Genomic DNA, 72,089 nt, shown 5'->3' on the forward strand with positions numbered 1-72,089 from the left:
GTTAGATTTCAGCTCACATTAGCTCAAGTCCAACTCACTAGGTCAATTTTCAGCTTACATCAACTCACTTATTTATACTTTAGCTCAGGTTCAACTTATTAGGTATCAACTCATTTCAGATCATTGAGTTGTATTTTAGCTTAGTTCACTTAATTTAACTCACTTAGGTGCACTTTAGGATAGTTCTTTTAGATGCATATTTAGTTCACCTTAGCTTAGATGCGCTTTATGATAGTTCATTTTAGATGTGCATTAGCTCATGCCAACTAGGCACCTCTGAGTTAGTTCATCTAGTTCTTATTTAGGTATTTTTATTTAGTTACATGTTAGGAATCCTTTTAGGTGCATTTTAAGACAACTTTGCATTACTTCATTGGTTTTTGTTTGGAAGATTAGATCTCTTTTTAGAATGAGTGGGCAACATTTGGAAGTATTGCATAACTGTTTAGAGATTTTTTTTTTTTTTTTTTTAATAAGGAGAAAGTGAGAATTTTTTATTTTTTATTTAAAAAAAAAAGATTTTTTTTTTTAAGGAGAATGATAATTTTTAAAAGAAAAGAAGCTATAAAAATTTTTGAAGATGACATCAATTTTTTTAAAGGAGAAGGATAATTTTTAAAAAGAATAAAAGATATGAAATTTTTTGAAGATGACATCAATTTTTTAAAGGAGAGGGAGATTTTTTTTAAAAAAAGAATAGAAGATATGAAATTTTTTTAAGATGACATCAATTTTATTTTTATTTTTTTAAGGAGAAGGAGATTTCTTAAAAGAAATATGAGGTTTTTTTTTTTTTTTTTTTTTAATGAAGAGATGAGATTTTTTAATTTTTTTTTAGAAAAGAATATCATAATTCTTTTTAGAAGATATTTGAGTTTGGAAAGGAAGGGCACATACAAGGATTCTTGGTGAGAATATTGACAACCTTACGTCATGATTCACTATATGTCTTATCCAGTATGTATCCCATATACTAGTGCACTCACCATGAGAAACTCATTCTGACGACGAAGACAAGTTATCCCTCTAATTTACGAGGTAGTGCATTATAGTTTTTACTAGATTGTCCAAATCCATGAATTAACTATGTACAACTTATTTACTTACAAGGAACTCATGACTTGTGTCATTTATGCAACTCCTAATGCATTCAAATCATATGTAATGTAAAAGATATAAGTTGAATGGTCAAATCAATGTCAATGTGTAAAAAGGATAGTTAAGGGACAGTTAAGTTTAGCTTTGTTACATCATGACTTGCTTTTAAGGATTTAATCCTAACAATGTGATGGACCAATCATTGTATCTTCTAGGTTAATGAAATGTGTAACTTGTGATTGTCTAAAATCAATTTGTTTACATAATGAGATGGATGCAATAAAAGCTAAAATTCCATAAACATGTGGACTTTGTAAGCAATTTAGTCATAATTAGTGTTCTTGTCCTGATAGAGAATCAAATGATAGGAGGACTTGGTGTACTTCATGAGCATCGTAATGTATTATTATTTTCTTATTTACTAATATTGACCTTAATCATTTTAAATTATATGTAGTTCATATTAAATGTCATATTTGTTATATTTGTTTGCATAAGTAGAAATTGTTGTTATTAATCCATGTTCATATGCATATACCAAATAACTTGTAAAAAAAATTTATTTTTCATTTTCTAAGGGAGATGCTATTGAAAATTTTAAAATTTTTATTAGGTAATCCATGTTTGTTACAAAGTGGTGTTAATCCATGATATATTTGCATATATCAGGTAACTTGTAAAAAATTGAATTTCTTTTCTAAGGGAGATGCTGCTAAATTTTTCAAAATTCTTATTAGGTAATCCATGTCTATTACGATTTGTTGTCGATTCATGTTTATTTACATATATCAGGCAACAATGGTTATGTAATTTGCCATATGTAGGCATAGACATTCAACCATTACCTGCTTGTCTTGACACAAGGATATATCTATGCTCACCCTTTGGTATCAACACCAATTATCCACCATTGTTATTTCCTTAACTAAGATTTGAATGTATCCGGTGTTATGACAACTTTACACAAATGACATACTAGCATTGCTTTTCGATATTTGTTTAGTTGATTAGGACATTTGGTAGATAGTGTCCCCATAATTATATATTTTTTTATATTATTGAGTGGCATTGTCCTAAGCATGTGTTACAACAGTTTTGACTCATGTAGGGTATTCCCTCAATATCCTTCATAGATAGTGATCTCCACTCCACATACTAACATGGTCAAACCTAGCATGATTGACACAACATCATGAGTACTATTTGGCATTATAGGATGATAGGAAGGAGCACATTGTCATTGATAAGCATGTAGTGCCTCATATGGACTACCATGCTCCATACATGGTATGTTATCATAATATTACACATTTGCTTTATTACACCTATGTATGATGTTAGACTTATGCGATACCAGGCTATTGCCTTGTTTGTCAACTTATTAGTTTGTACTTTCTTGAAATATTATGCATATTTACATATTGCGTTTATTATTTATTTTTCTAAGTAATTAAATATCATTTTATGTGGTAGATTGAGACTATGACATCAATTGTATCTCGGTCAAGTTGCACTTGTGATGTTGATATTCTTTGCATGTCTACTTATGTGTATTATTTAAGATGACTATCACTCCTACATCCACAAGACGATAAGAGACATTTGGAATGTGAGGTAAATATATTAGTCATCATTCTATCTCATCTTTAGACCTAACATTAGTATAACCCTCTAACTTTTTAAACCCACCATCAATACAATCCCTTACCTTTTTAGATCCACAATCAGTACAATCTACCATCTCTTTAGATCCATGATCAATATGGTCTCTCACCTCTTTAAACCTACTATCAGTACAACTTCTCACTCATTGTCATTACATTCTGTTGTTTCTTCAAACCCACCTTAGCACCTTCTACCTAAAGTATCAATCCACTTCATTACACCTTAATGCTTCCTCAGCTACCCCACTAAGACCTCAGTACAGATGCCTACACCATATACCCTAGCATAATAGCTATCCATATCATCAACCTTTACCCTAGTTAAGAGTAACATATCATCTTTTATACTTTTGCATGATACATCTATATTTATACTTTTACCTACAAAGACCACTAAATCTACTCAATTGGATATAACCCCATGCATTCTGAGGGGTAGGCTTGGGTCATATCGACCTACATTACTATGTTTACTAGAGATAGAAGTCACATGTAGATTTAATAACCACTACAATTAGAGAGAGACAACCAAAGAATAAGAGAATACCAATTAGATATAGGTTATTCCTGTGAAGACATATGAGATTATATACTTTTTTTTATCACACTATATGAATATTTATTGGGTTTTTTTTTTTTTATGATTTTGATAAAGCTTATAAAAATTATATTTTGCAATAAACTTCTTAAAATTCATTTCATTAACTAGAAAACTTAATTTAATACTATTTCAGCCAAATTAAAAAAATAATAATAGTAAAGTAACTCTTGTGGGGTGGCAAAAGGGCTACTTTCAACATAAGTTTGTATTTGTGCCCGGAGTTGTTTTTATTTATTTTTTAAATCTTTTTATTTCTTTTCCTTGGGAATATTTTGGCCCGACACTCCATTTATTCGGTTTGAGCTTATTTTGTCCCTTTTGTCCAAAAAAACCCAAAATAAGATGTCTGTTTATTTCCCGGGAAACAGTTCTCCTGCAAAACAAACACACGTAGAAGACAGAAGTGAAGAAGAGAGGAACAGGCCTGGTCTCACCATGTACGGACAATCTGCCGCCCTAATTCCTCCTCTTGGTGTCAACGAGTCTGTCCTACTTGTCTCATCCCATGTCCTCTTCCTTCCCCCACCTTTCGGGATGCTGTCGTTTTCTATTCACTCTGCTTTCTCTTTCGTCTCGACTTCTTCATTTGGATCATTCTCAACTCAGTTCCTTCAACGACTCTGGAACACCTTCATTTTCTTGGTGTTTTGAAGCCAATAATAGTAGCATTTGTCAACTTGCTGAGAAACTTTAACTGTGTTGTGTTCTTTCTACAACGGCGGGAAAATTGGGGGCTAATCGACGTAAAGAGAGTTTAGAGCTTTTGACTCATTTGATGATGAACAAGTCTCCATTTTCCTTTACGATTCCCTTTTTGTTGTTTGTTTGGGCTATAGAAAAATGGGTCTTGCCACTTTCCAATTGGGTTCCACTACTTGCTGCGGTATGGGCAACTATTCAGGTGTGTTTCTTCGGAATAACATTTGTATAATTATTGTTTTAACGAATTGGGTGCAGTTTTTATCTCTTTACTTTTCGGTATTAGGTGATTCATTTTTTCTTCTTTGTGAAAAACGCATGTGGGTATTTCACATGCAATCTGGAGTCTGAAATTTTGGTTTCATTGGTGGTGCTATAGTAGTTCTGCTAAACGTTCTTTCAATGGTAATTGGAAAATTTAGATTTCTGTAATGTGGTTTATATTATTGAAAACAAATGGACTGCCTTTTTCATGGTGAGTATTTCAAATTTCTTTTGTCCTTCACTTTATACTTGAAAGTTATGCATGTTGAAAATTTTGTTCCCTTAAGCTACCTTCTCAAGCACTGAAAACACACCATTCATAGAGCTACCCAAACAAGAAATCCACGAAGTATATGACACTCTTATTCACAAAGATATTTGATCGGTCAACTAGAAAAAAAGGTGTGGAAAGATAGAAATATGCAGTTAGCTTCAATTCACTTGGCTCACAGTTCAAATTGGCTGAAGGGATCATGAAATTTTTATGATTAAACTGCACTATCATTCTTTCCTTTCTGAAATTCCAGCATCAATATTCATCAGCACCAATATGTATAAGAAATGTTATTGTGCTTATGGAAGTCAATATTTATCTGGTAAGCCAACTAAAATAGAAAAAGTAATACATAGAGTTACAAGGCCCAGAAAAGTGTTCACAAAGCTATTAGCTTAACAACGTGGATGATCATCATGATCATGCTCTTAGATATGTGCAAATAGTTATCCAAGATGTTAAGTCTTTAACAAGTTTTAAAGTCCTTGTTTGTACTTTTGTTGAGAAGAGATTCGAAAGTAGGCTAGCCTCTTGGAAAAGACAACGTCTGTCTAAAGATGGCATGGCTTACTCTCTTGAAGAGCACTTTGTCTAGCTTACATTGTTTGCGTCTATCTTTGTGGTTCCTAGGAAGGAGAGGAGAAAACTGAAAAGGTTTCAAAGGGATTTTTGTTTTTGGGTTTTATTTATTTAGTTTTGGTGGTGGGGGGTTGGGGGTTGGGGGTGGGGGGGGGGGTATGTTGACAATTTGTTTGGAAATTTTTTCTGGGGATTTAGGCATCAATGGCAAATCAGTTAGACTGCTTCATGCCCCGATTTGTTTTGGGTGATACAACCAATCTATTGTCCATTTTAGGAGATGCAGTCTGGTTCCACTACAAATGAGACTATAGACTCAGAAGTGAAAACTGGATGTGGACTGATGTAGGATAACCCTAGGATGGTTGCCTACAATCAAATAGGTGGGCTGGGATTTTTTTCTTTTAGGGTTTAAGGAGAGGAACAAAGGATAAAGTTTATTGTAGCAAAATAAAATAAAATAAAATGGAGAGAAAGAAGATAAGTAGAAGAAAAGTTAGAAACCTTAGAGTCTCATTAAAGCCTTCTAGGAATCTCACCTAGAAGAAAATTAAAAGTTTCACCATTGAAAATTGTATAGTATGCAAGAAAACATAATATTATTAATCATTAATCAATTACTTTGGTTTACATCAATTAGTCTTATTTATAAGCTTTTCTAAGAAATTCGAAGTTTATTAGGATTCTAGTAACCTATTATGATTGTAATTTTAATTATCCCATAACTTAATTAGCTATTCCTAATTTTACTCCAATTAATATTAACCCTAATTTAATTCCAACTAAAACTAATGCCCATCCTCATCAATTCCCCCTAACTTCAAAAAAACTTGACATTAAGTTTTAGTGATTTTCCACGATCAATTGAAATCTTGAGCAATGTCTTTCACCCTTTTTTTCTTTTTCAACTCTACACCATGGTAAGATAGGATCTCAAGATCATTGAAACTTCTTCAATTTCATGCAAGACAAGTAGAAATTTTGAAAGACTGTCCAATATTGTGAAACAAATTGATAGTTCTTAAGATAATTGTGTGTCATCAACAAGCTTGTGGTAAGTTATATGTCACACATAGGAGGAAGTTGATTAGGTAATTTTACAATCCACAAGTCAAAAAAGTTATAAAGGATATTACATACTTCTGCTAGATATTCCTTATCTTGCTCTTTAAATTCATCCATTTCCTAGGCCATTAGAGCAAAAATAATTTTAGTTTCCATGTTCTCCTCTTGAAATTGACACATGGTACATAGTAAGCACCTTTTTTAGTTGTGTCTCCTTTGACTTTTTAATTAGTAAGACTTCTTTCATTGGACGAAGGATCTTCTTACTCCCATTGTGTAAAAAAGTATATGTATTTTCATAACCGTCATGTTGAACCCTTCTATCAAAAAGCCAAAGTCTTCTAAGCAAAATATGACTTACTTTTATTGGTAAGATCTCACACCATACAAACTCTTCAAAGTCCTTACTAAAAAGGGATGTGACCAAGTAAGGAAAACTTGCTAGAATAGAGGTGTTGTTAACCCATGCTACTCGGAATGGATTTGGATGTTTCTATGTTTTAAGGTTTAGCTTCTCAAAAGCTCTTACGAAACTATGTTCAAGTTGATACCTCCAATGATCATGGTATATAACCTGCCTTAGCAAGAGAAACATGTATGGAAAATGCTAGTTTGTTATCAATCTTCTTCTTTTTTCACTTTAGGACAACTAACAAAGGTCGCACTACGAGACTATGGCCTTCCATCATACCATCATATTAATCACATTCTTCACTAAGTTCATCTTTATTGCGGGTCTCTTCTTCCTTTGGATAACTCTCTAATTCAAATTCTAGTTTTTCAACACAAAAGTGTAAACCTTTGCTTGGGCACATAACAATATAATGACTATGCCCACCACACTTAAAGCATAAAAGAGTTATGCCTACCTTTTTATCTCCAATACTCATTGAAGTTATACCCTTATTAGCATCTCTATTAGGCACATTCGAAGTTTGTTGATTGTTGCTCTTCACCATTCACATGGTTAGAAGTTTAGAAGTTTGTTGTGCTTAATGGTTTGCTTGTTGTCTAGTTGTAGAAAGTGTTTCCAATTTGTGAACTTAGAGGTTTAGAAGCCTGAAACTTGAGTGCTTCTTCTATTTTAAGGGCTAGTTGATAAACATCATCCATAGTATAAGTGTGTGCAGCTATCATCTCAAGCTGAATCTCCATTTGAAGTCCAACTTTATAATGGGCTGCAAGTTGGGCATCACTTTCCTGCACTTGATTCCGAATGCTCAACTCATGGACTTCTTCCATATATTCTTCAACTAACTTAATACCTTGTTTAAGGGAAAACAATTTTGAGTACATGAGTTGTTCATAGTCAATTCGGAGAAAGTGTTTCTTCATCTTCAACTTCATCTTGTCCCATGTGTCTATGGGTGATTATCCAATTTTATAAAGCTAATTCTCAATATTATGCCACCATAGACGTGCTGCTCCTTTCAACTTTGCATTTACAAAACGAGCTTTTCTACTTTAGAGCATAGCATACCAATCAAAGTGATCTTCTATCAATATAATTCAATCAAGAAAAGTTGTTAGGTTTAATTTTCCATAAAATTCAGCAACTTCAAGGCATACTTTTTTTGTCACATCATCATCTTACTCAAAGATTTTACCTCTTCTTTGATTTCCCATCATAAACTTGCGTTGTACGTCACATGGTCTATGAGGCGATTGTCTGAATTGATGGCTTGTAATCCCATCTTCAATTGAGTGTTTTTCTTGACTATTTTCTAATAACTCCATGATGTCATCAAGTTTGCTATTTAATTGGATTATAGCATCTTGATGGGATTGTTGTGTGGCAGAAATTTCATTTAAGCATGTTGTAATAGCATCTTGATTGTTAAAAGTACTTTTTGAATCATGCTTGCATGAGTTGCTTCACTCCTCAATTGCATATGCCTTCAATCCAAAAACTTTTGCTCTAATACCAAAAGTAATGTAGGACAACCCTAGGATGGTTGCCTACAATCAAATAGGTGAGCTAGGGTTTTTATCTTTTAGGATTTAAGGAGAGGAACATAGGATAAAGTTTATCTTAGCAAAATAAAATAAAATAGAGAAAAAGAAGATAAGAAGCAAAAGAGATAGAAACCTTGAGTCTCACTAAGGCCATCTAGGCGTCTCACCTAGAAGAAAATCAATGAAGTCTCACCATTGAAAATTGCAAAGTAAGCAAGAAAATGTAATATTATTAATCATCAATTAATTACTTTTGTTTATATCAATTAGCCTTATTTATAAGTTTTTCTAAGAAATCCAAGGTCTATTAAAATTCTAATAATATATTATGACTCTAATTCTAATTCTCTTATAACTTAATTTGTTACTCCTAATTTTACTCCAATAAATACTAATCCTAATTTAATTCCAACTAAAACTAATGCCCATCCTCATCATGGACCCTACCAAAGATAGAGGAGAAGCCTTGTTCTCTAAGGGACCTCAAGAAAGAAAAGGCATGGGAGCACTCTCTACTATCTTAGCTTGGCTAATTTCTTTCCTGTGGAAACCTATTCCTTTCATATGACAGTGAGATACTTTTCACGCAAGCATGGTGTCACTTGTATTAATGGGACAAACTAACTTTCTAATTTAAGTTTTAACTGAAACGAACTTGGTTGGTTTTGAGATTCTCAGTTTCATTCAAAAACAAATATTCTTATTTGGTGTTTTCTTATTTCTTTCTTTTTTTATTCTCAAGTTATATATTTGTAACTACAGTTCGGGAAACAACCTGCTACATGCAAATAGCTACAACCTATAAAAGTCAAGTTCTTGTTAGATATTTTTTAAGCAAGGCTTAACTTTTTCTTGCAGTTGAAGCATTTTTCAATTTATTACAAGCTTATATATCTCATAAAAACAATCCAAACAAACTATTTCACTGTCAATCATTTGTTTTGTTAGCATGCTAAAAAATTGTTGGCCTATTTTCCACTCCTCACAACTTAAATTTTTAGGTTAACTGGTTGTTTAACATGATGTCTAAGTTCTTGTTCTTAGGTTTTAGCATATTTGTTCAAATCCATCAAATCTTTAGGGGTCATGATACTCAAGTCCATTTCAGGATGTAAAGAGTTGTGAGTTATGCCATGTTTGTTTCAATATCAGTTGTGATAGTGTTGAGTTTGCTAAAACTAAACTTTTGTGGTCCAAAATATTGGTTTGGAAGTGAACCCAAGTTTGGCAAAAAAAAAAAGAAGAAAAAAGAAAAAAAAAAGGAAGAAGAAGTAAAGGGAGAAAGAAAAAAGAAACGGCTCTTGTTTTACTAGACAAGGTAGACATTTTAATCAATATGAGTGGGGTAAGAATAACAAGGGAAGGAAACAAATTGGAAAACCACTTGGTCTCATCTAAGTCCTTGAAAACAGTAATTAGTTCTATATTTTTAGTAAAGAAATATAATCATCTAATTTGATAATTAATGTAAAATGAAGTTCAAAAGATTGAAGAACAATAAATGATCCCTTCACATTAACTGGGGGCTGGGGGTGGTGTTAGGGGTGTGTGTGGGGTCCATTTATGCTTTCTTTAAAGGTATGGGGCTTATCTTCTTTCTTTCACAAGAAAATTTCATTTTTAACTTTTAACTCTTTAAAGTTTGGTAAGCAAGAGACTGAAATTAGAAAGTTGCACAGTATAAATATGAAATGTTAATTTCTCGTATCTACAGTATGGAAGGTATCAGCAGATGTCCCTTGTAGAAGATGTGAATAAGAAGTGGAAACAAGTAGTCTTGAGCACATCGGTACCATTTCTTTCTCCTAAAATACTAGGTCTTATGTGCATCCTATCAAATATTTAGTTGAGGTGCTTTCTCATCCTATCGCTTATATTACAGCCAATGACGCCATTAGAGCACTGTGAGTGGCTGAAAAAACTGTTGATTGAAGTTTGGCCCAATTACATGAACCCAAAATTTTCTAAAAGGTTTGCAGCTATTGTTGAGGTGAGAATGATGTGTATTTCATTAATTTTTTTATTTCCTTATATTATTGACCACTAAATATCAAAGACTTCAGCTTGTCATCTATTCTGATTGTGAAGAAGGTAATTTTAATATATTAAACACCCTCAGTCCTCATTGTTCATTAAGGTTTTTTCCTGTCTTGCTTAATTTTAATTCTCTCTCTTGCTTTGTACACCTCAGGTGCACGTGCTCACATATGGCCTTTTTCTCTATGAAATTGTTCCGATTAACAAATATTACATGCACATTATGCATTTAATTATCAAGCTGATTTCTTTTATGGCTACATCCATAAATTGAGCTTATTTCCTAACCATCTGCAGCAACTTGTTTATAGGAAGACCATCCAGCATAAAATCAATTGGAAAATCAATAGATTTTAAACTGGGAAGAAATTATTTCAAATCAAAACCATTGAGACACTTTTGAGTTATTGCTCTCATACTATTAAGATGGTGGAATGACAATAGGAAAGGAAAAATGAAAGAGGAAAAGCATGCATTCATGAAATGTTGGTGATGGCATCAGTTCAGGACAAGATCAGAGAAAGTCAACTAAGATAGTTTAACCATGTGCAATGAAAATGAATTAATATGATAGAATGGATGAGTGATTTGGTCAAACATTAGAAGAAAGGGAAAAAAAAAAAAGAAAAAAAAAAGCATGTGAGTTGAGGTAGTAAGAAAAGACATGGTTACTAAGGATTGATGGTGGATATACTTAAAGTTGAAAGGTGACAAGGGATTCATGTGGCCGAATCCAAGTGGTTGTAACTAAAACCTTTTCAAAACAAGTTTTAGATATAATAGGATAACTAAGGATTCATATAGCCAATGGGATTAAAGCTTTGTCAAGTTGATTTGAGTTGGAGAGTAGTTGTTTCCAAAGTCAAACCAAGGTAGAAGATAGCATTGATAATTGACTGGGGAACATGCATAACATGAAGTATAAATCCAGGTTGTGTCCTGATTATAACTGATAGAAGTGAACTAAGTTTTGATTACTTATACACCCAGAATTCATTGTAAGCATTGTTACATCAAGGACACGTGTTGGAAAATTCCTGGGAAACCAGCAAATTGGAAGTTATCACGTCCTCAAAATGATAGAGAAAGTCGAGGATACCATGTCACCTTTGAGGACAACCTAGCACCACCTAATTCTAGTCCCTTCAGCAAAGAGCGATTGGAACTATTACAATAAATGTTCAACCAATCCCAACAAGGGGCAAATTCCTCCAATTCTATCATTGTGTCTAGATCCTTAGCTCGAAAGGGTAATTTTCTTACTACCCTGAAAGTAAAAAGGGAAAATTTGAGTCTTTGGATTGTCGACTAAGGAGCTTTTGATCACATAACTGGAGATGCCACAATTTTTCAAAATTATACACCTTGTTTCAAGGATTATACGGTTCATATAGCTGATGGTTCTCTCTCAAAGGTGGTTGGTACAGGTTTTGTTGTCATCTCTAAGGATAGGGTTCTTAACTTTGTTCTTTTGGTTCCTAACTTGGATTGCAATCTGTTGTCCATTAGTAGACTCACTCAAGAAAAGAACTATGTTACTAAATTTTTCCCAAACCATTATGTTTTCTAGGATTTGAATTCGGGGAAGATGATTAGCAATGCTAAGGTATGTTTGGGACTATATATCTTCAAAGTGACTGATTATATTGAAAGATAACCTCAACAGACAGTTGGTGAAAAATAGTCTCTTTCTGTCTTTAGTTCTAATAAAAATAGTGATGTTATGTTGTGACACTATCATTTAGGACATCTTAGTTTCTTGTATCTTAAAAAACTTTTTCCATCATTATTTACTAGAAGTTCGGATGGTTTTCAGTGTGAAATTTGTCAATTATCCAAGCATGTTCACAAGCCCTATTCAATTCAACCATACACACCATCTCATTCTTTTCCATGATACATAGTGATGTTTGGGGGTCATCTAAGATAAAGAACATAACAAGGACTAGATGGTTTGTGTCCTTTGTGGATGATCATACTAAAATTTCTTGGATACTCATGATGAAAGAAAAATTAGAAGTGGGTCAAATTTTTAAAAAATTGTATAACATAATCTAGATCCAGTTCCATGCCAAAATAATAGTGTTGAAAACTGACAATGCAAGAGATTATTTCAATTCTATCTTAGGGAATTCTTATTAAAATAAGGTATAATTCATCAAAGTTCTTGCATTGATACTCCTCAACAAAATGGGATAGCTAAGAGAAATAATAAACACTTTAGAAGTTGCAAGGGCCCTTATGCTCTCCTCCCATGTCCCAAAGAATTTATGGGGAGAAGTTGTACTTAATGCAGCCTATCTCATCAGTAGAATGTCTTCCTATGTCTTGAGTTTCCAAACACTGTGCAAAGTCTTTCTCAAATCATACCCTAGGACTCAGCTCATTTCCTCCATTTCACCGAAGGTATTTGGTTGTTTGGCCTTTGTTCACATTCCCTAACAACATCAAAGTAAGTTTGATCCCAAGGCCATTAAATGTATTTTTGTGGGATACTCTCTAAACCAAAAAGGCTATAAGTGTTACTCTTCTGTCACAAAAAAGTTTTACACCTCTATGGATGTGACATTCTTTGAAAATCAGTCCTATTACTCCAAAACCCAATATTTAGGGGGAGAATAGAATTCAAGAATACCAGTTTTGGTAAACAGAAACCATGACCGAACCTCAAACACTTGAGTTTATTATTGTTCACAACTCTAATCCTTTCTTTCCTACTCCAAGTCTCTTGCTCCAAACTATTGATTCTATAGACATTGAGCCAAGTACTCCTTTTCACTCAAACCAATCCCAGTCTGTCAATGATAGTGAGTTCATTGTCTACTCATGGAAAAAGAAGAAGTCTAAAAATGATATAAAGCAGCAAACATATCCCGAGTTAATATGTGAAATTGAACCAAATTCAATCCCAAAAGAGACACACTCAAGTAACATTGATTCTAATCCTATCAAGTTAGAAAATGATGAGCTCAATTTGCCCATTGCTAAAAGGAAAGGAGTAAGATCTTGGGCAAATCATCCAATTTATAACTTCATCTCCTATAAGAGTTTGTCATTAGGTTATCAAGCTTTTGTTACTAGTCTTACAGATATTCAGATTGCTAACAGTATTGAAGAAACCATACAAATACCTGAATGAAAGACAACCATTCAGGAAGAGATCTGAGCTCTTGAAAAGAATGGGATATGGGAACTTACTGAACTTCCAAAAGGAAAGAATCTAGTTGGGAGTAAGTGGATCTTCATAGTCAAATACAAAGCAAATGGGAGTCTTGACAGGTATAAAACTTGACTAGTTGCTAAGAGATTTACATAGTCTTATGGAATTTACTACCAAGAAACCTTTACTCCAGTTGTCAAATTAAACATAATTCATGTTTTGTTGTTGTTAGCTGTTAACCAAGATTGGCCCCTTCATCAACTAGACATCAAGAATGCCTTCCTCAATGGTGACTTAGAAGAAGAAGCGTATATGAAAATTCCTTCAAGTCTTGAGACTGAGACAAATATTAACGAAGTCTGCAGACTAAAAAAATCCCTTTATGGTCTCAAACAATTTCCTCAATCTTGGTTTGATTGTTTCACCAAGGCCGTAAAAAGGTTTGGTTACTCTCCATGTCAATCTGACCACACTTTATTTGTAAAACACATTGCTGAGGGAGGAATTGCCATTATCATTGTTTATGTGGATGACATAAACCTAATTGGAGATCATGATGAAGAAATAGGACTATCAAGAGTTTTCTCGCCTATGAGTTCGAAATTAAAGACTTAGGGAATCTTAAATATTTTCTTGGGATGGAAATTGCTAGATCAAAAATGGGAATTGCACTCTCTCAATGTATGTCCTAGACTTGCTAAAGAAGATTGGGATGCTTGGTAGTGAAGTTGCAAACACACCTATGGACTACACTACTAAACTAGGAACAATCAGAGGAAGTGCTCCAGTGGATAAAGGGAGATATCAAAGACTCATGGGGAAACTCATCTATCTCTCTCACACCAAACTAAACATTGCTTTTTCAATCAGCGTGGTTAGCCAATTCATGAACAATCCAACTGAGGAACATATGAAAGTTATGTATGTATTCTAAGATATTTCAAAATGACTCTAGGAAAGGGATTCTATTTCACAAGAACATAGAAGAGAAACATTGAAATTTTTTCAGATGCAGACTGGGCTGACTCCATAATTGACTAAAGATCAATCTCATGATATTGCACCTATATATGGGGGAATCTGGTTACTTGGTGAAGCAAGAAACAATTTGTTGTAACTCGGAGCAGCGCAGAAGCAAAATTTAGAGCTATGACACATGAAATTTGTGAATGAATGTTGTTAAAGAGACTTCTAAACGAGCTAAAAATTCCAGTAGAAGATTCTATAAAGATGTTTCATGACAATCAAGTTGCCATAAGTATCGCTAAGAACCCAGTTCATCATGATCGGACAAAGTATATGGAAATAGATCGTCATTTTCTTAAGGAGAAGATAGAAGAAGGGATGATTACATTGGTTTACACTCTAACAACTCTCTAGACAGTAGACGTTCTTACTAAAACGCTTTCTAGAACCAACTTTAAAGACTTGAGATCCAAGCTAGGAATGATCAACATTTTCAACCTAGCTTAAGGGGGAGTGTGGAAAACCCGGAAGGAACAACTGTATATACAGCTGTACCGCATACAATTGTTTCCTATGCTAATTTTATTTCCTGATTTTGTGAGAGACTTTCTCCTAAAATCAAGGATTAGATTCCTTTTTTCTATAAATATTGATGCAAGAATCAATTTGAAATAAAGAGAAAAATAAAATAAGGTACTTTTTTTTTTCTCCTCAAATTTCTTCATGTTTTCATTGATTCAAGGTGCAGCAAAGCCAAATCCATGCAATCTAGATAAGGGCTTTTCCTGATGCTGAATCATCCTGTTCAGAATGTAGCAACATGATTGAGCAGTGGGGGTAAGAATGTTAAGATAAATCAGTTGCAAGATTATAAGGGGTAGAAGTAGAAATAAACATGGAAAAGATAATTATTATGTTGAACCAAATGAGTACTGCACTTGTGGAGTGCCATTTCTGGAATATCTGGACCAGAACATTGAACATCTAGAGCTATAATTGTGAGGGAAATCCTCTTGTGCAGATGCAAGGTTCTACCAGAACAATGGGAAGGCTGCAAAAGACATGGACATGCATTGTGGGAAAACATTTTAACTTTATGATCATTGTTGAGTTATCAACTTTTCCTAAAGCTTAAATTATTATGATTTAGGCCAACAAGGTATATTTTGTCTTAACAACCCCACCCTCTCTCCTGCCACCCCCAATTGATGGCTTGTGTGTCTGTGTGTGTTTTAATGAGTACTAAAACACATACACCTGGATAATTTTTTCTTATTTTTTTAAAAAATTTGAAGGTTTTTATTTTCATTTTTTTCCCTCTTTTTCTTCTTATGAAATTGAAGGAACGCAGAAGAGAATTTCCATGGCTTGAATAATGACTAGATACAAATCAATTGTGGAATGGAATAAATCATCAACCCAAATCATTATATAGTTGATTCAGTTTATACAAAAATCAGTAAAATCACACTTGAAAATGTAATCTCTCACAATTTCCCCAGTCTCCCCCCTTTGCAAGAGAAAGTTAGAAATGATTAGAGAAAATTTTATTGTTGCTTTCTTTTGCTTCTTTTTCTTTTTTTACTTTTAGAATCTGGGTTTGATCGAAAATATTCTCTCTTTCTGTCAACAATTATTAAATAACATCCCACCTCCCATTCTCTTAAACAACTTTGCTTAGACAATACCAAGTGATTAGTGAATTTGATAGGTGTATATATTGCCTTTTTTGTCAGGTAAAGTTATTATTTGTAGGAACAGGGTCTCTCAATTGGTCGGATCTATGTGACTAACATAAGAGGAAAATCAGTGTTAGGTTCCCTCTAATTGTACTCCATTCTTGGGATGTGCAACCCAGTTTAGTCTATTCCACTGGTCAACTTAGAGTTAAAACCCTAAGTTAGAACTGTGCATTTGTTCCCAGCTTACAAGCTCATGGTGACAACCCTACACTGTTCTTCCACACAAACAGCAGGGTGATCTGTTGACCAAATATGAAAAGTTTTAAGTAAAACTTGCAAAAATGTGATCTGCTTTTCTTCTCCACATTTGATGCATTTATTCTTTAATAGCCTTCCTTTTTTGAGCTAACAGATTGACTTATGAGAATTTTCTTCTTGACCGCTGATCCTATCAGGTTTAGTTACCTGATTGGACAGTGTTGTAAGATGAGGAATGGACTCACTAACTGAATCACTGAATGGGCAACCCAATGCCTTTATTGGTCTGGGTAATCTATTGAATTGGATAAAAGTCACACTCATGGTGACACTTGACCCTGGCTGGGGCTTATGCAGTCCAGTTAAACAGTGAATTTTGAAGCAAAGTGAGTGTGTTAAGCTTCCCTTTCATTTATTTAAAAATCACAAAATAGATGTAACTCAGGAAACATGGACTCATGACCTAAAGCATGGAAATTTTCCCTGCAACTACTCTGCATGCTTTTTCTTGAACTTCTTTCTATATTAATTCTTTTCCATAGACTTGAAAGTGACAGCCAATTTAATATTTTAACATAAGCATAAATATGTAAATAGAACTTATGCTATTGTTATAAAATAACTGAATACAGATTTTTACATCAATGTGTAGAAACGCAAGTTACTTTATAGATATGCATATCTAAGTCAATTCAAACAAACTAAAGCATGAACACTAATTGCTTTATACATATGCATGCATATCTAAGTATAAAGCATGTTTTTATATTATTTATTAATACTGCATTTCTTTTGATAAATTTATTTACTTGTGCAAAAAGTATTTATCATGTTTATGCGCAAACCTTTAGCTGGAAATTTCATGGTACCAAAATTTTGGAATTTTTTAGTACCTGAAACAAAATGTAACAATATCAATCTTTGTTGATTCTTTAGTAAATTTTTTTTTTTAATATAATTATTGATTCAAGTATAATTTATTATAATGTTACAGTTTGACTGTGTTACCTGCTGGTTGCACCAGTGTATGCTGACCTGGCCCTATAATATTGGATTGATCTCCAGTCTTTGAGTGATAAATATGCTGTTGGTTTCTGCTTTATGGTGCTTTCTCACAGGTAAAGAAATTGCAGCTGGATAAATATAGGGCAGTAAGAAAAGATTCGACAAAGAAACTTCCTGTAAACCGTACTAACCAAAAATGCTTGTACTTGTACTCTATCCTATTTAAGTTATAACTTGGGAAACCAGCATTTCCATTGAAGATGCCACATGCCAGCTCTTGTGGTTTCTTTGGACGATCAATAACTGATTACTTTCTCCCTTTCAGTTGATAACTGTGTTTGCCCATGGTCATATGGTGTAATGAGAACTGAGTAGCCATGCTTTTTCTTTTTCTATCCTTTTTAACATTCAATTCCTCCCTTTCAGCTGATAACTGTGTTTGCCCAAGGTCATATGGTGTAATGAGAACTGAGCAGCCATGCTTTTCTTTTTTTCTTTTCCTTTTTCTATCATTTTTTACATTCAATTCCATATGTTTACAGTTTTCTTTGCAACAAAATAATGGGTTGAAGGTAAACTTTCATGGATTCTTTTGAAAATTCACATTGTAAGGGCGTGAGATCTCTTGTCAAAACTCAAAGTTAGAACCCTGGTTGCTCCCATTTTTCAAGGAAACAACTTCCATCAGAAGAACAAATCATTGCTTTGGTTATACAGTTGAAAATTGTATAACTTTAGATATTTTAATGTGTAAAAAACCTCATTTCAAATTTGTGAGCAACCAAAGAAAATGATTTTTGAAGTTCACTCTCTTGCCTCTTGCCCTTGCTTAACAAGGATGTTGCCAAATGATTAACATATATCATTGATTTATTAGCAAAAAACAACTTGAATTTAAAGCATTATTACATATGCAATTTTTATTGGATTTAGATGTATTATTTAGGAGCATCTTTCTGTAGCACACTGTATAATTCTACCCTCTTTGCTTACACTAATCCTTGCATTTGCAGAAACGTGTTAAACATCGAAAATCACGGCTTATAGTGAGTATTTCTTTGTCTATTTTATGCAAATTGAAGATCCTTCAACATTGATTATGAGCAATATAATTCATATTCACCTGAGAAAAATGAATTGCTTGTTGTAGGAAAGAGTTGAACTAAAAGAGTTCTCACTAGGTTCATGCCCACCAAATCTGGGACTGAATGGGACTCATTGGTCAACTTCAGGTGATCAGGTTTGTTTCTGGTTAATCTATGTCCAAGTGTGATATAGTGAGAGCCATTGTTGTTCTTGTAGATTATTTTGAAAAATTCTGGTTGGTACAGTGATGTGTAAAGGTTGATGCTTATTTAGCATGCATTTTATTCTTTGAGTATGTAGAAAATTGTCTAGGTACAAAACTATAATGGCATGTGTTCTCTTTGTTGGAGCTTGATATATATTCTCAACCCAAAACCTAAAAACTAAGGGTTTTAGGAAAATTGGTTGTCCAACATTGTATTAGAACCTTATTTAGCAGGACATGAGTTTGAACCTCACTGTATTGTTTATTTTCCCCCAATTTATTAAATCCACGTCTGAGCCCAAAGGAGGCTGTTGGACTTGTCTGTCTTTCCACATGGGGCATGAGATCACACCATACCCACACATGGTGTTAGAACACGATATAATAGCTTATAGTTATGAACTAAATATTTTGGTCCAAGGTGCTAGATTGTTTTTGCTTTATTCTTATAAACCATCCATATATGTAGCATGCTAGTGATATAAATCACATTGGTTGTATATGGAAACATTTGAGCATTTATAAGATCAGCGATACAGTGTTTTGATTCCAATAGTGTGAATTAGTTCATGGATAAAGAGAGTAGAATTGGTTAAGTGGAATAGAATGTTGTCTGATCAACCTATACATATCACATCAAAGGGGAATGTTACAAGACAATAGCAACAGCTGCACTTTATACTATAACATGCTGGGTAATGGAGGAATGACAAATAGATCAAATGGCAAGCTGAAATGCGAATGTTGAGATGGATGAATGCAAGAGAAGGAGAACATAATTATAATTAAATGCATTCTTAAGAAGTTAGGGCCTTACAGAAAACTTCATACTGTTGTTTTTAAAAGCTTGAGCAAGTTAAGGAGGGTACGTTTCTTCCCTGCAATGATCAACTGTCCTGGACTCCCTTAAGTTTATCCGTTAAATATCAAGTTGAAACTACCAAGAGGAACAAGAAACCAAAGACATAATTTCTTCTTTTCTTTGATCACAAGCTAGAAGCTTTCCAGTCCATATGGATGCAACTAAGCAGAATTCATAGGAATTCCTTTGTGACAAGCACTGAAAAAGAGCTTCTCAAGCAGACTTCTATTACATAACTCTTCATGGATTGGTTCTAATGCATTATTAAGTTCCACTCTAACTATAACACCAAATCATAGAATCTCTACTAATATCCTTAGGGGCTGTCCAAAGAAAAAGAATACTCTAATTGAGGACAATCCTAGAAGAAGTTGAAAGGATGGCAATTGGTCTGGGTGATACAAACCCTAGATTGTAATTTTGTTCAATGAAGAAAAGGAAGAGGAGAAACAGTAAATGTGATAGAACTTAACTAATAAAAGCAAATTTTCAAAAGTACCTCCTTGGCATAAGATTATAATTGTACCCTTCTTGTCAATGATGGGTTGGTCATGTCTATTGAAGAACAATGACCACCAGTAAGGGGTTATAGGATTCGAGTTGAAGGCACTAGAAAGGCCAAAGCATTTAAAGGGAAAAAAGGAAAGCAGACTGAGGCCATGAGACAAGACAGGTCGGCCTATGATTGGAGAGATGATAACCTACAGTGGAGTAGAATGGAAAAGAATATATGTACCCTGCCAACCTCTTACCATTGGAATAAAGATTTGTTTAGTTTGAGTTATAATTGGGGAAGAAACTGAGGTGTTGAACTGTAGTTGGTAATGAAATATTTAATTCATGGAAAGGAACATAGTTTTGATATAGAGACATTATTCTATGTCCAAGTGGTTGGTATAATTCCTTGTAAATGATGTTTTGTGATGTTGATGGAACAGCATATATCATTCATTTTAATTCAAAGTGAGAGCATCCTACAATTATTCTAATTCAAACAAAAAGTGAATTCTCAGGTACCAAGATTATGGATTCTTTGCAGAGCAAGCAGTATGAAGGAGAATTTTTTGAATGAAACTGTGACTATTATAGTATAGTTGGAAATCAAAGTGCATTTACTTTGTTTTTCATTCAAAATCTTCAGAGTGGATAACAAAGAAACATAATAAATTAGTTTGAGGAGACATCCAATTGAAAATTCTAAAAGAAGATGCAATAAACAAAGTGTTTACTCTTTCTTGTTTGTTACTAACAAAAAGAAATTTGGGTTAATATGAGGTGAATTTGTGTCATGTTATGAGATTGCACATTTTATTTATATGAAATTGTGGATATTGGTCCTGAAACCTGGAGTCCTGATGAGACTAAAAATGCTTTGATTCTTCGTACAATGCATTTCCTGCACAGCTGTAGTGACAGGATCCAAGTGACCTTGACCATCATACCATGTTGTGGAAAGATGCCTGTTCTTCACATTTGTTCCTCAACCGTAAGAAAATTGATCTTCTTGTGAAATGAGTCACTGTCTGGGAGGATTCTCTATCAGATTAACCATCTAGACTGGCCTCAACAGCTCCTTCACTGGCAAAATCTTTTCAGAAAAGGACACTGAACCAATTCAGAAAGCCTTGTCCAATGACTTTTGACTATTGAAGCTATTTCTGTTGTTGTGAATTTATTATATGCTGTGACAATTTTTCTTCGTTGTGTTTTTACAATTTTAACATTATCAGTAAGCACCTCTTGCTTGTTTTACAGAAAATCATGCATATCAGTTTTGACTGGAACACAAATGAAGTGAGTATCTTGTTGCTTGCTAAGTTGGCAAAACCACTTGTTGGGACCGCACGGATTGTCATAAACAGCCTCCACATCAAGGGAGATGTATGCTAATACCTTTTCTCATTAATGCTTATTCCTTTTTATATTAAATTTTTTTATGTAAATTAAAGGCAATCATCATTCTGGTATGCCTGCTCTTGTGTGGAAGTTTTTCTTGTATAATTTTTAAAATCTTTTAGTTCTGAAAAGTTTATCCTCACCCTTTGGCTACTATTCTTCCATCATTTGTAGTGACTTCAATTCTATATATTTCATGAGATCTTTGGTCTTTTTTTGCCACTGCCATTTCTTTGATTTGTCTGGGATTCTTCCAGTTCTGACCAAGTGGAGGACTGATTCCAGATATGAAATCCAGCTCTCTTCACCCTCCTAGTGAATTAAAAGCTTTAGCACAGCTACCACTATCTTTATTTAAAACAAAAGAAACTACAAGATACAAGAATTCCCTCTAGCCATAATCCTTGTAGTTTTCCTAAATACATAAAAAGAAAATTTTCCATCCTTGTAGTTTTCCTAAATAGCTCTCTTTCAGTTCACTTAAGTTATATACACACCAGAGTCTTTCCATTTTCATTACTGTTAATGTAATAAGGATACTGAAAAGTACTCGATACTCATTGTGATAGTAAGTACTGTAAATTTAAAGTTTTATGATCCAATTTCAGAAGTTTCCTGTTTCAGATTTTAGCCATTTGTTAAGTTCAGAATTATGCTGTTTGTTATGCATGCTTTACCATATCATATTTTTCTAGCAATGCTTATGTGCTATCTTTGCAAGTTTAATTGATGTTTCCTGATACTGTCCTACACAGCTTGTATTGATGCCAGTTCTGAATGGAAAAGTGATTTTTTATGCATTTGAAACAACTCCTGAGGTGAGGATTGGAGTTGCATTTGGAAGAGGTGGAAAACAGACTCTATCTGCAACAGAACTGCCTGGCGTTTCATCCTGGCTGGTTCAACTCTCTGCTAATTTCTCGAGTTTGTGAAATATGACATTTTCTTCCGCTTGAAATGCCCTGTTTACTTGCAATACAGCTTAATTTCTTCCACCAAACATTCAATTTTGTATTTCCATGATGTATTTTCTTGCTTAATCAGGTTAAGCTTTTCACTGATACATTAGATAAGACAATGGTTGAGCCACGCCGCCAATGTTACTCTCTGCCATCAGTTAATTTGAGGAAAAAAGCTGTTGGAGGGATACTTTTTGTCACAGTCACTTCAGCAAGTATATTGACTGGGAGTAACATGAAAGGAAGCTCTTCTGGGAGACAAGGAAGCTCTCTCATGGATGCTACTTTGGAAGAGAATAATGAGAACAAAGTTCTGCAAACATTTATAGAAGTTGAACTTGGAGAGTTAACCAGGAGAACGTATGCAAGTCCAGGTTCAAGCCCTAGGTGGGACACAACATTTAATATGGTTTTGCATGGAGATACAGGGAATCTTAAATTTCATCTTTACAAAAGCTCTCCTATTTGTGTGAAGTATGACTTCCTCACAAGTTCGGAAATTAAGGTACCCAAAGGAAATGTTCAAGTGCTTTTCTGGAGGCCACTAATTTTAGCTTGACTTATTATGTCTATGTTATCGCTTGTTAATTTTAAACTGAGGGTGGCTTCCATGAAAATGTCATCATGTCTAATTGTGGTATTCTATCTGTCCATATTGACCAAATGAAAATTTTCTGTAATGTGCTAGCTGAAATATGTTGATGATGACTCCACGATATTTTGGGCGGTAGGACATGGATCCAGTGTACTTGTTAAGCATGCCGAGAGGATTGGTGAAGAAGTGGAGATGGTTGTTCCATTTGAAGGTTTCAACTTTGGAGAGGTAGGGTTTTCCAAATCCCTCTGTAATGATCTATTTTGTTGTGTGGTTTGAGAGTTCTCCATGAACTTGAATGGTGGAAGAGCAGTCATGTTCCCAAATCGGTATAGGTAAGAAATTATATATATATTTCTGCATAATTTACAATGTAGTATTGTATGATTCCACTGCTTTGTTCCCTTGGGTCATGGATAGTATCAAGAAGGTACATCATGGTACAGGATTGCCATAAGTTTAAACAGAAAATATACTGAAATATTTTATCTATTGAATCAGGTGATATGATCATGCATCATAATTATGTCTTAAAATCTCATTTAATATTGGGGCAATTTAAAAATCTCTGCACTTTAAAATTTTGATATTTGATTTCCTGTAAAAAAAGATGTACTGATTTCTGCTATTACACTAAAAATTAGAACAATTTTCAGCCATGTAAAACATTATTTATGATAATTATACTCTCCAACTTCACCCAGCATAGCTATGTCAATACAGAATGAGTGTAGGTGTGGGATCCTTGTTAGGTACTCCTATTTTGGTTTGAATATTTATTTTATTTTATTTTTTATTTTCAACTTTCTTGGAAAATAATTAGTGAAAAAGGAGAGTTTGTTGAGAAGTGAACTTTTGAAAAATAAATAGGGATAAGAAAGAAGAATAGGGATAAAAATGAAAAGATGGGGAATTCTTATTAAAGACATGGACTCTTTTGATCTTGGCTCTTTTCTGAGCAACTCTTACTGGCTCTTAGTTTAAGACTAAAGCCCACATCTCCTCTATACTTTAAATTAATTTTTACTATATCCAAATGTGCATGCCCGTTATTGAGATTCTTTTCAGCTGAGTCCTCATATCCTGAACCTCGTAGGTTTGAAGGATCAAACACCTAGATACATACTCCTACCCAACACCTGCACCCAGAACTTCACCGCTATTATTTTTTTTTTTTATAAGCGAGAGCAGAATATATATTAAAGAAGGCCGAAAGGCCGCACCGCATACAAGAAGTATACAAAGCAGCCACAAGACCAAAAAAACAAAAACAGGACCACCTCACCAGCCCTTAGGGGACCGCTACCCACTCCAAGAAGCCTAAAAGTGAAGAGGACTCCTCTCCCCTATACAACTTAGCCCAACTCCACAGACTACATACAAAAGAATTCTTAAGAGTCTGAATAGCCAAAAAACCCCTTCTAAAAGCTAACCTATTTCTTTCCTTCCACACCGTCCAAAAAATACATAACGCACCGCTATTATCAAATGCTTAAAGAAGAAAATTGAAATTTAAGATTTCATTTCAACCTATATCTGAAATAAAATTGATGCCAAAATGTTAATTTTTGGAGAAGACATCAAGAGATTGCCATCCAGAGTAAACCAGTTCTACAATTTAACATATATTAAGAAAGCCAATTCTTGTTTTCCTTTCTCATGTGTGTCTTGGAAAAGAGAAAACACACAGACATCAACTTATTGTACATTACCACCTCCTATAGTTGTTGATGCAACCATTTTAGTATATGCTATGTTCTTTTAATACATACTATATTTTCCGGATCTACTCACAGGTCTCTCTTTCACACAGTTAAGAGTGAAGCTGGTCTTGAAAGAATGGCAGTTTTCTGATGGTTCATGTAAATCAAACAACTCCATGTGCATTGCATCTAGACAATCTCTAATTGGTTCACCAAACTTCCAGTCAAGAACGGGTAGGAAAGTTACCATAACTGTTATGGAAGGAAAGGATCTAAGTGAGAAGGATAAATTTGGAAAGTGTGATTCATATGTGAAACTGCAATATGGAAGGGTTAGTAATTTTCCTTTTTCATTTCTTTTATTGCTCAATTTTTTCTTTTCAGGGAAACTTTATTCATCAAGTAAATACATGAATAAGATTCTCAACTGTTCAGTTGATTATAGAGCAGTTGGATGTATTCATCTACTTGTTGGATCAATGTGTGTTGGAGGTCTTGGTGAGTTAATAATACTGAAACCACTTTCAGGTCCTTTATAGAACAAGTATGATCCCTCATGTATTGAATCCTGTCTGGGGTCAGAAGTTTGAATTCGATGAGCTAGAAGGTGGTGAATATCTCAAGTTAAGATGTTATTGTGAATACAACTTTGGTGATGACAACATTGGAAGTGCACGGGTGAACTTGGAAGGACTGATAGAAGGCTCAACAAGGGATGTTTGGATCCCTCTTGAAGAAGTGGAATCAGGAGAATTAAGGCTTCAAATAGCTGTCAGAAATGATGACTCCCAAGTATCAATGGTAGCTTTTATTCTTTGAATGTAATTTATGCAGTAGCTTGCGCCCAGGAGGAGCATTAGCGCACGTGATCCCTTGAGCTGATATGCAATACGAAAATAAGTTTTCCATTAGGCAAACACAACAACTTTGCAATTTTTTGCCTCCCCCCAAATAAATATCTCGTCTTTGACCCCTTTAGCCTGCATTCCTGGCTCCGCCACTGCCCTTCATGCCTTTCGTGCATGTTGGTTATCACATGTGAATATTGGCATTTTTCTGATCTATCACCTCACCATCTTCTAACAAAAATATTAAAATGAAACACCAAATATGTATAGATGAACAGCTGTCCTCCAATCAATTCGATATTTGGCACGAGTGAAAAGCATGGAACATAAACACTAAGTGTACCCAGTGTTGGATCAAATTGCACCAGGCTTAAACCAGTGTTACCTTTACTTCACCCATAACATCTTTTCAGGCTCTTGTTTTAGATTTCCTTGTCATGTTAATACTAATGGATACACATTTCTGCTGGGTGCATAGGTGGGAACAGAAAATGGTTCGATCAAGCTAGTTATCATTGAAGGAAAAGACCTTATTGCAGCTGATATCAGAGGAACAAGCAATCCGTATGTGAAGGTACTTTATGGGAAATTGAAGAAAAAAACAAAGGTGAGCAACTTGTCATTTTGGCTGTTGGGCTATTTCAGATTTGTAATTGTCAATATGTTCCTGTGTCTGCCAGCCATGGCATAGCGTGCATAGGTATGCCCTTGTTTCACCCAAAAAAAAAAACAAAAATAAACCTGGCGATTTACCAAAATGCTCCTTACATTTTTTTCTGAAATAATGGAAACATCCTCTTCTATGATTTGCTACCCTATGAGTGAGATCAGTTTGGTGGTTGAGTGATTGTAGAGACATGTACTGATTTTGTAAAATAAAACTTTTGAGGGAAACCAGAGGAATCGTTTCACTTATTTAGTCAATCAGAGAAAAACCTCAGAAATATCAGCTACGGCTATCTTCCAGACTTAGGTTGAAATCTACAGATGAGATAACACTGGCTTCACTTGCCAACACTATGCACTAGGATTTTGAGTGTGTTAGTGTATCAGTGTTTTGCCTCTCTTTTTTAATATTTTTTTTATTTTTCTTTTTTGAAACCAAGGAAAAATGTATTAGAAAGGAAAAAAGCCTATCATAAGCAAGCCGTGTATCATCACCTATTACAATGTGTGTAAGCTTAGAGGGGAACTCAATAGTAACAAGAGTGCTTTAGACAAGTAAGCCACAGCCAAATCACTCTCCCCTTAAACAAAAGCAAAAGAAACCTCTAGAAACAGCTGCACGAGAGGAAATCCCATTTGGGTGCTCTAATCTCCTCCTTGGCCAATTCAAAGTCTCATTTAAATGGGGCTCATAGCAATCTGAATCTGAGGATGCTGTTACTTGAATGAGGGTTTCAAACTTTGTGCCTGTTAACTTGACAAGTATAGGTGGAGATAATATATATGTATATTTATATAGAATAACTGGATGCTCATCCATGTCAGTCTTTCTTATCACCTCCCCTGTACGGTTTGTCCATGTCTTCCCTGGTTGTTATTGATGAACTGATAGAGAATTAAGACAGAAGTTGAAAATGTTTTTCTCTGATAAAATGAATCCTGAAGCTAAACTGGAGACTAGAATCATTATTTGATTTGTGGAATTAGAACTTAAACCATGTATCACTTTCTTTCTGTGCCTACTTTGCAGTTAGTGTACAAAATACTGAATCCTTATTGGAACCAGGCTTTTGAATTTCCTGACAATTCTACAGAAGTTTATAATGTTTTTCTCTGATAAAATGAATCCTGAAGCTAAACTGGAGACTAGAATCATTATTTCATTTGTGGAATTAGAACTTAAATCATGCATCACTTTCTTTCTGTGCCTACTTTGCAGGTTATATACAAAACACTGAATCCTTATTGGAACCAGGCTTTTGAATTTCCTGACAATTCTAGTCCTTTGGTGTTGCATGTGAAAGATCACAATGCTCTTTTGCCCACATTGAGTATAGGAAATTGTGTTGTAGAATACCAAGGATTGATGCCAAACCAGACTGCTGATAAGTGGATACCCCTTCAAGGAGTAAAAAGAGGAGAAATTCATATTCAAATAACAAGAGTTCCAGAACTACAGAAGAAATCAAGTCTGGATCCCAAGAATTCATCAAGTAAAGGAAACCAGATTTATAGTCAGGTGAGAGTTTTCCTTGGATCACACTAACAAACTGATCTTTTGAATGATGTCCTTAAAAATAAACTTGGTGTTTGTTGAGTGCCCATACACATTTCTCACAATCTATATCCATAACTTTCATGTTTTGCTGCCATTCACTATTGCCTCAACCAATTTGTAACCTTTGTATGATTGTTGATACTGATAATTTATTCCTTGTTTGAGTGCCCTGTAAATAGGAATGCATGGTTACTCTAAATGCAAGTTTGGCATTTAGTTGTGGAGGGGAACCTTCAGTTTTATTCCACATCTAGTTTTTGTGTTTTGTTAAGGCTAAGACTGCTATATATTACCATCATGGACCTAAGCATTGTACCATATATCTGACAAATTTTCTTGAAACTGAGGATAATCAGATTAGACAAACAATGGCCAAAGTCCGCGCCTCAATCAGCGATGGTGATGTTGAAGGGGTCTCCCTCGCTCTGAGTGAGATAAAAAGCCTTGAAGAGGTTCAGGATGAGTATATCTTACAGCTTGAGATAGAGAACATGCTATTGCAGAACAAAACAGGTGAACTCAGTCAAGAAATGTTTGCATCTTCACAAGCACCAAGCAACAATTGAGACCCAATTTCCAATTTCCAATTTCCATATCTTTTTTCTTTCACATGTATCCTATAACATATATTTTTCAAATGCAGCTGCGTCCATGGTGATCACTATTAAGACATAATATGCTTCCAATACTTGAATCTCAACAACTGGTTGATTCTATAGTTACCCTGATCAGGAATAAAAGATACTCAGAGAATGGTAGAATATGCAGCCAACCAGGCCCCCCTTATTGAGAATTTTGAGATCATCTTCATAACATCATTGCATAAACCTCCAAGTTAATTTCAGGATTCACTGTTTCTGCATTTGGTCATTTTTTGACTCGGTATTATAAAGCTTAAAATTAAGCGCTCTACTGGAACATACAGCCACTTTTCCCTCTCTTTTTCATAAGATTTGTACCTTCCCACAAGGCTTGGTAAGATGGCTTAACCATGGGTCAGGGGCCTAGATTTTAACCATCTTTAAGACAGACCGTCACAGGAAAAGTGATGGTGGTTGAACCCTAAGCTTTGCCCATTGGCAGGGCTTCCCTCCCTCACATAAAAGCTTACTGCTAGCTGGATCCCAGAAACTCCTGGCATTGAGGCAGTGGTGCAATAAGGCCCATATATATACATACCATTACAAACTCAATTTTCAATAACCTGAAAGCTCCATTCGACTTACAACTATTATATAAACAAATAACTATTTTACAGCCAATTGTAACAAATACTCAATCGTTGGAATAAGACAAACCACAAAGCTACAATGCAATGACTGGATTGATTTATGTGCGATAGCAACCTCCCCTACTATCCCCTGTTTTGAAGTAGTGTAAGGGGCTATTTCCCTTATTTATTCATTTTCTGAAGAAATGAATGATCATAATCGATTAAATGTGGGTAGTTTTTGTACTATGCCCATCCAGCCAGGAAATGATATCATCAAAGATTCGAATTATCATCTCATCTGGCTCGCCTTCAAGAAGAGCATGATAAGCATCCTTATAAAGATTGAGCTTCTTGTCTGAACTACTTGCCTTTTCATACAAAGCCTTGCTCACAGATGGATCAGTTACAGTATCAGCCTCTCCATGCAGGATCAATAATGGCAGAGCGACCTGTAAATCATAACAGTTCTAAGTTATCTAACACAAATAACAATTCGAAGTATTATGCTTGGTATAGAGCTTTTCAAAAATCACATGAAATTTACACAGTTGAAACTTGAAACAAATTAATTTCACAGGTTCAATAATTCTGTTCAGCTCCTTAGTAAAGAGCTTATTGATAATTCTACCCCATCTGTAGTTCTCAACAGGATTGACTGCCTCAGTTAATCAACAATTCCAAATCCTTGTCTTAAAAATAAGGAAAAAGAAAAAGAAAAAATTTATAGTCTAGTTAGACATACTGAAGTAATCAGCTTCAGTAAAATTTCCAATTTGTCATACAGGTATAGACTATAACAAAAAGCAGAAGCAAAGGACCTCTCTGGATATGCTTTATCCAATTTAACATTCAAAAACATCTGTAGCTAGATTAAACACAGATACTATGCTATTTGCATTAGCTAAGGATTGCCCAAATGGTGTGTGTTATTTGCATACAATATAGTTAATTTTAAACAAACTCAAGTAACACTGAGTTAAGAATTTAGAACTATGGAATCAATAAGCTTAGATTACAAGTGGCAAATCTTTGTAAAGACACAGAAAATGAGATTTGGCATCATTTCAATGTATTCCACACTGTACCACACATCCTTACCTCCACTATGCAAGCACAAGGGAAGACTTCAATTTACTTCAGTCAAACTGACTTTTATTTATCCATCCAACAACATGCTCAGCTTTTCTTTTCAGTATTTTTCAACTGTAACTTGATAAACATAATGACCTTTGATCAACTTTGATCGGTATCATTTTAAAAATGTAACTCCAGCTAGTAGAGGATCTGAAGATATAAATTTCAGGTTGGTGGGCCGCCAGCATAGAATGGAAGATCCCCTTTGAAATTATTTTGAATATTTTAAATTGATCAATTGCTGATGCTCCTGGATAACTATGAGAAGATTCACAAGTACTCATCACCTTAAGTTTTGTGAGCTACCAACTTTCCAAAAAGCTTAAGTCATTTCTAAAATCGTAAACTGTTAAGATATGGGCCCACAACATCTATTAAGCTATAGCATCGTCCCTCATGTGTGGCGTATTGTAACTAGTCTAATATCATATTAAACTATCAACTTTTCTAAAAGTTTAAATTGTTCGAATATTGACTCAGTGTATTTCAGGCTAACAAGTTTCATTTAAGTGCACACACCTAATATTAACTCAATTTACAGTATTGCTCTCAAAAAACATATATTTATATCTGGAAAACTAAGATTCTAAAAACAAAGTGGCCTTTTACCCAGGCAGCTATCATCATTGTCTATTCTTGAAATGGATGAAGTATCTGCAGGAGCCACAGTGTTGTGTGCTTCTACAAGGGTGTAGTCTATGTGCAAATCACTCTTTTTCTTTCTTTCATTGTTCGTTATTTCTTTTTTTCCTTTTTTGGTTATAAACTGAGGATTCTTTCCAATACAGTGCCAGATTACATAACGAGGAACTATAACAAGGAAAATGTATGATATTGTAAGCTTGTTTATATAATGAAAAATAAATAAATAAAAAGTATTCATATACATATACATATATATTTGAAGCAGAGAGTAATATATAACCTTTTTTCATTATAAGTAATATATAACTAATTTCATGAAAGATAGTAGGATTTAAAGAGCTAAACTATCATATCATGTGAAAACATTAAAAATAAAGTTTTGAAAAATTCAATTTAACCAAGTATAAGTTCAATGCATAGATTCATCACAAAAATCCATAAAGTTAGGACTTTTTGAATTTTTAGACTTGATTTTTAATCCAAATTCTTATAGGCATACAATATGTGTTGTTGACTGTCATCTCCAAAATTCAAACTATTCATACTTGTCACCATTCCTTTCCCACAATAGGAAAAAAAAAAGTATATTAAGTAAAAGTTTTTATTCATCGATCACCATCCTTTTCAATATCAACATTAAAATCATTCAAATAAAAATTCCTCAATGTTCAATGTAATAATAAATTTATTATGCTTCCAACATTTTATGTGAGTCTTTGACAATAAGAATGTAGCTTTTCATGTTTGGCTTATTTTACCTCTTTCTCCTTTGTATGATTAATTTCTAACCTTATCATACATTTTAAACAATCAATATAACAAATTTTTTCAAGAAAAAAAAAATTAAATTTTATTTTTCTTAAAAATTATATTTAAATGTATGTATTGTTATGTTATTGGATAATTGTATCATATATTGTCTATGTATCATGAGGCACACTTAAGATAAAATATGGAATGCAATTGTGATACATCCTGATTTCCATAAAAAATTATCATAATCGTTGTATCAAATCATGTCTCATAAGTTTTTAACAGCTGTAATTACAACTATATGGTTTTGGTGTCTCTCTTCAAATCCTCGCACATATTTCTCCAATCCTCTTCTCTCTTCTATTTGCACATTTTTATCCAAAATCGAACATAAATAATGTAAATGAGGTGAGTGAATCCCACCCATAAACATTTCCAAAGCTGGGTACTAACCATTTAAATGTTTCCAACTGTTTGTTTGTAACCTTGGTGTTGGGGGCTATATGCTGAGGGGCTTCTGAGAAGCTGTTAAGCCTGTTATTCATGTTCTTTTCATTCCGCCTGCTAATCTTTGAACTTGGAAGAATTGATCATCATTCTATATACACTTTCCTCTATTAATATATCAGCCTTGTTTTTGTCCAAAAATAAATAAATAAATTTTCAGATTCTGTTGATCCTATCGTAGGTGAAAGCAGAAAGACTAGGAAACACCTAACATTAGACCTCAAGAGATAAGTTTCAAAGAAGAAGAAGAAGATGTGAAACAAAGTGGATTGGATCAACTTAAGCAAAATGGTATATATATTAAGCAAATTGTATATAAATATATAGATTGTCAGAGAAACAACATACTTCTTTCAATCGACGTTCTATCTCTTGGGTGGTTCGGAGCAACTCCACAGCAGTCCTCAAGCGTGGTTTATCCTTGTATGCAATAACATTATATGCAGCCTGCATTCAGGTGAGAACAGAAATATTTTGGCCACATTCACATAAGGAATTGTAAACTGTAAAATCATGCATGGTAGATTGCAGAAGTGATGCAGGAGTAGGAAAAAACAGCATTAGAAAGGCAAGAGAGAAATAAGTCCCATTACTACACAACCCTGAAGTATCTACATCCATATTCCATTCTACTTATGAACATCTGCTAAATGTTTAGTCTGTACAATGATTTGTTTGGAAAAGAAAAAGGAAACAAACCAGTCTCCTCTTCTTCGAGTCTCTGAATGCCATCTCAGCCAAATCATTTTGTGGTACTAATTTCTTCTTTGGAAGAAAATGAGCTATGCAAATCAGAAATTGTTTCAGTAACTTTGGTGGAACCATATCATCTGCAATCTACACAAAAAAAAGGCATTCTGCTAATCAAATTTAAAGATCATTGACAGGCAGTGTCTATCAGAATCAAGTTCAGAAGAATACTTTGCACATAGGTGCAACAAGAACGGCACCAGTCCATGCATTAGGTTGCTTTAAATGCACCTTCAGCAGTACAGCTCCACCCATAGACTCTCCAAACAGGAAGCTAGGAAGAGTACGGAACTCTGGGTTCGCTGCCATCCAAAGCAAACAAATACAAGCATTAAGCACAAAACAATATTGTGTCAAGATCATTTTGATTGTAATCCTCTAAATTGAGAATCACGTATGTATTGTCAACTGTACACCACAAAATAGTATGTACACAAATCATCTAGTTATAGTTTACATGGAAACTCCTTTAGTTTTCATTTCATTTTCATTTTTTCCCTCTTCTCATTGGGGATTACACAAAGGACAAAAAGCTTCAGAACATGCCATTTAATTGAGTCATTTTTTCACCAAGGATATGATTCAGATAGCCACTTCTTGTTAGTACAAATTTAAAGATACTAGAATTATTCTGTTCCTTAGACATTGGGATATAATTGTGTCTGTTGGGAAAGAGAAAAAACTGAAGAGAAGAAAAGAATGAGAATAAACGAACATGAGGCCATTGCCTACAGCTAGATGGCTTTCTATTTACATAATAAGAAGCAGAAGAAGAAGAAATGACATAAAATTACAAAGTTACTGCTCTAACTGAATAAGACTTATAAACCCTGAATATTATAGCTTAACACCCTTCCACCAAGTTGGGGGTAAAGATATTTCTAAACCCTAGCTTAGAGAACACATTGGAGACAACATTTTTTTCCCAAGGCTTTAATGAATATATGTCCAACTTGATCTTGCTTTAATGAATATATGTACAACTTGATCTTCTGACTTGACAATTGTGGTCACCATCTTCTCACCCATAACAACTTAATAAAATGGCTAAATACTTCAATAATTGGTTCTCTCATGAAAAATTGGATTACTAGCTATATGGATAGCAGTTTGATTATTAAATTACATTGCCATGGGATTCTCAAGTGAGAAACCAAGCTCCTCCATAAGATTCTTGATCCACATGACTTCATAGGTTGAATGCATAGCTCTATGCTCTGCTTCAGCATTAAATCTTACCTCCACATTTTGTTTCTCACACCTCCATGTAACCAAGTTTCCACCAACAAACATACGACATCCACTAATGGATCTTCCATCAATGTCAAGGTCTGCCCAATCAGCATGTGAAAAGCTAATAATGTCTGATTTAGGATTAGTTCTTTTTTTTTTTTAATGAAGCACCTAAAACCATTGTACCAGTTAAATATCTCAAGATTCCGCTCACAACCTCCCAATGAATCTAATTAGGAGCTTCCATGAATTGGCTTATAGCACTCACAGAGAAAGTGATATCACTTGTAACTATCAAATAAATTAGTTTTCCAAGAAGGCTTCTATACCTCTTTTTAACAAGAAAATCAGGACTACCTTCACCTTCAAGTTTGACATTCAGTTCCATAGGAGTTTCCATAGGTTTAGAGCCTAACATACCAGTTACAATGAGTAAATCATGCATATATTTCATTAAGGTAAAACCATATAATCTTTTCAATGGGCAACTTCAATCATGAAAAAATACTGCAATACTCCAAGTTCTTCAATTTGGAAAATTTTCCTTCAGGTAAGTTTTTACCTGCTGACCATCTGTAGTGTCACTTCCTGAAACTAGAATGTCATCCACATACAACACAAGAACTACAATACCAGTTTCTTTCCTTAGTAAAAAGATACAGTGATCTAATGACATCTCTGAAATGTAAAAGATATGAGTACATAGCTTAACTGATCAAATCAGGCCTAGGGAAACAATTTTAAGTTACAGATGGCCTTTTGCAGCTTGCAAACCGTGACACTAAACTCTTTCTAGGCAACAAACTCAGGCGGTTGCTCCAGATATGCTTCCCCATTCAGATCTTTGATTCTCCATATGAGAAGACAGTTTCACATCCAATTGATATACTTTCATCCCAAAGTCAGAACCAAAGATATTGAACTACGAATAGAATTAAGGGGAGAAAAAGTTTCAAAGTAATATACCATATTAAGTTACTAATTTGACAAAAAAACTTAAGCTGTTAGGTAATGGTAGGCCAATAATGTACATGCTTTAACACTAATCCTGCCTCATAAGCAGCCTTCTTTTTGGGCTCACATGTAAGCTCATTAAATTAGGGAAAATAAATATACAGTAAGGTTCAAATTCATTACCTCCTGATAACAAAGGTACAATACCATGTTAGAAAAGAGAAAAAACTAAAGAAGATAAGAAAAGAACGAGAGTAAACAAATGTGATCACCTAAATTTGGATGGCTCTATCTTTATATATTAATAGAATATAATATGAAATTACAAAGTCATTGCTCTAACTCACATAAAACAAAAATATCCTTAATGTTTTATTTTAAAAGTATCTTCTTCTCCTCCTTTGTGACTTTGCCTTCTTTTAGAGGCCCTAGGGATGTTTGTGCAGCTTGATGTCCTGTATTGGCCAAGAAACCAATTGGGCGATGAGGAGAGCTCAATAAGTGAGACCATCACGGCAGAGTTATGTAGTCTAACCAAGGCTTTAAAGATAGGGGAAAGCTAGAAAAAGCAAGATTTATTGTTCTTTTCTAAATGTAAGTATAATATGCCCATATCTTTTTGCAACTTTTTAATTTTAGAAAAATGGTGCAAAGCAAGATTAGCAAAATTTTCTATCCCATATATAAATCATACCATCATTTTTTTTTTTCATTTAAAGATTCGCCAACTAGACAGACCACACTTACAAGAACACCACCAAATCATGTTTGGTGACAAGTGGGTTAACTATGGATGTTTGCTAGTCTTAATGAAAATGGATGTGTTTTTTCTTTTTTTGGGGTGTATCACATGAAACCTAAACTAGAACTAACATCATTTCTGCCCCAACCCCTTACCGCTCGAGCACACTAATGTCATTTAACATTTAGTTATTATAGGATTCTGAGACTTTTTTTATAGGAATGCTACAAAAAATCTTAAATACAACTTGAATGTTTCAAAACCTCTTCCTAGTCAGTATGGCACTATATTAGAATTTATATTTTATTCTGTGGCATTCCTAAACCAGAAATTTGTTTTAAAGTTTGTCCAAAGGGAGCTGAGAGCTCTTACCAAAACTCCATTCTAAGAGATAAAACGGCCAGGCCATATACAGAAGAAAGCCTAAAATCTTCTCCAGAATTAGAAGAGAGTTTGACAGACTAGGAAAAAACTCTTGTGACTGATTACTTGAGTCCCAAATAATCAAAACACCTCCAAAGGCCCCACAGACTGATTACTCTGCCCATTCCCTGTTTCTGGCCATCCACAAACTACTTACAAGGATTTTATCACACTTCTCCATTTTAGTCTCTTGAAGCATAATCACATCCAACTCCTCCATTACAAAGGAAAGTTTTTATTACCCTTCTTTTATTTTTTGATCCCAATCCACGGATATTCCAACTTCTTATCTTCATTAAAAATCAGGCTGCCCCAAAACCAAAAGACAAAGACCAAAATAAAAGCTAGCCCATTGAGCAAACATGAAAATTGAAAACTTGTTATGCAGGGGCTTTTCCTGTCTAAAAGCAATAATTCCGCCTCATTCTTTTAATAGATGATGTTTTTTCCCCTGTTGAAACTTTAATCTAGAACCTCCTTGCCAACACTATTCCACTATCCAAGAGCTCTAACAAAATGATCCCATTATAAAAGTATATACCAGGTTAGCCGTTAACACACCTTTTACTTTGGAGTAATGCTCCATAACATCATCAACAAGCACATCAAAACTTGGGATATAGGCATGAAGACCATCTGAAAGACCAAATCCAGGGTAATCCATTGCAAAAAATCCATATCCAGATACTGCCAACTTCCTAGCAATTCCTGCAAACAATGCCATGAAATAATTAACTTCCTTTATCACAATGTACTAAAACCACACATTGGTAGCTAGCTAGCTACAAACTTTCCAATCTTGCCATGAGCCACACACCTTCAACAAAAAATGTGCAAGTGTCACCATAACCGTGACAAAAACAAATCACTGCTTTTGGGGGAGAGTTTGCAGGAAGCCAACTTTTTGAGAAAATTTCCAGTCCTCTAGAGTTCACCACATACATCTGTACTGCAAAATCTGAAAGTCATTATCTTTGTTTAAAACACACCCATAGAATCATTGAAAAATTACACAGGATAGCTATATGTTTATAAACAAGTAATGCTTGCTTAACAAAAGCCAAGTTTCATATTAAGCTTCTTCTCAAGCCATCCAAGTAGAACAGAGTGGCTAAACTCAAATGCACAGGAAACAGAAAATCTAAAGCAGGGTTAGTCAGGTCTAAGATTCCAAAGGTTGCTACTTAATCTATGATAAACCAAAACCCTTCAGTTCAGAAGAAGAAACTAGATGCTGGTCTCCAATCAAATAACTTATAGAACACAAAAGGTTTTCTGCACATAATATGCACCCAAAGAAAACTGTATAGGAGAGAGTTTTTACTCTCCATCAAAAGGTGGGTGAAAGTGGTGAGATAAAGGGGTCCAGTTTTCTTCTTCACCTCATTCCCTTCCCCATTCAACAAGCCTTAGCCTCAGACTTTATCAAGTAGACATATTTAGACATGTTTAACAAGAAATTGTAAGCAGGAAGAGCTTGGCATTAATAAGAGACACAATTGTGAGATGCCATGCATTTCTAACACAAAATTACCCAATTATACAACCTATTTAGCTCCATTGTTGGTTTACAGAAGAGAAAATCTTTTTACCTCTTCCATCTTCACACCATCAGGAGGCGTCTGCAGCACAGGAAAAGAGCCAAAATGAGGTAAGTTAGCACTACAAGAAAAATCAGGAAATAATGGAGACTCCATGAAACACAGTGCTGGCAAGTGGGCGTGAAGAAATTGGTACATTTTCAATTAAATTTCAAGTGAAAAAATTGGGACTCCAAATTTAAAGTAAATTGAAGGGGAATCTCAATGAAGGTAACAACAATCATTCACTTATCAAACTATACTAATAGTAAAATTCATCATCAAAGGAACGCTAAAAGTAAAATAAATGAGTAATGCAATCCCATCAGTTACATCAAAACGCTTTCACTATCATTCCACAATCCCTAATTGATATTGATGCCTAAGATCAAAACCCAATACCCATAACTAAAAAGTCAACCAAACATTTAATGAAGAATCCCAACTCCAACCATCAATCCTAAGCTACTATCCGGCAGCATTTAGTACTATTTTTCCCAGCCCACTTTGAAAAGGTCGGACGAATTCAAAGAACAAAAAAAAATCAAGATTAGTCAAAAGTCAAAACGACGCCCTCCACCACTCAGCATTGCTCAATACCTTGAACAACAAATGATCGATTCCAAGCTGAATCTCCTTGAAGGCCTCCCTTGCGCGGCGCCTGGCCGGCGCTTCGTCCATTTTAGCGTCCAAGATCTTCTGCAACTCCTTATCCACGCCTTCCAACTTCGCCGCTGGTGCCATGGGCTCTCTCCTTTTCCTCCCCTTCCTCGGAAAACAAACCCTATCCCTAAAATCTAAAACATTTGAAGAAAACAACACAACTCATGAACTGAAAACAAGAAAAACAAAAACAAAAACAAAGAAATCAACGCAAAGAAAAGTATAATCCAGTTGGGGAGAGTACCGGCTACGGGGTGGCGGGGGCTGAACTTGGGGGACTGGGAAGACATGTGGGTTGAAGTCATAGAAGGGGTCCGAAAAAGCCGCCAGACCAAGGAAATCTGAGTTGGATGTGAGAGAGAAGGTGGGATCTGAGTGGCGCTGGACGTGGAACTTTTGGAATTTAATAATTGTTTTTCCTGAAATGTGTAATTTAGTATTGTTTGCTTTCCTATTTTATTAAAGCAAAAGGTGTTGCGAATCAAGACGTCACTCGTATGCAACTGGTTCAGAAGGTTCCGAGAAGGAGCCAACGAAGAAGGCGAGCCCCGCAGCGAATTGGAGATCAGGGAGCCTGTTGCAGTTCCCTGTGCGAACCGCCGCCACGTGCCGCTGGATTCCAGCATCAACTGTTCTAAGGGTAGATTGGGAATTTGAAGGCTTCTAGTACTTTGGTGGGTATGAGTGTACTACTAGTTACTACTAACTACTTGCTGCTACTCTTTACAAAACAACGCGTTTCTAGAAGGGTTCTTGGTGTTTGTATTTAAGTCCAAAAATAATTACAAATAACTTTATAGATTTAAAAAAAATTAAAATTAAAATTTTATCAGTAGAAAATACTTTCAAAAATCAGAAACTTGTTATTTAAAAATAATAATTAATTTTATAAAAAAAATTATAAATTCAATTTATATAATATATAAACATAATTTAATTTAAGTCTTATTAAAAATAAATTTTATAATTATAAATAAATTAAAAAATAAATGTAATTTTTTTGTAAATATTATAAAAATATAGATATTAACATCTTATAAAGCATAATTAATTAATTTTATTAAAAATAAATAATTAAATAATTAATAATAATAATGTAAAATTAATAATTGTTAATACAATTTTATATAAAGACAAATAAAATTTAATTTTTTAAGGTATGAATGAGCCAAAATTTTCATTATATGCATATATTCAGTACTCAATTACAAAACATGATATTTAAAAATTTTAAATTAATCTATAATTAATTAATCAATTTTTTAAATTTTAAATTATTCTTAAAAATTAAGAGATTCGCAAAGAATTTAAAGTATTAATTATGTTTATTATTTTTATAATCATTACATATATTTTTAAGTTTCAAATTATTTTTAAAAAATTATTAATAAATTTAATATTTTTAATAAATAAATAAAAAGTCTATTACCGGTAAAAAGATAATTTTTATCTTTTTTTCTTTATTATGTCATGTTTTCTAGTTTTCTTTATTATTGTTTATCTTTCCATCAAACTTTTTTACTTTTATATTATTATTATTATTTAAAATTTTATTAATATTTTAATACAATCATGATATATATTAGTATTTTTAATGTTATTTATTATTATTATTTGATGTATTATTGCAAATGATTACTTATTAGTAAAAACATACATATTGGTATTATTATTTTTAATTACTTACTTATTATTAATTCCTTTTGTTATCATTATTTCTTTTTTGAATAACCTATTTTATTTAATAACGAATTATTGTCTCATTGCATGCAATTGTTTATTATTAAAAACAATACAAACAATATTTGTATTAATATTTTAATATTAATGCTATAAATAGTAAAGTGAATAATAATAATAATAATTACAAAAAATAGAAGAAAAGAAAAGAAAAATTAAAGGTGAAATTGTAAATAAAAATAAATAAATAAAAGACAAAAAGAAATGTATTCTTGACAGCCAAATGATCAAATATCCTTAAAAACATTTTAGTAGTAGAAAATTGTTAAAACACATCCATATGAATTCTTCTTGCATCCATCTCTTTTTCCTTTAATTTTTTTACAATAAATTATAATTTTAAAATGACAAAACTACCCTCTTCAACCCTAACTCTCTTCTTCTTCATCTTCCCACCTGCCCCTTACCCTGACTTTCATTTGTCTTCTTTAATTTCCCTTCTTCTTATATATCCTTTTGACCAATTATATAAATTAGAAGAATTTAAATTTATAATTTTTCCATGATTTAAATTAGGATGAGAATAAAATAAAAAATAATTCTGACATAAATCAAATCTCACTCATAATTGATATTTTAATTAATTTTGTATTAAGATTTATTAAGTATAGGAGATAGATTTATTGGAATGTCAAAATTCTTGTTTTACTTTTCAAATCACTTCATTTTTTTTCCACAACTCAAGTTGTGCTCTCAACGTTGGTGCCGAAAATGAAGGGTTAGCTCTCTCTTTTCACACTTCAATTGAGTTTCTCTGTGAAAAATCAAAGTCTTGTAATCAATTAACTTATATCTTTGTACTTACTAATCCACAAATTTCTTGAGGGAAAGCGCTTTCATCTGTAGGGTCTCATCTTTGCTTTCAGACTCGTAATATGTTATGGGTTTTCTTAACTATTTTAGTTAGATTTTCATTTTGGTATTTCTTTTTATCTTTTGTTTTATTAATTGTAAAACAAAGATAAATAAAGGAAATTACAATGCACATATTTTATATATTTATTGGTTTCTTTGTGATCAAAGAAAGCAAATGTTTAACTCTGCTTTAAATCTTGAGTTTTATTTTTTATTTTTTATTTTTTAAATCTTCTTTTGTTGGCCAACACATAGATAATATATATCTGTATATTTTTATGACTTCTCTACTTAGAGGGTATACGGTAAATTTAGTACTTATTACTTAATGACTTAAGTTCTTTTAAGTTAAATTATTTTTAAATCATTAAATTAAAACTTATTACTTAATTTTTGTTTTAATTATTAAGATTTTTTTATTTATAAAATTTGTTTTAAATTTATTCTAAATCATCAAATTGGTATATTTACCTTTAATAATTTTAACAAATATTTACCATCTAATATTTATTTTTATTAATCTTAATTAATAAATTGTTTATTAAACATCTATATTTAAAGTATCGTAAACAAGTAAGATAACTATAAAGAATGCAAGTCTTGGGTGTTTGTAGGAATTGTTAAGAGTAACAATAATATGAAGAAATGAAGTACTAATCTAATTGATTGCTAAAACATAATTTTGAAGTGGATAGGAGGAGGCAAAGGCTCCACGTTTATTGAAGTGGTTGCAGTTTCATTGTAGTGTCACCCATTATGAGAACTTTCACAAGTACTCTGGTTGTTGTAATAAGCTCAATGGGTAAATGGTTTGATTCCCTTATAAATACCTCTCCTTAGTTGAATAAAGAATCATTAGGGAGAGATAAGGCAGAGTTTGTTTATCATTAGATTAGGAGTAGTTTAGTGGGAATAAGGCATTCCTCAATTTCAAATACCTTGTGCTTACCACCCAAGCATGTTTCATGTTATTTGATACTTCATCAATTTGAAATTCAAATTCTAAATTCAAATGATTTTTTAATTCTCCATTTTATTTTTAAATTTTAAATCCCAAGCATCGAGTCAATTTAAAAGTGAGAATTAAGGTGTTGTGCTACTAGTATAGGCATTAGCATTTTTCAATTTGTTTCCTTCCTCAAAGGTTAAGGTGGTGTTTGTTTTTTTACTTAATTCTAAATAGAACCTTAATGCTTAATAGTGTTAAATATTAGGTTGTTTGTTTTCGTAGTATTTTATTTCTATTAAGTATTAAAAAGTAAAAAAAATCAACATGTTATTTTTTCTATTTAGAAAAAACTATATATTTTGGCTTTTTCTATTTAGTAAAAAGTTTATAATAAGTCATGAAAAAGTAAAAAAACAAACAACCTAAATTCTAAAACTAAATTACTTTCAGCAAAAAGTTAAAAAAACAAACACCACCTAAGTTTAGGTTGATTAAGGTGAGGACTAACTCCTTCTTGTTATCACCATGATTTCTCAATGCTTGAAAATATCTCAAACAGGTGTTCTATTGAATTCCTGGAAAAATGAATCCAAGCCTTTAGATCTTTAAAGGGGTGCATGCATCTAAAGATTCTAGTTGAAACATAAACTAATATGCCTTAAAATTCATTATGGGGTGAGAAACATAGAACACATACCAAATATTTGGATGTTCCTAAATCTTTTTTATAGTCGATGAAGAACAATCTCAAAGACATAGAGATCTTTCATCTCGTAGCTTTTCCTTGGATCTTGATAATAGTAAAGGGTGGATTTTTTTTTTCTTGAGAGATGGAGGTTAGGTTTTTTTTTTTTTCTTTTTGGAAAACAATAGTGAGTTGAAGTATCCAACCCTAAACCCTAAGAATGTTTATATAGATCTCCTTATAGACTTAAATAACTTGAGTCTATTTTGGATTGGGGTCACTTAATCTAACCGAGTGGTCCTAATTAATGAATATCAAGTTCCAATTAATTAATTAATCCAATCCAGAAAAATAATTTATAGGCTTTTATATAGCCTTGAATTTTTACTAAAATGTCCTTATGTACACATATAATAATAATAAAAATTAAAAAAGAAAACTCAAATATCCCTTAAAATAACATGCCACCAAATAGTGTGAGCTTGAGTGAGAACTAGTGGGAACTATAAGAAAATATTATGTCTCTCAAAATCTAATTTTGAAGTTCACTCAACATTCCACTATAGAGAATCAATTGCACTCTAATATCCTATAAAATTAGATCGAGAAGAAAATTGATTAAATCTAATTTAACCAATCCCTTAGGACTAACTATGACCTACTAACCATTACATGCAATCTCCCTATGAACTTGTGTTAGTAATCTAATATGGTAGAGCTATCAACCTCTCAAAATTACCTCTATCATCCTAGAGTTTCAAATCCTCTTATTAGATGACTAATTGACATACTCTAACTTATTAAGAGCATATGTTAAATTCCATTAAAGGAATTACTATAACACTACAAATTTTATAATCACAAGTTCTTAGGATCTCTTAAGAGGACACACTATCTCAATTTCATGAGATATTAGGGTGTTTATCTCGATAATACTTGTTATTATCTAACTTAATCAATAGTGACCCAATCTATAGAGAATATATAACCACCTTAGGATCTCATCCATAGGTCAAAACCATAAGACTAACTCAATATTCTCTCAAGGTTAAGAGCTTATGTAAAATAGTAATTTGGTGAAATCATGACTAACCGATAACTAATGTCCTAATTCACCATAGGTTTTGTCTAATGTGTAACCATCGACCACAAATCTATATTATAATTAAAATAATAAAGTCTAAATATATGATAATCTTGATCATACAAAAACCAAAGATAAAGTTATCATGACTTTGTAGTATTTTGAGTTATAATCCTCTAGGATTAGTTCTTATATGTTCAATTGTTTTTAGATTAGATATTTACTAAAGTTAATGAAATCTTAATTTAAATAAATAAGAATAAAATACAAATGGTAAAATTTATAATAAAAATAAAATAAAATAAAATAAACTATCTAGAGAAGATCATAAGTTTGATTTTGAACCCAATGAGAGAAAGTGAGATTTTTGCTATTTTAGGAATTAAAAAGTGGACCCAAAATTAAAACGTATCTTAAGATCAATTTCAGCTTGAAACTCTAGTTTGACAATCTAATCTAGATCTCAAAAGTATTTTGAAGTAACCTTAACCTTTATTTCTCATTTTAACATTCAAGCCCTAGATTCATTCGCAGGATTTGTCTTAATTTTATGTACGATTAATCAAAACAAGTTATTCAATAATCAAGAGGCGATCGAACATCGTTAGAACTAAGTTAAGCATTGATCATCTATTAATCGAAAAGAACTACATAGATAATATATTCAATCATAATGAAAACATAAATCAAAGAGTTTAGGTTTAGAGTTTATTGTCTTTCCACACATTCCTCATATAGTTTCTCTATTTCCCTTTCTTCTTTCTCAAGGTCACATAAAAATAGTCACACATGAAAGGGGATTTACTCTTACAACCCATGCTTGGTTGCCAAGAAAATAAAAATAGAAAATAGAGAAGAATCAAGAAGAAAATAATGAAAATTTAAAAATTTATTGAAGAATTTTCAAAGGAGAGATTAATCTATTTTCCTATGTTCCATATCTCATAAACCCTAAAACAAAGCATATATATAGCCTAACCTTGAAAAAGACATGTAACATCTTCTAATTGGGCATTTACTCCAAAAACAAAATACTTAAAATAACTAAATAAATAAAGATATAAGGGTTTATTACACTTTACCCTCCCAACTATAATGTGTTTTGCACATTTCCCCATCGAGTTCAAAATCGAGCAATGTACCCTCCATAGTTCATAATTGCATGCAATGTGCATTTTTTTTAGAGACGACATCACATTTTTAGACGAAATGACATGTGCTTTCCAAGTGGTTGAGGGTAAAAGTGTCTTTTTTGCTATAAATGAGGGCAACACTTGAAATTTCTTTTGTAGCTCAAGGAAATAAATCAAAGAGCTACATATTAAACTTGGAGATGAGTTGCATGTTCCAGATAACCGCATTTACTCAAAATGCATAATGTAGAATGCCAACATAAATCATTTGAACACCATAACTTAAAAATCAAAATGTAAAAAATCAAGCTGCAAATTTGTAATTCAATTTGTTCATTCCATTAACCACAAAATTACATTGTAATTCCATCAATGCCTCCACATGTTGTTTACACAAAATGTTTACAGAAATTGTTCATCTCCTCATTTGTTCAAAATGTTTACACAAAATATAAAATTCAAATTAAGTAAGCAGCCTTCTAATTTCCAGGTAACTTGGGGAAGTCTTGATCCAAAAGAACACAATTTCTCTATATTGGGACAATCAAAAGAAGCAAACAGATTGCTCATGATATAATCATCATTCAAAACATGCATTTATTTTTTCTTCAATTTACTACAACTTCATTTTCCTTCTTTTTCACAACATTCAACAATCCAAGAATTATTTGTTTCGATATACCACACATGGGACCATCATACCACATGAATAATCCACAACCTCAGTATTTTTGTACCAAATCTGAACATACGTCTACAAAAACACCAAGGATAAATCTAAACATATTTGACAGACAAACACAATATTACCTTGTAATTTTGGCATCCCAAAAACCTTCTACTAGGATTTAAATTTGTCTACGATGTCATCACATGAGCTTCATTACCATAATAACAATGGACTAAGAATCTAATATAAGTAGTGGTTTATATGTAAGACTTTATTTTTAATCATTCTCCATATTTATATAATTATTTTTTACAATAGCCCTCTAAAAACAAGAAAAAAAACTAAAAACAATTATAAGATTTTTTTTAAACAAAAAATCCATTTTTTATTTCTAAGAATAGAAAATTGTTTTCTGCTTAGTAATTATCAAATATGTTTTCCTTTTTTTTTTTTTTTTTTTTTTTTTTTTTTTTTTTTTTGAGAATAGAAGACTATTTTAAAAATTAGTTACCAAATAAGACTTTAATTCCTTTAAAGCCATATTTGGTAGTTTGGAATGAGACATGAGAATGAACATCTCATTTCTTTTGGCATTCATTCTCATATTTAGACAATTTAAATGAAAATGAGAATAAAATAAAAAATGATTTCAGCAAAAATAAAAGTTCACTTATAAATAGGATTGCAATTGATCTCCAATAAGAGGCATTTTGGTTTCTTTATATAAAATATGTTTTTTTTTCCTTCATTTGCATTGGGTTTGTATAATGTTTAACATTTAATTTTTATTTATTGAATAAATATTATTTTTTTGAATCTTATTAGTAAAAAAAAACACTCTAAAGATGTTCTTTTAAAATGAAAATAAAAAATATATTAAACTATGTAAAAGTGTATTATTATCATTTTGTTTCTTTTTTTTCATTCTCATTTCCATAGTTACCAGATATTGAAATTAAAACAAATAATCATTCTAACCTTATATTTTTAGGTGCATCCAAACATAATAATTAAATTATCATATTTATTTAAAAGAATGATCAGAAAACATTTGATCTCATGGACCATGTATCAAACATGGCCTAATATCATATTTAAATGCTGAAATAAAAAATGAAAAGGGAAATTATAAAAGCATCTACCTAAACTCTCTTTGCATCCACTCTTTTAATGAAATTTTTTAAGACATGAATGCTCATTAGTAAAATTCCCAAAGTACCCCTTCAACACAAAAATACAAATATTTCCCTCTCCTTCTTCCTCCATTCTTTCTCTTTTAATCTCTCTATAACCCTAGCCAAATTTAGCAAGAGAGTTGTGTTTCTTACCAATGGATAACCAAATAATCATATCCAATGATGTTGCAACTCTATAAGTATTGTTTTTATACATTTTTTAAAATATTTTTTATTGCATTTTTTTAGGTTGGAAGCAAGAGGAGTTGTAGATATCATTCGAAGTTCCAAGGTCGAACATTTTATGGTTGTCCAACCCTATACCTCCAAACACTTCCAAGGGTATCTAGTCGTATACTTTGGGACACTTTTAAGGGTGTTTAGTTGTATACTTCTGGACACTCTTAAGGGTGCCCAACTGTATACTTTTGAACACTCTTAAGGGTGTTTAGCCGCATACCTCCAAACATCTTAAGAATGTCCAATTGTATAGAGTTTGACATCTATAAGAGTGTTTGACTCTATACAATTGAACAATATCTTTAATTGAAAATTTTAACTAAATTAAAATTTTAATATGAGATGGGGCATCTATACTAGAACCTTCAATAATGATAGACTACACAACTGTGTTCACAACGAATATCATTCATCGTAGTAAGGAGACATGGATTGAATGTGTACAAAAAACTGGTAAAAGGAATGCAATGATTATTATAATTAGTAAAGGAGATATAAGGGGACCTCGTTGACAAAAACTGAGAATTATTTTTACTTATGAAAGAAGTGGAGTATATAGAGATTCATTGAAGACTAAATTGAAAATAGGAGTAACAAGAAACAGAAAGGAAGATTGACAGAAATAAAGAAATATGGGTGTCCATTTACTCTTAAGGGTGTAAAACTAACAACTGATGATGCTTGGATGTTGGTTGTTAAATGTGAAAGGCTTCATATGTACCTGTCATTGAGATGTTTCATGATTTAATTTCTAGCAATGTTATTACACAAGATACTTGTTGATATATGATGTATTGTATTATTAATGTTGTCTAACAATGTATTCAAGGAAGATACCGTGTATTTAGATGGATGATATATGATCTATTGAATTATTATTGTCGTATGATGATTTAGATGTCAATTTCATTTTGAATATTGATGGTACTATTTATGTTATATGTAACCATTAAAAAACATATAACTGTTAAAAAAGTTGCAAGTATAGTTGTAAGCATAATAAATTTAGTCAAATTAAACTTTTTTTTTTAAAAAAAACTTAATTTCCATCATTTTTGGCACTAAAGAGCATAAGATAGTTGAGATGTCTAACACTAGAAGGTCGGACATAGATGAGATATCCAACAATATGGCATTGAACATAGTGGAAATGTTCAGCACTAGAGGGCCAAATATAGCTAAGATGTCCAACACTGGAGGGTCAAACATCTCAACTATATCCGGTCTTCCTAGACTAGACATCACGAGTTCCAATTTTTTTTTCTCCATTGAAATTGCAATTTTTCACCATTTCTCACTTCTAAATTTTATATATTCTTCCTAATTGTTTTTCAACCATTTCTACAAGTGTTTTGATAAAAAATTATATATGAATAAGCTCAAAAAGATTTTCATGTTCTATAGATTGGAACAAAATGTAAAAAACTAGGATTTGTAGTTAGGATTTGGGTTAGGAAAAACTAGGATGAGAGAAAAAGGAAGAAGATGATGGATTTAGAGAGATAATAATGAGAAAAATGTTTTAGTTGTTTTAAAATTGTAAGGTGAATGTATTAATAAATTTTTAATTTTTAGGTGGATGTGTAAATATAATGGATGCAAAGAGAGTTTAGACAGATGCATCTATAATTTCCCAAATAAATTAATTATTACATGTGGATTATGAAAATAGGAATAAAAAATTTACTTTATATAAACCAAAATACATTTTATTAGGATTTTAATTCTTCTGTCATGTCATCCTACCGTCACCTCTATTCTCATTTTCATTTTCATTTTTACATGTAAAACACATTAAAAACGATATTTCATTTAAATATCTTTGAGAGTTATCGGCTTATATGTCTACGCCTACTTTTTATGATTTCATTAAAAGCAAAATTGTTGATTTAAATTCAATTATGATTATGATTGACTTTTATAATCTCTAAAAGCCAAACCATAGGTTTAATCTTAGTTGTGATTTTGATGGACCTTTTGAATATGAATACATTTCAAATATCTATCCATATCCTATGAGTCTTCTAGGACTTCATCTTACTTGGAAAATATTAGCAATCAACCATTATCTATCCATATTTGGATTTAGTATAACCAAGTAAACTCAATAATAATTAAGGTTTTGATTAATCACCCTTTACTAATTTCATACACTTTGTTTATGAGTAAGAGAAAGAGGAGAAGAGTAAAGAGACAAGCTCCAAACCTAAAGTGTGACACTACCCCAAAAAAAGAAAAAACGTGGTGCGCATGTCAGCAACAAGTGCAACTTCCAAAAGGTGGAGTTGGGCATCATAAGGGTAACGTCGGCCGAATCACATTCCAAAGTGGAAAGGAGGCCTTCATCCCGATTCCCACCCACCACCCTCCCTTTTCCCACTAGGGAATCAGGGATGAGCGTCCATCAGCCCTACACGCGTCTCCCTCTGGGTTGGGTTCCCATGGGAAGCACCTCCAATAGCGGGTGATAAGGAAGCAGCGGAGACTTGGTCTGTTTTCTACTTTTCTCACATCGTATGGGTCAAAGTCAAAGTGGGCAACTCCCAACTCCCAAGGCACCACCCCTGGTGTCATCAATCTGGTTTCAACTTTCAACTCTCACAATCCCAATTTCCAACACTCAAAACCCAATTTCTTGGCTACCTCTTCCTCTTCCTCCCTACCTTTGTCATTTTCTCATCCTCTTTGCTTGATTTCCGGGTTTGTAATTTCTAATATTTACTATTAAATTACTAAATATCGATTTTTATTCTTTGATAAAATATTAAAATGATAATGTGTAGAAGATATATTAACTTTAAAAATTGTGAATTCCTTTAAATCATATTCTCAAATAAGTGGGTCCTTGTGTATAGTAAGTGTTTTGAGTTTTTTAAAAATACTAAAATTATGTTTGGTCTTCAAAATGTATTAAAATAAAGAAAAAAACATTTTAAAATTTTATCATGTTTGATTTGTAATATAATTTTAAAAAGTAATTTAAAAATAATTTATTGTTTTTAAATTTAATTTTTAATTTTTTCGTTCTTTCTTTTTTTATATTTTTAGGATATGTTTGAGAATTATTTTTAAGAATAGTTTTTTGATATATGGAATAAAAATATATTTGACAATAAAAAATTGTTTTATATTTTCTATTTTATAAAACTTCTTATAATTACTTTATATTATTTTCACTTGTTTTATCAGGATTATTTTAAGAAATAATTATACAAACACATTAAATGATTAAAAATAAAACACTAGATATAAAATTATTTTTAAAACATATTTAAAAATAACTTAAAAGTATTTTAAATTTTCAAATAGAATTTTGTTTTGTAAAATTTAAAGAACAATTTTTTAAAAACTATTTTTTAGAAATAATTTCGAAGATAATTACCATATAGTCCCTTAATCTCTATTTACTTAATAAGTAATTATTTTAAGTATATGTAGTATAAATCACATTATAAAATAAAATATTAAAAGTTAAATCTCTCAAAACCTGAAATTATATTCCCTAGTTATTAATTTAAAATGCAAAAACTTAAATTTCAATATTTTAAAATATTTTAGCAATTAAGCGAAAATGATAAACTATTAGTTTAAGATAATTAAAAAACGATAAACCCTATTTAAAGATAATTGAAGAATGAAAAATGAAAAATGTTTGAGTTTATTCCCTTTTTTATTTATTTTATATTGTAAGTAAAATAATTGATGATATAATTTAAAAATACTAAATCAATACTTGACTTGTGCCAATTCTAATATTTTTGTATTGATATTTTTCCAACTCTCTCATATATTGTTCATGGCAATGCTCGTAACCCACATACGCATATATATGGGTATTATAAAAGAAAAACTATATATTAAGGAAAAAAAAAGAAAAAATCCAAAAAGATTTTTTATTTCCATATTCCTCGTATTAAAAAGTTAGAAAAGTTTGAAATAGTCTATTTTTCAAGCATTTAATTTCCCCTTTGTTCAAAATTTCTGTAGATAAGAAAGAAAGATAAAATTCTCTCCTCTCCATTTCTTTTCTTTTTGTTTTGTTTTCTTCTAATTTTATAAAAAACAAAACATAGAAAGGATTTTATTTTGAGCGGGGAAAAAAGGAAAGAAAGTATTGCCATTTCCATTTGCCTTTTCTATATATTCTAGTGATACCGTAGGGATTGTATTTGTATGAAGGAATATAAATATAAAATTGAGAAAAAAAATTTAGGAAAAAATAACTATTCATTTAAAAAAAATCAATTGAAAAAAAATTATTACAGATAACACATAAAAATCACAAACATTATTTTTGAATGAAAAACAAAAACAAAATTCAACCTTCTAAATAAATAAAAAAACCTTTTCAAGCTTAGTTTTCTAGCATATGTTTATTATTTTCCTATTGCCTTTTATGCCATTTTTGGTTGACGATCTACAAAATAAGATATGATAAAAAACGAGATAATATATCATATCTCATATCTATTTTTCAACCATTTAATTTCCCTCCTTTTATTTTCTTTTTGTTTTGTTTTGTTTTCTTCTAATTTTATAAAAACAAAACATAGAAAGGATTTTATTTTGAGCGGGAAAAAAAGGAAAGAAAGTATTGCCATTTCCATTTACCCTTTTTATATATTCTAGTAATACCTAGGGATTGTATTTGTATGAAGGAAATATTTCCCATAAGGGAATATTTATTTTAAAATAAAAATATAAAACTAAGAACAAAAATTTGTAGGAAAAAAATAATTATTTATTATTTTTCTAATACCTTTATACCATATTTGGTTGGTGAGATACAAAATAAGATAAGATAAAAAAATGAGATAATATATCATATCTCATGTTTGATTAGTAATGAGATATAATAAGTCAATCAAATATGAGATTGGATAAATAGTAAAATATATTATCCACCATTTTTTTTTTTAAAAAAAAATCTCTTTTTCATATGATATGATAATCTCATATTAAGAGATGAGATATGTATATCCCATGTATTATAAATTTATTTTTTATTTTTTATTTTTTATTTTTTATTTTTTTATAAACTCATTTTGAAAAATAATTTTTCATTATAAATTAAATTTATGGCTAAATATATATATATATAAAATAAAATACTATTAATATTTGATATATAAATTATTAAAATTTTATTTATAAAGTTTGAATATTTTAAACATGAATATGGTTAAATATAAGATAAATTTCATTTTTTTAAATAAAAAATATTAGAATGTGATTTAATTTTTATTTTAAATATTAAAATAATATACATTTTATATTATTTTTATTTATTTATTTCATAAATTAAATATAAATATAATATAATATAACATAACATATCCTATTGAATATACGATATTAAAATATCGAATTCATAATATATGTATATCCCAAAATATCATATACAATTAAAAATCATATTTTAAGATATTTATTTATTATCTAATAAGGTATAATATTCTAAAATATATATATAATGTGGAATCCACCTTTCGGTAAAGATCATGCATGGTATAATTTCAATAACAAATCTTGAAATTGATGTGGCATTGGATCCTAATTCCAATTCTTTATTATATAGTATTTTCTCTATTTAATTTGATATTGACTTTATTTTCAAAATGAATCTTATTTATGTACACTAATAATATAAGATTATATAAAGTCAGAGTGAGTTGGTATCCAACGAGTTTAAAAGTAAGGAACTGAATCTGTCAAATCAATGACCAACACGTCCATCCCCGTCCCTATACTTTTTGCATTTACAATCTACCCCTCATCAATTTGTAATTATACCTTATCCCAAAAACACAAAAAGTATTATTTATCCTCCTCCTCTAAAACGTGTGAAATTGGAGCAAAGGGCATGCATATTCACAATAAATATCATATAATTAATAAAAATTATTTTAATGCCCTAATTTAGTGTTTAAAAAAGAATTTTGAAAAATTATAGTGGCATAAAAGAAGTTTTATTCGATTTATTGAAAATATTTTAAACGTTGTACTTGATTTTCGAACGTTTCGACAGTTTTATTTTCTCGCGTTTGATTTAGAGGTATTTTTATTAATTTGTTGTATTTATAAACGAGAGAGAAAATGGAAAGAGAGAGGATGAGGAAGTGAGAAAATGGTGGAAAAGGTCAAACGACGCCGTGTTGAAGTCCGTGTGCGGACCACAAGAGCGTTTGACAGTTCTATAAAGTCCAGCCCAGCCCCTTTCCCCATTCTTCTTCCTCGGAGGCGCGGCACATTCCTCTCATCTCTTGTTCGGAGAATCCAACCTAGTCAGGTATTTTTTTTCTTGTTATTTTCAGATCTTTGATTTTTGTTTTCTTGTTTTCTTGACTAAAATATGCAAAATTAATTGATTCAGATGAGTAATAATAATCACCAAAAAAATAAGAAATAAAAAATTGTAGCCTTGGTTTTTAAATCGGATCTGGTTGATTTTAGCCGTCTTCAAGCGAAATCTCTGAATTTAAACTATTTCGCTAGTGAATAGATGCAAAAATAATTCTTTTTGCGTTCGGCTCTGATCTATTCCGACAGCGCTTGAATATCTGATGGGAAAACATGAAAGTTTCTGTTTTTATTTTCGAGTTTCTGGTTTTAAGGTCGGCCTCTTTGTCTTGCTCATAGGAACCAGATCTGTTTCGTCGATGTGAAATCGAAGGAAAAAGAAAGAAGATAAATTGTCTGGATTTTTAGGTTTTGGTATTTGTAAATTGAAGGAATCAACTCAACTAAGCCAAAGGAGTTAGGTTAGGTTTAGTGAGTTACGCAAAGTTTTGATTTAATTTATTTTTCCAAGGGTTTCTCGGAAAACAAACGAGTATGTTAAAAAAAGCGTTTTTCTCAGATCTAGGGAATTACGGTGTTATTTTTGTCTGAAAATCTTGAGCTGTGGTGTTAAACAGGCGTTCTTTTAAATTGAAGTGGTATCCAAGATGAATCACTTTAACCTTCAGCAGATCGCCTTTGCTGCCGGTGAAGAGATGAGGGGCTCTGCTTCCATCGCTGATAGGAAGGAGCCTGTTGTGTGCCCGAGACCTCGGCGTGTCAGCTTGTTGAGTAACAGTCAGGGGAGGCCGTTTAGATGGCACACAAGGTGATTTTATAATCTTTTCTATTTTTTTTGGCGATTAGGTTATCTTAGTTTTTCAACTTTGAAAGATTGCAAATTTTTGAGGATTTTCTTTTCTTTTCTTTTTTGGGAATTACAGTCACGCCGAGGTATGTGACGTGAAGGCTGGGTCAGAACTTCTGGACATCATTCTCATGAAGGTAAATCCTTTTTCCTTTTAATTCTTGTTTGATTTGCTAGAAATAGAAGGGAAAGGAAAGGAAAAGCAAAAAACCTTAAATCCTGGCTTTTCCATTGTTTTTGGTTAGCGATGAAAAATGAACCTAGCTAGTTTTGTGCAATTAACGAGTGTTTTTGTTATTCTCTAGGAAAATAGAAAAATCAAGGCAACTAGTTATTGTTTGACTACGTGATTTGTGTCATTCTTTTGACTCTTTTCCTTTGTTTTTCCAGTAAACCAAACATAAAATTTGTTATGAGTATTTTTTTTTTTGTTTTTGTGGATGTAAAGGGTGATTTGGTTGCCCTCTACATGAAGTAGATGGGACGTTTATGTCTGAACCATGATCACCTAAGTCTCTGTTCAGCCTAGTAAAGATTCTGCAGGGTTTTATGGGTCAATTTTTGTTATTGATGGAATGATGTATAGGTTGATCCTTGAATGTTAGGGATTGGCTTGGAGCTGTACTTTAGATTAATCAAATTCTTGTTTTTTTTACAGGAGGGCTATGGTGCAGAACCGTCCACACCCCAGGTAGCCTCATCACCTCCTGGATTTTTTTGTGGGTCACCTCCGAGCAGGGCTGCAAACCCATTAACCCAAGATGTCCGGTTTGGAGATGAGAGGCTTACTCATTTGTCTATGTTGCCAATCCCACCAAGCCCATCCCCATCCGGTTTAGCGTCTCCATCATCATCAGCACGCAAGGGAGGATGTGTGAGGATGAAAGTTGGCTTCAAACCCGCAGCAGTTAGAGTGGAAGGGTTTGACTGCCTGAACAGGGATCGCCAAAATTCCAGCATCCCTGCTGTGGCTTAGAACCCAAACTGAAAGTGTATATAGAAGGAAGCTAAATGCCTCCAAAGTCCACAAACAACATACGAAACCAAGAAGAGGGAATTTTGAACTTTTTCCAAGGAGTATTAAGGGAAGGGAGTTCTCCTAGCAATGTATATATAACATGATCCTATCACTGTTCTCGTGCACCACTGATCTCTGTATCCTGTAAGTAAGTAGTTTAATTGAAGAAATGAGAGTTTGGAGAGCTTGGTTCATTTGTAATATAAGTAGTAAGAGGAGAGCCCCTTGATTTCATTTTGTCACTCAGAAAATCTGTATAGAACCGGTTAGTGCTCTAACTTTTGCCATTCGCTTTGTACATACACTTTGGTAATTGATCATACTATGTCTTAAGTTATAAATTTTAGCTTTCCTTTGCCTTAGTCTTGTGTAAGTTGTAACCACTTCGGGTTTTAAGCTACGATTCACACCAATCTTGTTTCAGTTACGCCAAACAATTTTCTACCTATGGTTATCCGATATGCTTGGCCCCTAGGGACGCAACTGGGTCAAGTCGTTAGTGGATCAGGTTTATTAACACGAACATCCCTTTCAAAGCAAGCAATCTGCACTTCCAACTTGGATCAGCATTTTTTCAAACGCTCAATTCGGAATCCTACTTATCATCATTATTTGAAGAATTTTATTTGATTCCTTCATTACAGAATTCTATGTAAATCCTCTCTTTTTACATGACGTTGTACGTTTTGTCTCTCCAGTGCCTGTGAATTGACACACACTTAAGACAATGATGGGTTTATAATGCACAAAATTTCACGAATTTTTAATCTTAAATGTTAGATAATGCAGAATGGGATTTGATATGGAATCCGATTTCCCAGACATTTGAAAATCTTGCCTTTTTACTGTGGAATCGCTTTTGTAGGATTGGGGACAGCCGTGAAATTTAAATTCAATTCTCAAGTCCACATCCATGGGTGGGGAAAGGTGATTTGAATTGGGAATTGAGGCTTATAATTCAAGGGCCCAAGCCCTGAAAGAGGACAGAATCTGCGAGGATGCTTGAGTGTCCAAAGAGGAAATTGCATCTCCCTTGCCTCTTATGTCCACATCTTTTAAGGACATGATGGACATCATCAACCATCACAGATTCACAAATAATGTGGTAAACGTGGAACTCTTAATCAAATTCTAATAATAATTTTGAAAGTATTGGGATCATATATATACAAACAACTCTCTTTTGCGATAAGAGCATGACTTCTAGTTTGTGATGGGTGAAAGCAACAGGGATTGAGAACTGACAACTATTATAATAAATCAAGAAGGCTCCAATAGGATCAGAGGCGGCTAGCTGGTCTAAGTCCATTCTACCTGCGTTAAAATTACTAAACTGCCAATTTTTAGGATAAATAATATACATGAAGTAGGGTGCAAGAGAAACTCCACCCTTTGTGTGCTCAATTCAAAGTTTGAACATTAGGATCTCTCTCTCTCTCTCTCTGTGCTGAATTCAAAGTTTGAACATTAGAATCTCTCTCTCTCTCTCTCTCTCTCTGCTGGGACAAGAATATTATTTAACAATGATTAAAAACTAATGTTTTTTTTTTTTTTGAAAATCATGGGTAATTTAAGGGTCTGGTTTGGTTGGAGGAGTCACCACCTTCATTATTATCCAACATTCTTTATCTTTTTCATTTATTGAAGATTCAATATTTAGGGTTTGATATCATTATTGGAGTCACCACTTTTATCATTAGTGCCTATTGCCTATCTTTTTTCATGACAATTGGGTTTGATATCCTATTGTCTTTTTGTCTATCTTAATATTAGTGCCTAAATTTTCTTTAGACATCAATTTCCGTATAATTAAAACAATAATTCTCACTGTCCTTTCTTCATTCATCACTTGTAGAGTACATTTTTTGAATGAACATCAATATTATCATAGAGTCTACTTTTATTGTAGTGGCTTAAATTCTCCTACCCTCATCATGCTTTTGGTAGTGTAAGATTTGGTTAAATTTAACTTCTCATGATCACACAACCAAGATTATTTGAATTTAACATTTGATTTTTAAGTGTGATACGAAAAAAGAGCGCCTAAATCAATTAAGAAGAAGTTATGCAACTTAATACTATGGAATTAAAGAATAAATCAAGAGCATGGAAGAAAATATCGGTAATCACGGATATATCGGTACTTCGATTTTACGGATATATCGGATATATCGGCGGATATTCTGGAAAAAAATATCAGTAGACTTAAAATTGTTAAAAACTCATGGAAATGCAAGAAAAACCTCATAATAATATAATTAGAAGTATAATTGACATTTTAAAGTTGTTTTATTGAAAAATTTGATATATATATATATATATATATATATATATGATATAATTTGTGATAATAATGTAATTACATCATGTCGATCTATAAGAAATGTTAATTTTGTAATTGTTCTCAATCACATAAAATATTTCATTTCATTAAATATCAATAATTTGTACACATTAAATTCATTAAATAAACATATTTCATATTCAAAATATACTATTTCATGTTAATTAAATTAATTAAATAATTTAGCATGTTAATTAAATTAATTAAATAATTTAGCATGTTAATTAAATTAATTAAATAATTTAGCTAAGTTAACTAGTTTAATTTAATTCTAAATGTGAAAATAAATCATAAATAATCATCTAAAATAAACATATCAATTTATAATTAAATAATCAAATTAACCTAAGTTAATTCAATAAAAATATAAAAATTAATTACAATTGAATGTAAAAATAACATTAAATCATCCATATTACAAACATACTAATTAAACAATATAAAATAAATAATGATATATATAAATATAATTTTTTAATATTTAATTAATTATTAATGATATTAAAAACATTATGAAGAAAATTATATAATTTTTATATTTTTGGTAATTAATTAAAAGACTTTGCATTTAATTATAATTAATTTGCTATTTAAAATATTCTTATATTTTCTTTATATAATGAATTTAAGTATATATATAGTTGTTGCATATTATGTATCAAAGGGCAACTTAGCCCAGGTGGTAAGCGGATGAACCCCAAACCAAAAGGTTTGGGGTTCAAATCCTCTCAGCTCCAAGAAAATGGAGCACTGTAGCGGGTTTGACCCGCGTTGACCACACGATATATCGCGAGAAATCGTCAAAAATATCGCCGGACCGATATTTCTCCATGAAATATCGTGTCGAAACCCTTCGATACACGATATTTTCCTCCATGATCAAGAGAAGGTTTTCTTCAAGATTATATATAGGTTCTCTAGTACTAATCCTAAGTCAAGGTGCTAATCACTAAAAATAAATGTCTTAATATTAACCTTTAAAATGAAGTCTCTTTGAAAAAAAGAATGAGCTTTTTAAAAAAGTTCTAAAATGAACTTATTAATGTATTAGTTATGAAGATTACGATAAATTATTTTAAGGATAAAAACTCATATTTTAACATGCATTACATAATTATAAAAAGGTTTTTAATTTTAAGTTTCCAATTTGACTAGTTTGAGTTATTAAAGGTCATTTTATTGTAATAATTTTCTATGTTTATGATGATGTTCATCAAAGTGGTTGACCACCTAGTCAACTAGTTAAGGGTGCCTCAACCGGTGCAAGTTCTTGTCTTTCAATGATAATTGAAAAGGATCCAACGGTTTGCTTTTGGTTGATCGCCCGATCAATTGATTAAGTTGTAACTTGTGATTAATGATTAGTTTCAATTTGAAACTCCTATTTAAAACTCTTGATCCTCATTTATGGATAGACTACCACTTGCAAATCATCTTATTATCCAAATCTTGATATTTTAGTATACTTTGAATGCAATTATTCAAAAAATTGAAAAAGTTATTAATTATGCCTTTGAGACTAATTACTTTTTCCATTGTAATAAATTTGTAAAGCTAGTTCTTATGTTCTCTTGTTTCTAAATTTGATGTAATAATTGAGCGAGTATTTTTAAATGTTTGAAGAACACTTATGAAGTAGTTTCAAGTGTTGGAAGAATATTTGTGGAATTACAAAAGGTCCATTTTCACTTGGAAGCTCAGTGTATACTGAAGGAGTCCTTGGTTTGAAGGGCTTTTAATATGTGGAGCATATTAAGGCTTGGGTTGAAACTTGAGGTTATGATTCTAGGTAGGATTGTACCAAACCATAATATAAAATTGGATTTTGTATTCTCTTTTCCTACCATTTTATTATTTTCTTGTTCTTGTTATTAGTTATCATTTTATATCTTAATTGCATATACTTTTATAATTTAATAAATTTTTTGAAAGTGATCATTACTTAGTTCATCCCCTCCCTTTAGGTGAATAACATAGGTTTACTATATTGAACTTTACATTTTCTTCTAGCTTTCTCTCTGACTTGGGAAAAACCCTAATCATTAGAAATTATCCAAATTATTATCCACTCTTGAGGTTAATTCAAACTCATAACATAGGCTACAAATTTCAACTCTCAATCGTGATTTAAATAAAGAGTTTATTGTACATCTTTAATTCCCTTATATTAAATTTTATCTCTTCAAACTTGCTCATTACTTAACCACCATTATATCTCCTTGTCTAAGATTAGTTAATTGATCATAAAGATCATATATATATATATATATATATATATATATCATAAGGTGTTTATTTATTTATATGTTTTTTTTTTTTAAATTTCCCAATTGGTAATTGAGGGTTGATTTAAAATTTTCAAATCCACTCCCATCCATCACATATGAGCTTACCTAACATGTTTCATTATAGCAAAATATAACTTGCCCTTGATTTGAAATGTAATACCAATTAAAATTCCTCACTAAGATATCTAATCAATCTGAAAAGACATGTAAGTCATTTTTTCCAACAAGTCTAGTGCTTCTTCCTACAAGACTTCATAAAATCATTAGCTATGTTTGAGGGAGTAATTTGAGACCTTTCAAAATGATGCTTTATCGTAGGATTATTCTTACCAAGGATGTATGACTAGTGCCCCTTGTTGCATAATCTCTCCTAACACATGCTTCTTTATCCTTAGCCCTATTGGTTCAACACTTTCTAAACATAAGGTTTTGCTTTCCTTTTATTACAAATCCTTTCAATCCAATTCTTATATATTCCTTTGGCCATGTAGTTACCCCATCAAAGAAATCATGAGTGGACAACTATGGTACTTAGCATTTGGGTTTATCATCCTTTAGGATTGATTTAAGAAGTACTGGTGTTGAATAGTTAAGAATGAACTTTCAATGTAAAGCTTAAATTCAAAAGAAGTTGGTTTTGATGGATGTAAAATTTCTAAAAGCAATTTATAAAATCAAATTAAAGTGAATTGTTGATGAAAATTGGTATATCTCAAGATTTAGAATATCTATAATCTAATAACAAAATTAAGAATAAGAGTAAACAAAGTCTTTCTCTCTTTAGTGATCTTAGGGTTTTTAGGGCCAATGGTCATTCATGATCAAATAGAGTTTTATAAATAGTCACTTGAAATCTAATATTCTTTCTCAATTTGGTCCTTAAATACTACCAGGATGATGAATTAAATTAGGGTTTTAAATTGTTTACCTTTCAAAACTTCACTCTTCTTGTAGATTCTACTTTAAGATAGATGATGATAGGTTAAATCTATTTAACTAATGATCAAGAGTTTCTAAGCATCACTAACACCCCAATAAAATGCTATCATACCATTTCCTAATCTAAACTATACAAAGAATAACTTTCTTATTAACATCAACATAAAACCTTACTTGAATTCATTTAGTTTCTCAATTACTCATTGTTACTCTTCATCTTATTTCTAAACCTTTATGCTTCAATTCTAGTATATTTATAACCTAATCCCTCATGGGTTGGTTGTCACAAGCACAATCCATAAGAAAAACTTGGGCAAAGATATTGATAAAGAAGTCAAACTAAATGTCAAAGAATAACAAAAATAAACCTATTGTCTTTTTTTCTTCTCTTTATGTACTTTTAACCAATGTATCATACGTAAACAAATCCTAAAAGTGATATGTGTAAGTGGCCATTTACTCCCAAAATTACAAGAACATGCATAAAATATTGAAATTATTATGAATCTTATATTGTTCAAGGTGATTTCAAATTGGAGCAATTTTTGGCATGTTGAGTTTGAAATTGCTGATGTTGAATTCAAAATGAAGGTGTGAATTTGAAATGGCACAAGCTGAGTTCAAAATTGAATTTATGAATTTGAAAATTTTCAATTCATTTACCAATTCCCACTTTCTTTGATCGTCCAATTGGTCTTGTCCTTTTTGACTTCTTACTTGTTTGCTTTATTTTTTTCCCCTATTTTCCTTGGTTTTTGGCTCTAAACTTGTTTCTTCAAGGTCAAATTTCATATTTTTCCTCTTTTTAACTTCCTTTTTCCTTTTTTTTCTTGGTCTTTGCTCAAATCTCATGCATTTCCTTTACTTGGTTCCTTTCATTTTTTCACAAGTCTTCGATTTTCCTTTTAAGCATGTTTGAACCATTCTTCCATCTTGGTTATTGAGTGTGCTTAAATTTCATCCTTTCTACTCTTCCATCACACCTTTTAACTCAAGATAGCATGTTAGTTCCAATATTAGAGTGCTAGCATGAATCCAAGCAAAAAAAATGAGGATTTGTACCTCTTATAATGTCTAAATCACAACATTTATACATTTTTGGGTGCATATTTGGACACCAACCACCTACTAGTTGTTAGTTGAAGAAAATTACTAGTTGAATTATGACTATTGTAAGAGATGGTAGTTTAGAGTTCTTAAGCTTGGTCTTTGACAACATTAATTCTCTTTAAATTTATATAAGAAAAATCATTAGATCATCGATTTTCTTTAAAACTTTGATTTAATTGCTATGATGCTACATAGCTTCTAACATCATAATTAATGCAAGATCATTTGATTTTCGTCTTACTTTAAATTTTCTCTCATTGAAGGTAATTTGGTGAATGATTTAAGAAAGCTAAATATCATACTTTGTTTTCTAAGCAATCTCATTATTTAAGAAAAATAATATTCACACATTGAAGAAGCTTGTTAGTTGTATTGAAACTTTTCATGAATTTTTAATAATAAATTTGAATGTAGCTTCATATAGAGTCATTATAACTTTTTTTTCCTAATAGGAGCATGAATTGTAGTTTAGAAGTTAAAAGATATAAAAATTGATAAAAAAGTAGATCGCTAAAACAAATTCTAATAAAATGAGACTCAAATAGAATTCCATGCGCCTCGTCTAACCCCCTAACAATATAAAAACTACTAAATTATTATTGTGTAAGATAAAGAAACCTACATTACAATTCAACTTGACATACATCAACTAGTTAAGATCACAAAAGAAACTAAAATCCTTGTTTAGTCCCAAGAAGGCTTTAGTATTGGAACCATTGTTTCCTATGCTCTTACAAGTCTTCAAAAGGTGTTTTCAATAATGTTCCCCATCATCTAGATTAAAAGAAATTGACACTACCAAAGGATAAGAATGATATTTCTAAAAAAACTCATGATTATTATACTAAAAAAAAATCATCGTTATGATCCAAGTGCAACAATAAAAGAGAGTTTTTTTCACTTTACATATATAGATGAGCTCTTCTCTTTGTTATTATAATTTAATCATTGATGCCATATTACACACCATTGAAGGAAAGTATCAATTTTCTAATCTGGAGAAGTTCCACAATTTCCTTAAGAGTATTTTTGATTGGAGGAAAGTATTAAGGAAAAAAACATATTCAAGAAAATGATTTTTTTATATTCGGATCACTATGAAAAATATGAAATAAATTCAAATATATAACTAAAATTAGCAATTTATATATTTTTAAATTATTTAATCTTTACATCAAAGAAAAAAATAAATAAAATAAGTTACAAGTAACATATAAAACTAATTTATTGATTTTAAATCTATTTTTTTATTTTTCTTCACCTTTTCTTTTCTTCTATTTTTACTTTTTTATTTCATTTATTTCTTGTATTTTTCTCTCAAATTTTCTAGAATTAAATATAGCATAAATAGTAGATTAGGTTTTCTATATGAGTTGAAGAGAAAGAAACTCAAACCATGGTTTAATCGCAAAAGGAAATTACTCTATATTATAAAGCTAAGTATCAAGGTAGTCTTAACTTGCTTGATAGCAGGGCATGCTTATATCACAATTTACAAGAACACTATATTAAGAAAATCCTTGAATGATTTAATATGCAAGATTGCAATCCCATTAACACTCCATTTGCAAGTGGAGAAAACCTAAGTAAAGAAATGGGCCTAAGGACTTTAGAAGAAAAGAGGAAAATAACTAATTTTCTCTACTCTAATGCTATTGGGAGTTTAATGTATGCTACAATGTGTACAAGACCAGACATCTGTTATTCTGTTGGGATGGTGAGTCACTATCAAACAAATCTTAAAATGATGCATTGGAAAACAGTAAAGAGAATTCTTAGATATCTAAAATGCACTATAGACTATTCCTTTTGTTAACAAGGCAAATAATTGTGCTTAGTGAGTTATTTAGATACTAATTGGGCAGATGATATAAGTGCAAATTAACATCTAGATAAACGTTCTTGCTTAATAATAGTGTCATCTCATGGAGAAACAAGAAACAAATTTGTATAGCTTTGTCAAACATGGAAGTTGAATTTATTGTTTATTTAGTTGTAATACAAGAAGCTGTGTTGTTGAATAGTTTTTTGTAGAGCCTAGGAATAGTCGAAGATGTTTTTGAGCCAACGACAGTCTATAGTGACAATCAAGCTATGATTGCTTATGTAAAGGATCTAAAATATTATGGAAGAACTACGTATATAGATACTAAGAATAATTTTATAAGAGATATTATTGTACAAAAGGAAGTGGTCCTGAAATTTTTACCTACATGTGAAATAGTTGTTGATCCATTCACAAAATCCATTCCAAGATACATGTTTTTTAAACATATAAAGTCAATAGGATTGCATAGATTATGATCTATGTTGATTGTATGTCATAGATCATTATTAATTGGATATAAAATACTCTATACATGATCAAATGAGATGAGTATTTGTTATTAAATCATTAAATATGAAATTGGTACTTACACATACATACTCTCAAAAGTATGTCAACAGGCAAAGGTTGGCTGTATCACATGAGAAATCACCTCAATTAATGTGTTTATGAGTTGGGATGAGACACTATATACTAATGATGATAAATGAGTGAAAAAACATACAAAGATGATGAGTGTGATGAGGTCTATAATAAATGACATCTTGATCAAATGTAATTACCCATATTTACATTTGCCTATTTGAATCGGAGTTGAGTTCTATTATAAAAGGTTTAAGGAGAATTATAAATATGAAGCTTGTTCACAATTACATTTGCCTATTTGAATCGGACTTGAGTTCTAGTAAAATGTTGAAGAAGAACTATAAATGTGAAGCTTGTTCACAATTACATTTACCTATTTGAATTGTACTTGAGTTTTAGTATAAAAGGTTTAAGGAAAACTATAAATGCGAACCTTGAACAAGTTGCTAGTATGAAGCTCTTAGTTAAGATCTACATGGTAGTAGTTTTACATACACTCTCCAAGTAAAGAGAAACCACTGTAGCATGTATTTCATACTACATGTATTTGAATGTGACTAATAAGGAAAGTAAGTGATTAATTCTTGTATCCTCACTTTGTGATAACCTTAGGGCTTACTATAATTATATTAACTCATTATCGTACTCTTTGTACTTTTGACTATGCTTTGAGGTGAAAAATATTTAATATTGCTACTTTGGCATGTTTTCAATAAAAATTAAATAATTTATCCTTGTAGGACATATTAGGCAAATAATCAATTTGAATTTTAAAGTACATGAGCTCAAAAGGAAGACTTTTTAAGTTACATTAACAAAGATGTGTTCATGGTTGACTGGTTATATTATTTTTGTAGTTGATATAGTTGTGAATACACTTATAATGTTGGATAGTATACAACTTTGAGGGCTTAAGTGTATACATTAAAAAAATATAACTAAATACGTTTGAGGTACAATGAGACATGATTATTATTGTTCACATATAATTTTTGGGGTTAAGCTACTATATATCTTTAACAACTACATAAGTTTATAGCTCCCAAATTGTAGGTGTACTTTCTTGGTCGCACGACCCATTTGCCTATACGAATGACCTTCAAAAGTGGAATAGAGTGGACTTGAATGTTATTGATCGAACTATTTTAACCCATCTTGTGCAAGTGGGAGATGTTGGAGTTGGGTTTAGGCACCCAAGTGAGTTGACCCGACCTAACCTAATAAATAAGAAATGAGATGAGCAGTTTTTAGGAGTTTTAAAACTACTTAGAAATTGTCACAATTAAAAAAATAATAAAAAAATCTCTCACTCATTCTCTTTGAGAAAATTTTGAAAGAACACGCTTCTAAAAAGTCATCTTTCTTGAAGTTTTCTAATTTTCTTTGTGAAAATGAAAGTCAAGATACTTGTGTTGTGAAAATAGAGTGATTCTCGTATTTCTAGTTCCATTCATGACCTGGGGCGAGAAACTTGATCAATGAAACAACCAATCGAGATTCTTAGGCATCTTAGAACGTAACTTAAAAGCCTTATTTTCCATTAAAATCTATTTGGTTGACAATGACCTTTTTATAAGATATTTGTAATATGATCAATGAAAAGGTACATAGGCCACATTTGAGAGGTATCCATTAGGACCATTAGGACTATATTGGAAGTAGTTTACCATATTTTGCAAGTAATTTTTTATGTTTGTTAACTTAATTTGATTCCTAGTATTAAAAAATAAATCATATTTGAAAATGACTTGGTCATGATTAAGAGATAATTTAGTCAAATTATTTTCCAATATAACAAATATGAAACAAGCAAGATTTGATTGTATTTGATTTCATAACAAAATATAAATGTAACAATGTGAAAAAAACAAACTTTAATTTTGGTTTGATATATTAATTCGAAATGGAAGTAACCCAAACAAATATAGATATTATACCTTCATAAAGTAGATGCTATTCTCCTTTTATATATTTATTTATTATTATTTGTTTCTTTTTAAATGTTTTCTCATAAATTTTAAAATTCAAAATTTTCCAATTTGGTTCCTAGAAAAAATGGGTTTCTTTTTTTATTTTTTTATTTAAAATTTTTTTGTACATTTTTATTTCCTTTTAAAGAATGCATAAAGACAGAAAATAGTTGTTGCATTACTATTTTATCATCTTGGGAGATGATAGATAGTAATTTGATGTCAAATTCTTGTATTTAATACATATTCATCACTTTCTATTATTTTTAATCACTATTTAGCTATAAAAAAAACAATGAAAATTAAGGCATGTATTGCAAAGCCAATAGATTTTGGGGCTTTTTGGTGCATTAAATCAATCGGGCCAATTCTCAAGCCTTGAAAGAAAAATAATGTCTAGTCTTTATATAATGAAACTACTGAATAGATGATCTCTAAAATTTATCCCCAAATTAATACTTTATTATCAATTTTCATTTTATTACTTTAGATTAATTATTTATTGAGAGTAATCAATCCCATGCCAATATAAATAAAAGTAATCACATATATACATAGGGATATAATGTGGAAAAACTACCTAGCAACCTAAGATTTAAAAAACCATGGGTGGTCTCTTGACCTCTAAATAATCCACTAATTATGATAAAATGATATATAGTTTTACTTGATTAAATGCACCTACTCCTTAGAGTCTTATATCGTCAACACCTATACTCATTTTCTATATTCTTGATACAACACTCTCCTATGCTCCTTAGTGGATCCCTTGAAGTTTCACAATGAGATATTTGACCTTTGTTGAAGCCAAAAGTTACTCTTAAGAAGGATCTTAAAATTTTGATCCTTTAACTCCCAAACTTTTAAGACCCTTAGGGTTCATAAAAATGCATACTTATTTCAACAAAATATCTCTATTTATATTTATAAAACTCTTTTTTAGAATTATACAAAGTTTTCTAATTTTAAAACATTCCAAAAATAATTTTTAGAATCAAATAACAATTTAGAGATAAATACAATTTTTAAACTTACAAAAAATAATTTTTGGAATTAAAAACATAGCAAAAACCAAATTAGGAAATAGAAAGTATTCTTTTCCTAATTTCTTATATTAGCAATTCCTTAAGCTTTATCAACCATAAATACATACTTATGATAAATTTTAAGGCTATGAATAACCCAAATCTAAATATGATGAAATATGAAGTTGTCTTGAGACGGATAAAACCCAAGAAAGTAAGTTGCACCTAATTAGTAAGAAATGAACAAAATTATCAACTAAATAAAATACACTATCAATTCCAATATAAGGTTTGTGCTTTTAGCCCATCATAATGAAACCTAAATCAATCGAATTGTAGGTAGAAATCAAGTAAAAAAAGATTAGTAGATCCAAAAAATCAACTTTCATGGGTTTCACCTGCATTCTTATTTGAGCTATAACCTCTTCGTCTCTCCTCGCTAATGTTTTTCAAATCGAATCCATTATTGAACCAACTACTATTTTCCAAATTGGATCAACAATTGAACCATGAACAAATTTTAATACCATAAATATATGATTTATGTTTTATTAAAATATTTATTAATTTAAAAATTAGAATATATATAAATAATTAAACATTTACTACCTCCATCCTATATTTATTTCCCTAATCCCATTACAATATTAAAGTAAAAAATTTACCTCATCTCCCAACTAATCATGAATGTTGTCCTCAAATTTTTCATGTAATATATAAAATGAAAGTAGAAGACAATTTAACAATGTAGAAAAAAAAAATTAGGGAGGTGGAAATATATTGCTTCTCATAGCATTGATGAAAATGGAAAGATGACTTGGAAGGTCAATTAAAAGCAGCAAAAGAAACAAACTAAAACTAAACAAACATAAAATAAAGATAGATAGATTTATTTATTTATTTATTTTACCATTTTATTTATGAACTTGGGGTGATCACAAAAATAGGTTCAAAAGAGGTGTGGAAGCCTCATTTCTTTCAAAATATGAGGTTGGTTGTCCCACAACTCCGCTACATCAAGAGCTTTGCCTCCTCATGCCAATGGGTGACTCAATTTTTTCCTCAACCTTTCTCTAAACTTAAAAAAAAATGGCTTTGGTTGAGGATCTGCCCAAGGGTTTACCTTTGGCATTGGGATTAGTTTTTGAAAAAAAAAAAAATCATTATCAAGAAAATAGAAAACCCTAAAGTTGTACATGTCAATTAAAGCTTGTTCATTTCATGAATGCATGTAATATAATGAAATGTGGTTAGTTAAATTTTTTTATTTCATAGAGCCCTACCCTATGTCCTCTAACATGGTAGTATCTTTCCTAATGTCGTGCTCTTATTCTAGCTCACAGATGTAAGACATAATAGGATTATATCCTCTAATTGTTTATTATTCTCTAATACTAGGGTAATATCTACCATTGCCTGCATAATTGTCCTTACTGCAGATGCTAAAGTCAGGTATATCTCTTTCCCATTTAGCCTTGTCCTAAGTTGAAACTCTTGTAAAGAATTACAAATATGTTTAGTGGCCTTGAAATCTATCCACCATGAATTAGTGGAATCCACCACTATACATGAATTAACTATAAGTGAATGGAAAACACACATTTCTTTTTCTTCAAGTAGTAAGAACATTCCTTCATCTAGTGGTCTTTTTTGCCATAGATAAAACACTTATCTTTTCCCTTGCTTCGTCCTTTCCTAGCCTTGGTTTTTCTCTGTTTTGATTTATTGAAAGTATTCCTCTTCTTCTTATTATGATAAGAACCTAAAGAATCTTGCACTTCCATATTAACACCTTTAGAATCCTTGAGAATACCTTCAACCATCTGGAGTTCCTTCATCAGTTTTGGCAAGCTTATCATTAACTTATTTGTAGTGTAATTGAGCTTGAACTACTTGAAGGAGTTTGGTAAGGTCTTTAGGATCATATTGACTTGGGTTTCCTTATCGATTTCAGCTCAAGAATCCCCATCTCATTAAAGAGTGTAATTATACAAATTATATGATCTCTAATGGGAGTTTCTTTTATTGTCCTAATGTTCATGATGGTCCTTAGGGTTGTTTGCCTAGCTAGCTTGCCCTTATCACCAAACATCTCCCACAGGCTTGAGATAATCTTATAGGTAATGGCAATGTCCATGTGTTGCTATTGAAGTACATTATTAAGACCCAAGTATAATACAATGAGCCTTCTTATCTGCCCTTTGTCATTGGGAATGAGCATCTTTCTCTTCTTACATGGAAAACTCATTGGGAATTGGTGGAGTAAGCTCTTGAGGTACCATTTCAATTGTTTTGTTGTGAAAACTATGTCCAGATTTCTTTTCCAACTAACATAAATAGGTCTAGTTAATTTATTATTAGTGAGAATTAGGGTGATAGGGTTATAAGACACGATTCTTGTAATAAACAACACATTTCATGCATTAATAAAGAAAACTAAGCATTCAAGGCATAAATGGTAATTAATTTAGCAAAATTTAGTGCTCTCAAAATACATATATCCATCCAAGGTATCCCTAGTATCATAAGAATCAAGCCTACTTTAGATAGGTCATGACTCTTATTACTAAGGTAGAAGTCCTCTCTAATTAATCAACTTGTCTTAAACCTCAAAGGGTTTTCCTAAGGCATTGATTAACATATATACCTTTGTGTTCAACCCTTAGCATATGCAAGTAGGACCACTTTAGATGATTCTACTACTTCAAGTCTAAGTTAAGTGTATAACTAAGATTCTTAACACCAATGTTATCAAGTGAATAAGTCCATCTTTATGATTGGCTACTCTCACTATAAACATATATAATCTTATCCTTTTAAGATAGTCCACACCCCTTGATTCTTTGGGTTACCTCATTTTTTGGATGATGATGCCTAAAATCAAGATGGACTCGATTTAAAGGCTGTGAGCTTGCCTATGACCTACTCCTACTTAATATTTTGAAAAAGAGACTTTGAGATAATTTTAGTAATCTTCTTAAAATATATGCTAGAAAAGCCTAGGCCGCTTGATGCAACTTTTAGTGCTTAAAAGCATTTTGCTTGAATGCTTGAGATGCTTGAGCATTAATCTAGCTATTGAGTGCTCCTAAAAATTTCAGGAATTCGAGGTTGGTTTTCTCGATCTTCGATGACTATTTTCTCCAAAAATCACATCTTTTTGGTTAAGGACTATGCAAGAGCATCTCGTGATCACTTGGATTTTCAAATGCTTCAAGTGCAACAAAGAATGGAAGACAAAAACGAAACTTTACATCCAAAAGTAAAATCCTATGCTTCTTTTAAATCAAAGCTTATATCCCATTCTATGAACAAAAAATTGGATTTTTTATAAACAAGAAAAATCCTATACCTCTTTTAATGAAGCTTACAACCCATCTAGAGCAAAAATAAAAACATAACTAACTATAATATATAATCATCACCAATAGATAACAATATGTCAGGCACATAATTTATCCATCGGGCTATGGGATAAATAAAATACCCTACAAAACATTGGTTAACACACCTTAGAAAGGTTCTATCAAGATTTTTGCTAACCTATGGCTTTGATACTAATTGTAGGGAATCCCAGATCTCTTTGCTCTCTATACCTGGATTAGGTTAGGCACATGCAAATCTTCCTAAGGTTTCTCTAAATCCCATGCACAATAGAAACAACATATTTGTAAACAAATATTTAAATCAAGTGCTATAGAATACAATACCTTAGATTTGGACAATCCCATATCTATTTTTTCGATGTTGATGAAGATTGTATCCTTTAGAAGTCTCATATACCCAAGACTTCCACTTGATGGCTTTACTTTGATCTTAACACACCAAATGTGGGTGTTTGGAAGGGAGGGGGCTATTGCTCTCTCTTGTCTCTTTGGATGGTGGAAGATGATTATCTTAAAAACCTTAACCCTTAAAGAGGTAACTTAAGCAACTTGAGCCTACCAATGCCTTGGGTTACTTAATCTAAGCTTAAACTAGGTTCTATTTGATTACTCAACCCAATAAGGCTATCTAATAAATCAATTAACCCAATCCACAACTTTGTTCATTTACCCTTATGCAACCTTGCGTAATCACCAAAACACTCTTATGCACAAAAGTGAATTAAGAGCTAATCTAACCATCATAAACCTACCATCCAGGTATATAAGCTCAAGTAAGAACCACTAGAATCCATAAGATAATACTAGCTCCCTCAAAATTCAATTCTGAAGTTGATTCAACATTTTACTAAAGGGAATCAATTACACTCTAGTACTCTATGTAAATAACAATGAGACATTAAGTGCTTAGATCCGTGACTTGCTATCCATTGTGTATAGTCTCCTCATGATCTGGTGTTTGTAGTTTAATAAAGTGAAAACTACTAACCTTTCAAAACTACCTTTATTATCCTTAAGTGACTAGTCCTCTTATTGTGTGTACAACTGACATATCTTAGTTCTCCAAGGGCTTATGTCAAGTTCCACTTAAGGAACTACTATGATCATATTTTATATGAACATACCTCCTTAGGATCACCCAAAGGGACACCATGTCAATACTATGAGATATCATAGTGCATTTATTAAGAATAACTATTATTATCGGCTTCCATCAACAGTGACCCAATCATTAAGGAATATATGATCAACTTCCGATCTCACTCATAGGTCAAGTCACTATTAACTTTTATACAAGCTCAGTTTTCTCTTAAGGTTGAGAGACAACATAATGAAGTAGTTTAGTGAAGTCATGACAACTTGATACCCTTATATCATGACTCATTGTAGGTCATGTCTAATGTATAACCATACACATTAATGCACTCATAATTGGAAACCCATCTCAATAGCCAAGACTAACAATCCCTTTAATTAGGAAATAGTGCATTATAACCTCTAATGGGTTGTTTAGGCCCAACTGGTTATGAACAAGTTATCTACTTGCAAGGAACCCACGACTTGGATCTTCTATGCAATTCCTAATATGCCCAAGTCAGGTATAATGCAAAAGATGCAAGCTACAATGCTTACAAT

At 31.8% G+C, this 72,089-nt stretch overlaps 3 protein-coding genes across 4 annotated transcripts; 2 read left to right on the forward strand and 1 right to left on the reverse strand.

Annotated features, from left to right (window-relative positions):
* Positions 1–3,706: 3,706 nt before the first annotated feature.
* LOC100256683 (uncharacterized) lies at positions 3,707–28,453 on the forward strand. Of its 2 annotated transcripts, XM_010662123.3 has the most exons (14): positions 3,707–4,264; positions 9,915–9,989; positions 10,083–10,190; positions 18,322–18,354; positions 18,459–18,548; positions 21,217–21,342; positions 22,113–22,256; positions 22,402–22,821; positions 23,005–23,139; positions 24,725–24,946; positions 25,143–25,415; positions 25,941–26,069; positions 27,348–27,647; positions 28,043–28,453. In XM_010662123.3, exons 1-14 carry the CDS (start codon positions 4,139–4,141, stop codon positions 28,250–28,252), a joined length of 2,391 nt encoding a protein of 796 aa, XP_010660425.1. In that variant the 5' UTR covers positions 3,707–4,138; the 3' UTR covers positions 28,253–28,453. The 2 variants fall into 2 exon arrangements, with proteins under 2 accessions (XP_010660425.1, XP_059598529.1); XM_059742546.1 differs by lacking the exons at positions 3,707–4,264; positions 9,915–9,989 and adding an exon at positions 17,298–17,421 and having other exon boundaries at positions 10,103–10,190.
* A 385-nt stretch (positions 28,454–28,838) lies between these two features.
* Positions 28,839–39,003, reverse strand: LOC100261782 (caffeoylshikimate esterase). The gene is made up of 9 exons (XM_010662124.3): positions 38,528–39,003; positions 38,221–38,417; positions 37,633–37,662; positions 36,858–36,984; positions 36,602–36,748; positions 32,860–32,990; positions 32,638–32,775; positions 32,287–32,385; positions 28,839–29,348 (listed from the first exon to the last, which is right to left on the reverse strand). Exons 1-9 carry the CDS (start codon positions 38,907–38,909, stop codon positions 29,121–29,123), a joined length of 1,479 nt encoding a protein of 492 aa, XP_010660426.1. The 5' UTR covers positions 38,910–39,003; the 3' UTR covers positions 28,839–29,120.
* Positions 39,004–52,899: 13,896 nt separating this feature from the next.
* LOC100251510 (uncharacterized) lies at positions 52,900–55,341 on the forward strand. The gene is made up of 4 exons (XM_010662125.3): positions 52,900–53,103; positions 53,732–53,922; positions 54,038–54,098; positions 54,620–55,341. The coding sequence occupies exons 2-4, from the start codon at positions 53,762–53,764 to the stop codon at positions 54,935–54,937; spliced, it is 540 nt and encodes a 179-aa protein (XP_010660427.1). The 5' UTR covers positions 52,900–53,103; positions 53,732–53,761; the 3' UTR covers positions 54,938–55,341.
* Positions 55,342–72,089: the final 16,748 nt, after the last annotated feature.

This window comes from Vitis vinifera, chromosome 14 (genome assembly GCF_030704535.1).
Source record: "Vitis vinifera cultivar Pinot Noir 40024 chromosome 14, ASM3070453v1".
Taxonomy (NCBI): Eukaryota; Viridiplantae; Streptophyta; class Magnoliopsida; order Vitales; family Vitaceae; genus Vitis; species Vitis vinifera.

Coding starts and splice junctions, on each gene's coding strand:
- LOC100261782 (XM_010662124.3), bottom strand. CDS start 38,909: ATGCTGGAATCCAGCGGCACGTGGCGGCGGTTCGCACAGGGAACTGCA. Junction 36,985..37,632: donor ATGGTGTGAAGATGGAAGAG/GTAAAAAGATTT, acceptor TTTGCAGTACAG/ATGTATGTGGTGAACTCTAG. Junction 36,749..36,857: donor TTGCACATTTTTTGTTGAAG/GTGTGTGGCTCA, acceptor CATTGTTTGCAG/GAATTGCTAGGAAGTTGGCA.
- LOC100251510 (XM_010662125.3), top strand. CDS start 53,762: ATGAATCACTTTAACCTTCAGCAGATCGCCTTTGCTGCCGGTGAAGAG. Junction 53,923..54,037: donor CCGTTTAGATGGCACACAAG/GTGATTTTATAA, acceptor TGGGAATTACAG/TCACGCCGAGGTATGTGACG. Junction 54,099..54,619: donor TGGACATCATTCTCATGAAG/GTAAATCCTTTT, acceptor TTTTTTTTACAG/GAGGGCTATGGTGCAGAACC.
- LOC100256683 (XM_010662123.3), top strand. CDS start 4,139: ATGATGAACAAGTCTCCATTTTCCTTTACGATTCCCTTTTTGTTGTTT. Junction 21,343..22,112: donor GCCTCCACATCAAGGGAGAT/GTATGCTAATAC, acceptor TGTCCTACACAG/CTTGTATTGATGCCAGTTCT. Junction 27,648..28,042: donor GAAACCAGATTTATAGTCAG/GTGAGAGTTTTC, acceptor GAGGATAATCAG/ATTAGACAAACAATGGCCAA.